Source organism: Peromyscus californicus, unplaced genomic scaffold (genome assembly GCF_007827085.1).
Source record: "Peromyscus californicus insignis strain IS unplaced genomic scaffold, ASM782708v3 Scaffold_15__1_contigs__length_86483966, whole genome shotgun sequence".
NCBI lineage: Eukaryota > Metazoa > Chordata > Mammalia > Rodentia > Cricetidae > Peromyscus > Peromyscus californicus.
In genome coordinates, this window is record NW_026294447.1 from 85,075,665 (window position 1) to 85,147,753 (window position 72,089).

Below are 72,089 nucleotides of genomic sequence, written 5' to 3' on the forward strand. Positions count from 1 at the left end.
ATTGTTTGATGAGGGTTGAGAGTCATCAGTGGTCAGTTGAATACTCGGTCCATTTAGCAAAATTATAGTAATAGGTTCTCCCTGAAGGCTTGTACCTGTCCAGTCACAGGTTCTGAGCCCCAACAATGGTGTCATGTATGTTTTTCATCTTGCAGAGCAGGCTTTCAATCCAATCAGGTTGGATATTCCTTAACATTCATGCCACAATTGCATCAGTGGGCATAACTTGCCAAGATGGTCATTGATGTAGCGTGTAGGGTTGACAGCGAGGTAAGAACGATGGTGACTTTTCTCCTCTGGTAGCATGCATAGCACCTTCCAACTCTGTGAAAGCTAACCAGAGAGGATGAAGTTTCTAAGTGAGGACAAGTTTGATTTCTCCACGTTCTATAACTCAAGGAAGTGGTGTCTTCAGCAACAGGGTATTGCCATCAAGGTCTGGAGGGTCATCAAGAGCATCAGTGATAGTCTGTAATGTTTGAGGGGTCTATGAGACCTTACCGGCCAACAGCTCCAAAAGAGGTAACCTAAGAACAAATGTAAGTGGGGAAAGTGGAACACGTATTCTCTGTTGATAGGAGTATAAACTGGTGAAGCCACTGTGGAAATCAGTGTGGAGGTTACTCAAACGGCTAGAAATAGACCTACCACATGATCCAGCTGCGCCACTCTTGGGCATGCACCCAAAGGACCCATATCCTGCTACAGAGAACCCTGCTCATCTCTTCTCATTGTTTCTCTATTCACAATATCCCAGAGACGAAAGCAACCTAGGTAGTCAGCAAAGGATGAACAGCTAATAAAACATGTGGTACATATACGCAACAGAATGTTATTCAGCTGTCAAGAAAATCCAAATTGTGAAATTTCCAGTTGTAGGATGCTGTGTACCAGCTTCCTCTGAGACTGAAATATTCCATCCTTCAGGGAAGCTCCTTAATAGCTCCAGGAAGTCCATGAAACAGACCAGATTCACTAGGCCCCTCCCTGCGGGAGTAAACAATAAAAGCTACAAAGAAGACTCAGAAAAGCCAAGCTGCAAGGACAACTCTTGAGACTAGACCAGCTGTCAGGACGAGGAAAAACCAGCTGGGCTGCCTGGGAGAACTTTAGACCAGAGTCCCTTGGAAAGGACAGCCTCCAACCTGCTGAGCTGCCTGCAGGCTGTGCCGTGTGCCCCAGGTTCCCAGCTTTTGTGAGCTGTCACTCCTGCTGGGATAGGCTTTGGTGGTGCAGCTGTCTGTGAGTCATTTCTGCTCCTGGAAGTAACTCCTCACCCATACTCCTGTTAGTAACTCCGATAAAACCCATTGGATGGCCAAATTGGACTTGGTTGCTATCTGTACTCTGGTCTGGTGTCAGATCCCTCTCTGAGGTAAATAGATGTGTATGTTGAGTCTGCCCAGGAAATGTTTTGTCACACAGCATATGAATGGAGCTGGAAACAACCGTTCTTACTGAGGTAACCCAGACACAGAAAGACAAATGTCACATGCTCTCTCTCATCTGTGGATGTTAGCTTTAAATCTCCAGATATGTGTTAAGTTTGGAATACCCACTGAGGTCAGGAAATTAGTAAGGGGCCATGGAGAGGGGAGCGCTTTTATGGGAAGGGAGATAGAATTCTGTGATATAAAGGGTTAAAGGGGCATGGTGGGACAGGAAAGGGTTAAATTGTAGTAGGAGATGGATGTTGGGGTAGAGGGGTGAATACAGGGAAGGGCAGTTGATGCTCAAGACCTTTTGAAAAACTTACTACTGTAGACACTTCCTAACACACACATATACACATACACACACACACACACACACACACACACACACACACACACACACACACACACACAGAGTTTAAATAGAGTTACCTTATAAAGAGGTAACAGTGGCCCTCCTAGACTCCACGGGTCACAACACACTTTGAAAGCAGACAGGAAATACTAAAGGATAATTCCCTCCTCTGCCCTGCCCTCCCACCTCCTACCACAATTGTACTTCAGCGTTTCCTGAGCCATCTCATCTATGTCCAGCGGATAATCATCTTGTTTTCCAGCCATGGAGACCTTCCACCCCACTCTCTGTACTTGAAGCTGCACTGTCCGCCATGGCGGCCCTTAGCACACGTGGCTTTCCAAATCCTGAACAGCAGCAGATCTGAACCGAGATGCAATTCAAGCACAAAATACACACCTGTTTCAAAGCACAAGGGGAAAACGTTTTGGAAATTAGTTCTTTAGCTCCATATATATTCAAATGACAACATATCAAAGATAGCAGATTAAGTAAAGCAGTATTAAAATGAATTTCACTTTTAATTTGGGTATTAGATGATGTGCCTCATTTTATTTCTGCCAGTCACCCCATCCCTCGTTGTATACTAAAATGGCTGGAGAGCTTTTAAAAATGGCTTTCTGTAATCAAAGCACTTAAACCAGGGTAACTGGGATTGGGACTCAGCATAGGTACTTCTTATTTTTATTTTTTGAAAGCTCTCTGGTAACATTAGTGTGCAGTCAGCACAGAAAGACAGTCCCCCGAGCTCTGGAATTTTCTGGTTCTCTAACTTTAATGACAACTCTTGCAGGTCAAACATTCCGAGCTGTTTTAGTTTGTTTTCTGTACAATCAACTTTGTTCGGAGCTCTTTCTCCCTAAAGGGACAGTGAAATATCTTGAGTCATGCAAGTTAGAATTTTGTTTGGCTTACTTTTAATGAGGTTCGTATGAGTTCAATGTGCTGCCAAGGCTTGGGGCTTTGTGGGGAGGCAGAGAGAAAAAGCATATTGAACTTGGGATTGATGAGTAACGTAATCTTTCCCAGGGCTCCTTACCCTTCTTTCTTCTTGGCAATACCTGAAATACATGTAACATGAAATACATCACACCACTTCTCAGATCCGAATGTGCCAGAGAATCACCTGGGGACCTGGCTAAAACTGGCCAATACTGAATCGGTAGGTCTGAGTATGGCTGAGGTCCTGCATTCCAAACATGTATCCAGGGAACATGGATGCTGCTGGCCCAAGGGTCACTCTGTGAGAAACAAGGCACCAGGCTCAGGGAATTGGCTCTGACTCACCTGGTGGGTGGAAGCTGGGCTAACTGCCGAGTCATCAGAAGAATGCCAACAGCAACGAGCAATTTCTGGTGACGGACAGCTGACTTTCAGAGCAGATTGCTCGGGCTTTCAAGTATAGTCATGTGGACACATATTTATGTATGAATTGAGGTTCTCAAGAAGGGAGAGACTTTGCCATTCTCAGGGGGTTGAGACACCGGTCTTTGACATGACCCTGACTGTGTCAACAGTACACATTCACTCAAGGCTTCTCCAGCTCCCCACATACCTCCATCCTAAACAAGACCTCTTGTCCTCTGCACTCGAAACTACTTGCTGTTTCTGTCCGTCTCCAATTCCTCCGCTTCTTTTTCCTCTTAAACCCACCCGACCTGGCTTTAATGGTTTTACCCTTGTCAGTGAGGAATGATCTCCCCAGTCCTAAATCCTATGGGCATTTTCTAGTCCTTCTCCAATCCACCCACCCACAACACCCACCCTTTCCTCTCTCGCCCCGTTCACCTTCTCGATGATCCCTGCTTCCTTGGCACAGCCCACTCCTGGTCCGTTCCTCACTCTCTCCTGGCTGGGACCCTCCATGGCCTCATCCCCAGCTGTTCAGGCAGGATCGGAGCACTTCCCCCCTGAGTGTCACTAGTGCCCTTCGGGATGGATTGCCCATGGTCTTTCTATCATCTGCATCAGTAAGCCTCAGGTGTGCCCTGCCAGTCCACGCAAGTCTCCAACTCCAGACTCCGGGGCCAGTGTCTTCTGGATGGTCTCTTCTTGGGCAGCGGCCTCACGCAATACAAAACAAACTTTAATATTCTTTCCTAAAGGAGTCTACCCACAGCCTTCCCGTTTGAAAACCGCTTCATTATTTCAGTTTCTTGGGTAAACAGAAGAAACAAACAAACGAACCGGCTCGATTTTTACAAATTTATTCATTTTATGTGTCTGTTTCTCCTGCATGTATGTATGCCCACCATGTGTATTCCTGCAGAGGTCAGAAGAGGGCATCAGATCCTCTGGAACTGGAGTTACAGGCAGTTGTGAGCTGCCATGTGGGTGCTGGGTACCGAGCCCAGGTCCTCTACAAGAGCAACAAGTGCTCTTAACTATATTTCCAGCTCTCTGCTCTGTTTTTCACACCCTACATTAAACCAGCAGAAGAGTATATGGCCCAACACTTAAAACAAGAACAGAATTTGGATCCCCAGAACCAACATAAATGCTAATAGGTATGGCAGCCTACCTGTAATTCCAGCCTTGGAAAGTGGAGACACAGGATCCCCAGAGCAAGCGGCTAGCAAGACTAGCTACATCAGTGAGCTCTGGGTGTGATTGAGAGACCTATCCCAAGGAATAAGATAGAAGAGCAGTGGAGGAAGATTCCAGATATCATTCTCAGTTCTTCACAAGTATCTGGATGCATATGAGGTTCACACACTCAAACATACACACTTGTATGCATGAGTACACACACACACACACACACACACACACACACACACACACACACACGAGCACACATGAGAGGAAAAAGCCTGGCAGAAAAATTCCACTCAGTTTCCTCCAGGACACATGTTCTTCCATCACCGGAGTCTTAGTTCCAGCCGTGGGGACCCCTCTCTCCCAGGTTCCAGTGAGCACCCCCTCATTTGTCTCCTCCTATGTGCTTTTTCCTCTACAATCCACCCTCAGTGCTCCAGATATATTGTCCCATATATCCAAACAGCAAACCTCTGGCTTCTCCAAGAACTGGTTCAATGGGCCTCCTTATCTTTCAGGAACAGAGGGATAGCTCAATGATAGCATGGATGGGACTCTGGATTTGAACCCCAGCAACGCAAAAATTAAATAAGTGCAGTAACATTTTGTCACGTTCTAACATTTCTGATTAACTTACCGATTTATTTGTGGATGGCCTGTCTCTCCCCTCCAGAATATAGTCTCTAGGGTGCACAATAAACCCATATTGAATAAACGAATGAATGACATCATTCTCTAATGCTCCTCGGGCCAGTGCTGTATGCCCAGAGGCATCTGGTAGATTTTTTTTCTGCACAAGAATAGTAAGCCATTCTGTAACTTTTATTTTAGGTTGTTATTTTTTTAAAATACGATCTAAAGCTCTCAAGCCAAAAAGAAAGTGAGCTATGTATATATAGGTGTGCACAGTTTCATGTGTATTCCTATGTGCTCAGGTGTGCGTGCATGTGTGTGCCCATGTATAGGGGGGTCAACCTAGGTGTTGTTCCTCGGTAGTCTTCCACCTTGTTATTTTGAGACAGTCTCTCACCAGGATCTGGGGGGAGATGCTTAGACAAGGCTGGCCGGCCAGCAAGCTCCAGCAGGACCCTCCTGTCACCATCTTTCCAGAGTCACATGTCATACAAGCATGTGTCACCATGAGTGAGTGGAACTCCGGGCTCCTCATGCTTTGGGCCAAGCGCTTCTCCCATTTACCTGCCTCCCGTCCTGACTTGCTTTGATATAGAAACATGACAAAGGCATGCATGGGAGCCCTGCTCTCGCACAGTTGCATCTGGCTAATTAATTAACATCAAGCCCTCACCTCTGGAGCCTCCTCCCTCTAGCCTAGTGGTTCTCAACCTCTGGGTTGCGACTCCATGCATGGGGGGGCGGGGGCGCGCGTTGATTGACCCTTTCACAGGGGTTGCCTAAGACCTCAGGAAAACACATTTACATTACAAGCCATACCAGTAGCAAAATTACAGTTATGAAGTAGCAACGAAAATAATTTTATGGTTGGGGGTCACTACACCGTGAGACACTGTATTAAAGGGTCCCAGCATGAGGAAGGTTGAGAACCGCTGTTCTGAACCATTTACCGTGGCCAGCATGCACCCAGCTGGCCTTTCCTCGCTTTCCATGCCCTGCTTCTCGGAGGCCACAAATGCCAGTGACTGGTGGGGCAGCGAGCCGGTGCGGTGACAGCAGCTGAAGAGGCGGTGGCTAAAAAAGCTGCCACTTTGTGTGTGTGTGCGCGTGCGTGTGTGTCACGTGGAACCATCTGACGTTCCTCGCGGCAGCCTGTGCCCCCTTGTCATCTGTAGCTTTCTACAGCCGCAGATATCTTGGCCCCCATCCCAGCGTTACTAAGTTGGAAGCTCGGTGAGTTGGGCCCCGGTGTGTGCCTGGAGCTCCCTGGGCGGTACAAGCTTGAGCAGCACCCCGTAAGTTCCCATGATCTTAGTCAAGTGCAAAAGGGCCCACGAAGGCGGCCTTCCACTCATTGCCCCTCAACCTCTTGGCCGGAAGTTTCCGGGCAGTGGTGATGAGGTGCAGGAGGACTCGTGGGGGGAAAAGGCAAGAAGCAAGAGCAACACCAATCTGGCTCCTGTGAGCTAGAGACCTACCTCACTGTCGGCCCAGCAGTGCTCTGGATACGGCTCAGGGTCAGGCCGGAAGCTCTGAACTCTAAAGGCAGACGCCTTTTTCTCTTCACAGATGAGAAAACTGAGACATAGAGAGGCTGAGTCGCTCTCCCAGGGTCACACAGCTGGCAAACAGCCACGCTGGGATTCGGGCTGTCAGAGTGGCCCCAGAGTTCCCGTCATTCCCTTACGTTGTGGCCTGACCATCTCGCCTTTGATGGCACGACCAAGAATGTGTGTCTTAGAATTGCTACTCACACCTCTTCCCCTCGTTACCTTCTCACTGCGAAATAAAACCCAGAAACTCACACGAGCGCAGAGCTTGGAGAGGTGCTGTGTGGAGAACCCCTCAGTCCCCCTCAGAATACCTCCATGTGCCCTATCCAGGTTAATGTCTTTCCTTCCTCACGAAACTCACCACCACTCTGGCTCCCAAGGCACAGTGTGCTCATGCTTCCTTGTACTGTTGGAACATGAAGGTGTGTCCCTAACACTGGGGTGCTTGTCTGTTTGTGGCTTTGACTGTCTGTTGAGTACCTCACTCTCAACAGGTTCCCTTTTCTGTTCCTTTCTTTATTTTTTTAACTTTTTAATTTACTCTTTGTGGTTTTCACATCATGCATTTTGATCCTATTTATCTCCCCATCCCTTCATATCCACCCTCTGCCCTCGCAAACTATCCCCCCGCCCCGCCCTGCATGCAGTAACATAAAATTGAAGAGAAAAGAAAAAGAAGAAAAGGAAAAATCTCATCCTGGAAGCTGTAGTGTGACATCCTGCTGGTGGTCGGGACAAATCTCTCTCACTCGTGTCCCCCAAGTAAACACACAGAGGCTTATGTTAATTATATCTGCACGGCCATGGCTCAAGCCTTTTGCTGGCTAGCTCTTATATCTTAAATTAGCCAATAACTATTAATCTATGTATGGCCACATGTTCCGTGACTTTACCTGAGTCCCATTACATGTTGCTTCTTGGGCAGCTCACCGGGGTCTCTCTCTGCCTTCTTCTTATCTCTCTCTTTGAATTTCCTGCCTGCCTCTGAGCTGCCTTGCCATAGGCCAAACGGCTTTATTTATGAACGAATCAGAGTAACACATATTCACAGTGTACAGAAAGACATTCCCCCATCAGTGGTACAAATCACCATGTTCTCTCTGCCTTCTAGATTTAATTAAATAGGAGCTGCATCTGGAGAGCTGGTGAGTTCCCGTTTTGGTCTTTGGTAAGGTCCGGGGTGGTAATTTGTCTTCTCATTCCATGTAACATCTGGTTGTTTATTTTCTCAGGACAGCAGCTGTCAATGAGGCTGGAGTGTAAGATGGTGGAAGCTAGGCCCCTTTCATTTCTTTCTCATTTGTTAAAAATTATTTCATTGGAACACACTTATAAAATAGTTTTTTCTTAAAAACACAAAATTGGAAATCATAATAGGCAAGCAAAAGACAACTAAGACAAAAAAAAAATAATGCCCAAACAAGGCAATATAAGATAAAAAGTCTACAAAAAGTATCGTTGGGCTTCCTTTATGTCGGCCGTCTACTGCTGGGCACCGGGCCTGCGCTTAAGTGTGGTTAGTACACCTAATGAGACTCCATTTGCATTTCCCCTTGTTTTGCCTTTTCTTTTCTTTTCATTCTGTCTTTGCTGTGGCCTATTCTTTTTCTGGAGAGAGAAAGAAAGAAAGGGTATGGAGTTAGGTAGGTGGGGAGGTGGGAAGGATCTGGGAGGTGTTAGTGGAGGAGAAACTGTGATTAGAATGTACTGTATGTCAGCCGGACGGTGGTGGCTCACGCCTAATCCCAGCGCTCGGGAGGCAGAGGCAGGCGGATCTCTGTGAGTTCGAGGCCAGCCTGGTCTACAGAGCGAGTTCCAGGACAGGCACCAAAACTATACAGAGAAAACCTGTCTCGAAAAACAAACAAACAAACAAACAAAAAGAATACACTGTATGTCTTAGTTAGGGTTTCTATTGCTGCCATGAAACACCATGACCCAAAAGCAAGTTGGGGAGGAGAGGGTTTATTTGGCTGACTCTTCCACATTGCTTTTTGTCACTGAAGGAAGTCAGGACAGGAATTCAAACAGGGCAGGAACCTGGAGGCAGGAGCTGATGTAGAGGCCATGGAGAGGAGCTGCTTACTGGCTTGATCCCCCTGGCTTGCTCAGCCTGCTTTATTTTTTTTTTTTTTTTTTTTTTTTTTTTTTTGGTTTTTCGAGACAGGGTTTCTCTGTGTAGCTTTGCGCCTTTCCTGGGACTCACTTGGTAGCCCAGGCTGGCCTCGAACTCACAGAGATCCGCCTGGCTCTGCCTCCCGAGTGCTGGGATTAAAGGCGTGCGCCACCACCGCCCGGCTCTCAGCCTGCTTTCTTATAGAACCCAGGACCACCAGCCCAAGGATGGCACAACCTACCATGAACTGGGCGCTCCCCTATTGATCACTAATTGAGCAAATGCCTTCCAGCTGGGTCTCATGGAGGCATTTCCTCAACTGAGGCTCCTTCCTCTCTGATGACTCTAGATTATGTCAAGTTGACATACAAAATCAGCCAGTACATTGTATAAATTTTTTTCAATAAAAATATTAAAAATAAGCTTTTCCTCAATTGTCTCATTATTTTTCAGGACTTTCACATATCAAAAGTAGAAAAGATATTTTATTCTTTCCATTTATGTACTGGTTCCCCACACACACACCCGCTGCGCCCCAAAGTCAGTTGAGTCCCTTATCTTCTGAATATATCAATTTTACATAAAGCCATTCATTAGCATCTGCAGAGGACTGACACCAGGAACCCCCATGGGTACCAAAATCTGCAGATGCTCAGGTCCCTTACAGGCCATGCAAGGCGTTTGCACGAAAGCTGTATGCATCCTCTGAAATACGTCAGACCAGGTCGAGCTTACTTACAGTCCTGATGCAGTGTGCAGGGTAAACCGCTGCTCCGTTGCATCAGTCAGGGAATGAGGACAAGAACTAAAACAAGGCAAGTGCCAATTGTTTCCTCTTTTTTTTAATCTACAGCTAATTCAATCCACAGATATGAATCACAGATACAGGACCAGCTGTCCCTCTATGAAATTATTTCAGCCTAATTGATGGGAATGAAATAATTACAATTATTCTTCTTCCCAATGCTCAGAATTTCCCCTCTTTGGTCAATGGGCATCTCTCCAAGTCAACTCCTTAGTGTTTCTGATGTGCTCATATAGGTCCTAACAGCTTTCCCCACTAGCTAGCAGAAAAAGACCTCAAATCAAGAAATGTCCATTTCTCTAGTGTCCTTTAGGGGGAAATGACACTGCAGGGCCACATCAGGACAATTGGGATGCCATGACCACTGAGTTGCTCATTGTTCTTAAGCCTTGTCTATAAATGGAGCCTGGATTTCCTGCACACATACATATGCAACAGATATGCACACACTACATGCCTTTTGCATGCATGCTGTACCCAATACAAAGGAATTTTATTTGAATGATAGGTTTTGTCCTTCGTTGCTAGTCTAGACTCCCATCAACACAGCCCACTATTTGACATGCACAACCCATCTTAATGTATTAAAGGCTTAGAGAGAAAGGGAAGTAACTCTTCAATTCCATTGGAAAACCATTCTAGGAATCCCCTTGTGGACCTCTCCCTTCTCCCCACCCCCCTTCCTTTCATATTAAGAAAATATCTGCAATATATTGATAGTCAATTTCTACTTTCCAAACAGGAAAACATCATCAAATAGTCCTTTGCACGTGTGTGTGCATGGTGGGGTGAGGCTCTGTTGGAGGCACAGGATGTTTCTGAGAAGAGAAGCCAGCCCACCTGCACGTTGCTCTTACACTGAAAATTGGCAAGTCCAGACTGAAGAATGCTCTGTACAGATCAATAACAATGCATCTCTTCATTAAGGGAGTTAACAAGTACATGACCGTGAATTCTAATTTTGGCTGAAGTAACAGGCTATAAAAGACCTAGAAGGGGTTTGGAGGAGCACTGGATTAAGGAAGGATGAGAAGTGTGAAAATGGGATGGCATCTGTAAGAGCAGACAGTCAATATTCAGTGCCTGTCCCACTTTAACGGAAGCTGAAGAAAGGCCCTGCCTTAACCACTGTGCTCATGGAAGCAGGCCTCGCATCTAAGCCCTGCGTGGCACAGTTCACGGGGAACGCCTCTCGCATGCTGCAATACACTATGCAAATGAACTAACTGTATGATTATTAGAGAGCATTTAATTAAATTCAAAACTTCTTCTTTTATAATTATCTCGACCGAGCCTATGTGCCCCTGCATGTTTTTTTTCAAATGAAAGGCACAGGACCGGGAGAGCACCCAGGCTGACTGCCTCAGCGTGCCCACGGGGACGCCAGGGAGATGGTTGTGATCATCATTATAGTCGTAAAAGAAAGAGCTGGAGGTTGAAATGGGGCCAGCCCCCTGGGCTTCCCACCGAGAGAAAGCACGGGGCATAACCTTCGGAGGCTGACAAGTGCGTACATGCCCTTCGTTGTTTACCGGAATTTGGACCACAGGGAGGTTAGGGAGGCAGCGGGGCTCCAGAAAGTTCTAGAGAGTGTAGAATCCCATAGCCGGGCACTGGGGCCTTGGGGAGCAAAAAAGGCAAGAAGAACGTGTGTGATATGTCAGGAAACTGAAACAAATGAGTTTTTAAAGAGATAAACCAAAGGGAAGAATGTGGATGGACCTCTTGTAGGCCTCTAATGACACAGGTTTAGGACGGGAGTCAGAGCCACACTGTCCTCTGGAAGAGACTTCCCTGGTGGAACAGAGTAATGAAGGACCTGTAAAGTAATGCTGTGGCTGTGGATGGGCTGAGCCGGAGTCTTTCAGAATATCCCTTTCTCTAGACTGGAATCCAACTTGTGAAACAGACCTTTCCCAGAACGCCACGAGAGCGCCCCTCCCACGTCTGTCCACAGCGACCCTTGTCTGTCTGCACTTACAGGGGTTCTTCATGGAATCTCCCTAAAGTGATCCAGAAAGAACTGGCAAATACGTGACCCAGGAATCTGAAAGAATTAATTTACGCAATTTACTCAGATTTCCTTCCTTGTGAGAGAATATACAGCAAAGCAAATGTTGGAAACACGTGGACTTAGAAAACAGATTCCTGCTCTCTTCCAATGCAATGTTAAGCCAAGAGACAACCACGGGGAAAGAATACAATCAACCATATTACATTATATGTATTATATAAATAGGTAATATATATTTTTAAAAATGAAATAAAAAACACATTAATAAAAATAAATAAAACTGAACACACACATCCGCATGCACACACAAAGATTTCAGACAATCAGACTTCAAAAAACTGTCTAAATTTTAAAATATGCGGTGTCAGAGGTAAGTGGCCTGGACTCCACAGCAGCTCATTCACTTGGGTCCTCTCCCCCTGCCTCTCTCCCCCTCTCCCTCTCTCCCTATACCCTCTTCCCCTCCCTTTCTCTTTCTCTCTCATAGGTCAACTCAGTGTTCCAGAAACACCCTCATTTTGCTCCATCGAAAAGAACATACTTGTACTCCCCAAAGTAACTGGCAACATGAAGAGCCTCTGTGCCCCAGCTCCAGTACCTTGTGACCCTTAGTCCCAAGAATGGAGTCTTCCGGTCCCTGCAGAAGAGACTTTCTGAAGGGGCAGACGCGTCCATGTCTGTGGGCCTCCTGATGCTGTGTCTTCTCTCTTGGGTCTGTGCCCACAGCTACCTTTTTCTCTGCTCTCCATTTCTGCCCACCCTTCCTCCCAGTCATTTCTCAGTTTTCAATCCAGTGGCCATGAGGAGCCACTGCTTAAGTTTCTGACTTGAGGGCCTTGTTCTTGGGCCCACCAGTCTACTACTGTCTCCTGGCTGCTGGCCTCATCCACCCACAATTAGCAGAACTCGGCCCACCCAGGTCTAACAGCAATCAACAAATTGGGTTGTAACTGCCATCTATTTTTGAAGGGAAAGATTCTAAAGTTGCCTTGCAGTCACCTTGTCGTGGGCTCCAAGTCTGTCAGGACTACAAGGATGGCAAGGAAGGGAATGTGTCATAGGAGCAATTTTAAGGGTGCTCCAGTGAAAGGGATCCTCCAGCTTCAGGAAGATTTCCTCAGTGTGTTATAGCTAGAGAAGACTGTCCTTTTACAGTAAAGAAAACAAATTAACCAGAAGCAGTGAGAACTGCACCTCTACAATTAATATATTCACTGAAACTATACTTGAATGAAATGAGCAGCATTGGACTATAGTTGAACAAACAAGATATTTAAAGCAAATCAAATAATCTTATGTATAGGTACAGGGAGAGGGGTTGGTGTATGTCTGTGTTGCTTCATCCTTTCTCCAGCAAGTGTCCTGGTGGGTTTGATGAGCTGGGCTGCAGCTCTACCCTTGGACCTGTTCCTCATCTTCTGAGCTTCCTCTCATTCTGAACTGTCTTGAAAATGAATGAAGGCCCTAAGTACCCAAGGCTTCTTCATTCACACAAAGAGGTACACTGACCCCATTCCCTATGCCTGGGTACCCAGGGCTTCTCCATCAACACAAAGACATATACCAACCCCTCTTCCTGTACCTATACATAATATTATTTGATTTGCTTTAAATATCTTACTCCTAGCAGCACCAATCTACTTCAGAGAAGATGATGGGCATCTAAGAACCTCCATATGGAGTTTGCTTTCATTGTGGCAAATTTAGCCAATGGGCAAAAAACTGCGCTTACCTTGACTGCTGACAATATGCTGCTGTCCAAGTTGGACAAGCAGGACACAAAAGAAGGTGACTGCCAAACTTTACCAAGACAAGGTAGAATAGTCCTTCAAATTCTTGCTTCACAGAAAAGTCTGTCAGCTATTCTAGGCCTGTAGGCTGAAGATGGATACCCCAACGTGGCAGAGGAACCTTGGGTGACTCTTCAGGCCACAAGATGCCTCTATCATTTCTGTAGTTTTGGAAATTATTTGTTCTGCACTTCTTGTTTACTCAGGTAATATTTATCTTTCTTGGGTCTCAGGTTTAGAGACACAAAAGCTTAAGTTGTTTATTTAAGAAAATGTTTTAAGGCCTGAAAAGATATTTTTTCACTGGTAATACAAGTTATGATATAAAGTGGCTTAGGTACAAAACTTTGGATTCATCAAGATAGGATAGATAATAGAGTATTTTCTCTGAATTTGCCAAGTACATATGAACTGGACATTCTGAATGTAATTCTTACCTGATTATTGTTCTTATTGTAATAGGTTTACTGTGTTAGAGTTAAACCCTTTACTTTTTATTAAACAATACTTGATAATTGTTCTTATTGTATATAGCTTTACTGTGTTAGAGTTAAACCCTTTCATTTTTATTTAGACAAAAAGGGGGAAATGTTGTAGGATATTTGTACACTGTGTGAAGATGAATTGCTGTGATTGGTTTAATAAAAATCTGAACTACCAATAGATAGGCAGGAGAGGTTAGGCTGGACTTCCAGGGAGAGTGAGGAACTCGGGGATGAATCTAGGCTTATGAGAGATGCCAGCGAGACACTGAGGAAGTTGGACATACAGAATAGAGGAAAGGTAAAAAGTCACGAGGCAGAATGTAGACTAATAGATATAGGTTAATTTAAGATATAAGAGCTAGTTAGGAACAAGCCTAAGCTAAAGACCAAGCTTTCATAACTAATAATAAGTCTCCATGTCATTACTGGGGGGCTGGTGGCCCAAAAGAAAGTCCGACAAGAAAGGCCAACTATACACAGCATTGCCTCACTTAAGGTTGATGTAAACTTTACGGTACTTAGTGCCTGCAAAACAGTGCCTGAAACACGAATAAGCATTATGCAAATCATTGCCTAATAATTAGTATCATCAATAACATCAACACTTGGGATTATCTAACTTCCATTCGAGTATGCTCTGTTTCTGATTTTTTTTTCATATTTTACATTTTATTTATTTTGTAATGCATGTGTGGGGGTGAAAATGTGACACTCAGAGGGCAACCCACAGAGTTTGTTCTCTCCTCCCACTATGTGGGTCTCAGGGATTGAACTAAGGTCAACAGATTTGGTGGCAGGCACCCTCAGCCACCGCGCCATCTCTCTAGCCCTTTTTCATATTTGACTGGTGTGTACTAATTGTAAAATAACAAATTCTGTTGTGAAGTTATATATTTATATATGACTTACTTTAGTGATCTTTACCCCCTATTACTCTTTCTTGTTCCTCTTTCTCCCCTGCTGGCCCTTTTCCTCTTCCCAAACAGTCTCTCTTCTGCTTTCAGATCTTTCATGCGCGTGAGAGAGAACATGCAGTATTTGTCTTGCCGAGTCTGCCTTCTTTCACTTAACATGATAATCTCCACTTTCCTGCAAACAACATGACTTTATGCTTTCTTACCACTGAATAATACTTCATTGCGTGTATATATACCACATTTTCCTCATCATATGTTGACAAATGTCTAGGATGATTTTTGTAACTTAGCTACTGTGACTAGTGCCATAATCCACCTGAGTGTGAAGGTGTCTATATTGCATAGCAACTTTGGTTCCTTTGGCTATATATCCAGGTAGATCACATGGTTGATCTACTCTTAGTTTTTGTTTTTAAGGATTATTTATATCATTTATTTATGTGTGCATGCTTGCAAGAGTGTGTGCACGTGAGGGTTTTCACCGAGGCCAGAAGAGGGCATTGGATCCCTTGGAGCTGAAATAGCGCAAGTTTGTAGTATGCTTGGCTTTTTATGTGGGAGGCTAGGATGTGAACTCCTGGCCTCATGATGGTGCAACAAGCCCTCTTAGCCACTGAACCATCTCCCCAGCATCCTGCTTTTAGTTTTTGTCTTTTGTCGCTGTTGTTGTGTTTTTGAGAGAGGCCCATACTGTTTTCCATGGTGGCTGCACTAATTGGCGTGTTCTTGCTCTGTATTTTAACAAATAGGTAATTTGCTGATAAAGGCATATCTGGGAGTTGCCAAGATACCCACTTTCCTTTACAGAGGAGAAGTCACTCAGTGGAAGGTATGGTTTGCTTCAAAAGCATAAATATTAACACATTGGAGGACGCAGCTTTGCACTCTTTTTGCAGCGATGTATGTTTTCGGTGCTGGAACTGTGGTCAGTTAAGCCCTACGATGAGTTCATGCAGAACTGTGTGGTCTGGCCTCCTCACACCCCAGGTCACAGCTTCCCTATGAAGATTAAAAACTTCTTTCATCTTCACAGTAAGCGCTCTGCAAATGCCCCGCCAGACGCTCTTGAGAGGATGAAATATACTCCTTTCCATTCTATGCAGAATAAACAGAGCGATGCATGCTGATAAGCGGTTACTCTGAGCCCTAGCAGCAGGAATGCGGAGGGTAACGTGCCAATCATTAGGTCAGGTCCAAGGGTGCTAAGAGCAGCAGTGAGGGGGATCCGGCTCCCACTCTGGCTACACACTCGCTTTTCTGGAAGCTGGTCCTTCCCCTGTCCAGCAGGGTCTACCTGTGTGAATAGTGAATGGCAGGGCAATGATAAGACAGCTGAACCTGGCTGTCTGAACATGATGTGAAAAAGACAAGCGGAACTCCAGGAGGAAAGACTTCGGTCACCAGTCATGGCCCTCAGTGTTCTTTACATAGTTAGCAGGCATTGGTTCTGACTGGTGGGTTGTTTTAATGGTGGTATGCGTCTTGTACTCATCAACATTGGACTGCCTCATTCTTACCCCATGAAACAGTTAACTTCTTGGAGAAAATCTCAAAGGCTAATTATTCACAAAGTGCTCCAGGAATACTAAGGTGTTTCAAATCTGAGTGACTGGCACCCTCAGGAGTTGTGGGGTGTTTGTGATGCCGTGAGTTTCAGATCAACTTGAGAAGCACACGGTGAAACAAAAACCATTGGGCCTTTGCTCCAGGACTTCTCGAAGCCTTTCTTGTACATGCATGGGCCACCATGTGCATCTTCTGTGTTTACACTGTGGATTGTATATGTATTCTGCCCTCTGAATGTGGGTCTGTGATGTGGATACCTGTTGTATGTTTTTTTGTTTGTTTGTTTGTTTTTGTTTTTTTGTGTATATACAGAGTGTAAATAGGAAATCCTGTCAATTTAAATTTCTCAGATAGGCTTCTGAAGCTGTATTTTCACTTGCTGCATTAAAAAGAAAAGAAGAGAAAAGAAATCAATGTGCTTTCAGACCTGCTGGAACAATTCCTTGCAACTAACTGTCTTTTGTTCCTAAGAAGTGTGGCTGGGTTTATATAGGAGGAGCTTCTATAAAGTGCACGTAATTTCCTATCACGTCCGTAGCCAACTTGAAAAGCATTCATCTGGAAACTGAATGATTAGGCCTTGGTGTAAACAATGCTAGTTCCTTAGACAGTGTTCAGAGAGAAACGAGGCACTAATGAAGGCATTCTGATCAGACCTCCAGCATCAGCTCTCGATACCAAACAAATTACAGACAGGAACACTTTCAAATACACTTGGAACAGCCATTCAGAAGTGGTCTCTGTTTGTTTTCATTTGTGTTTTATTTCTTTCTCCTACCTGTAATATAGACATTGCATAATAGTTCCTAAAAACCCCAGGATCCTCTAGTTCATTTCCAGCTTGCCAACTCCATGAAGAGTGAGCCCAATGCCTTGATTTCCTCTCCCAGCACATCTCAGGGCACAGGCACTTACAGTTTTCTTTCCAGCCTTTCTAATCTCCCAGCAACACCCGGGGAAGCCACAACAAACAGAGGCAGCCATGACCACTGTGTTGAGTCCCTCCGCCCCGCGTCTATCCCCACTCCCCCATTAAACTCACTTTGTGTCTCTAAATCTGGCTCAACAATCCATTGCTAACATTTTTTAAGCTAATGGAAATTTCATTAACTCTAACACTGAACAGCTTTGCTTTTAGCCCAAACACATTAATTATAATTATTCTTTTAAGACAATCCCAAGCTGATCAGAAACTTGACACAGCTAATGAACTAGAAATAGATGAGAGAGAGTGAATTCTGCTTGAAAAATCCAGTGAACGTGTGAGCCAGAAATTTTCAGAACATGAAGTACATAGAGAAAAATAACAATAAAAGGCTTATGATGATGAGACAAACATGTCATCTGACAGCAGCAGCAACTGTCCCTCACTGTGGGTCTCCTCCTATGTTATACTGTGCTGTCCAATCTCTGTTGCTGAAATAGACACCATTTTTCATTCCTGTGTTACAGTTAAAAGGCCCAGAAATGTTAAGCAATTTGTCATGGCCGAACAGGTGAGGTGTAAACACATTTCACACATTCTATCCTGACAGGGAGGCTATATTAAATTTCTGTCACTGTGAAGCAAATTAGCCACCAGGTTAGTGGCTTCAAACTAATGCATCCATCATCCTGTAGCTTTTGTGGCCTGGAGTCACTAGTCACCGCTCAGAGTCACACAAGCTACAGACCAGGCGTGGGCCCAACTCTGCCGTTTCTGGCATATACCCTGTGCACATGGGCTGAGGTCCCAGTTACTCATCTGGTCCCCTGGGTCTTAGCTAAGGGCTATTTGGACTCCAGCAGATCCCCGCAGTTCTCTGTCCTGTGGTACTGACTATTTCAAAGCCAGAAAGAGACACTTCTCTCCATTTGGAGTCCAGCAATAAGAGCAAGGGGTAGCTAGCCCACTCTCTGCCCATATTCTGTTTGTTAAACGCAGCTCAGGATTCTGTCAACACTCAGAAGGAAGGAATTTATACAAAAGTGACTCATCAGACTTCATCTTTTAGCTGTGCCTCTGTAGGTACTAATGTCCTGTTTCTGTTTTCTTTGTTTACGTGATGACTCATACCTGCCTCTCAGAAGCATCAAAGCATCGAGTTGAAGTTAAGCCAGCAGACACTGAATTCAAGTAGACAATATGGACCCGTAAGCCTGAGGTTTTTGTGTTTACACAAAACCTGTGATTTCACTGTTGAGTAATTTGAGGGCAGTGTTAAATTCCCAGTCAGTGAAGAGTTTAGCTTAACGCCTAACTAATTGGTCTAAAGACCAATTTTCCAGTGGCCAGTTTATGTATGAGTGAAGTTATTTTAAAGTAAGTAAGGACCACTTGAGAGCTGAGTTATTCCGGCTAGTAATCAAACCAACAGGGGATGGTTTTACCAGGCTGAAACTAACCCCTTTATGAAAAATTGTTGTGTCCTCCAGAATGGGTATTTATAATCACCCAACTACTCAGAGGCATAACCGTGGAAGGGATCATCACGGGACAGCTCTACTCAATGCAGTACTATCCTGGCTCTGCTAAGCAAGTCCTTCAGGGTTACAAAAGGGAACATATACAAATTATTAGCGAATATAAAATGTCATTACAAAGAGGCGTATCCAGCAGAAGGAGGTGAGATCTGCCAGCAGCACAAGTATCCAATGCACCCAGGTTCAGAAACAGCCCGTGATGCCTGCTTGCTGTCACCTCAGTCGTGGATAGCCATCCGTGGAGTGACTGACCTTCTCTGTGGTCATCTTACATGCTCTCTTCAACAGAGGCTCTAGTCGGGTCAGTCAGCACAGCGAGGTACAGAGAGACTCTATGAAAACAAGTTCTACCGATATCCTAAGGTGATTAGCTCCATCCCTACCCACAGGAGGGAGGGAGTCAACTTGTGAGCCTGGTCTTCAGGCGGCAGGGAGTTAACCAGAGCCTCTGATCCCCGAGAGAGCCTGGCACAGCTAATTAGTGATTGCAACACCGTGGCAGAAAGCATGAGGGTTGTTCAATTAAAAGATGTAAAAAGTAAGGCCTTCACAGATGTCTTAGGGCTGGGCAGATGGCGCAGTGGGTAAAGATGCTTGCTGCCCAAGCCTGACAAGCCAGGTTTGGATCTCCAGAACCCTGGTAAAAGCTGCACAGTGTAGCACAAGTGCCTGTAATCCCAGAATGCCTCTTTGGAGATCTCCCTACAGGGGAGTAGAAATAAGAAAATGTCCAGATGAAGGTGGGAAGGTGAGGACCAACACCCAGATGTTGCCCTCAGACCTCCATGCACACACCTGCATCTCCCCCTACACACACATCATACACTCACATATCACACACACAATATTTTAACATCCTGAGGTAGTTTGAATGTAATCACCCCCATAAACTCAGGGAGTGGCATTATTAGAAGGTGTGGCCTTGTTGGAGGAAGTGTGTCACTGTGGATGTGGGCTTTCAGGTCTCATACATGCTCAAGCCACACCCAGTGTTTCAGTTCACTTCTTGTTGCCTTAAGATCAAGATGTAGAACTCTCAGCTCCTTCTCCAGCACCATATCTGCCTGCACACCACCATGTCCCACCATGATGATAATGGACTAAGCTTCTAAACTGTAAGCCACCTCAATTAAATGTTTTCCTTATAAGAGCTGCGGTGGTCATGGTGTCTCTTCACAGCAATAGAAACCCTAACTAGGACACATCACTTTCATCCATGTGATTCAAAGGAAGAAAGTATATCCCAAACATTATAGAAACATTTAATCTAAGGCTGGGGGCACGGCCCAGTGGTAGGGCACATACTTAGCCAATGTGTAGCCTTGAGCTTGACATTCAGCACAATACACACACACACACACACACACACACACACACACACACACACACACACACATTTTGAATGTCATTGACTCTTGAAAATCTCCAGGAAGATGAAAAGCTGAATATGAAAGAAAAACACATGGATGAGAACGTGTTACAGTGTTGTTTACAATAGCCCTAGTCAGAAACGAATACCTAACAACAGGGATCAAAAAGAAAGCACACCGATTCTTACATGGGAAAGATTATATAATTAGAAGGAATGATGGAGAGAGAGAGAGAGAGAGAGAGAGAGAGAGAGAGAGAGAGAGAGAAATAGACAGATAAATAGTGTGGTGGTTTGAAAGAAAATGGCCCCCAAAGGGAGTGGCACTATTAGGAGGTGTGGCCTTGTTGGAGGAAGTGTGTCACTATAGAGACAGGCCTTGAGGTCTCATATAAGCTCAAGCCACATCCAATGAGACAGACCACTTTCTGTTGCCTGAGCAAGATGTAGAACTCTCAGCTACCTGTCCAACACCATGTCTTCCTGCATGCCACCATGTCCCACCATGAAGGTTATGGACTGAACTTCTGAACTGTAAGCCAGCCACCACAATTAAATGTTACCCTTTATAAGAGTTGCTGTAGTCATGGTTTCTCTTCATAGCAATAGAAACCCTAACTAAGACAGACAGACAGATAGATAGATGAATAGACAGATAGCTAGTGTGGTGGTTTGAAAGAAAATGGCCTCCTTTTCTTTAGATAGGATAGATAGATAGACAGAATAATGTTAATATGGAATATTATTGTATATATTATATTCTATATAATACATTCTAATTCTAATATAGAATATTATCATCTATATTAATGCTAATATTAAGAGCCATTGCTGTAGGGAGGGTGAAGCCATGGGAGTGCATAGCAAGAGAGGATGAGAAAAACAGAGGTGGATTTTTGGAAAATACAATTAATTAAGAAGTACGAGTGTTCTGGCTGAACTACAAATTAATGTATTAAAGACCAGCATCCTCATATGACAGTTTGGTTGCCAGAGCCTTTGGGAGATAATCATGTTGGCATGAGGTCATGATAATGGTTCCCTCATGATGACATCATTATAAGAGACACAAGAGAACCTACCTCCCTCTCTCTCTCTCTCTCTCTCTCTCTCTCTCTCTCTCTCTCTCTCTTCCCCTCCATCCATCCTATCCTCCCTCCCTCTCTACCATATAAGTATGTGCCAGGAAGCCAGCTGCTTGGCTACGTGCCATAGAGAGCTCCCTCATCAGAAACTGAACGTTCTGCCTGACTCCTTGACCTGGATGTCCGGTCTCTGAAACTAAGAGGACATAAGCTGACAAAGTCACCCATTCCATGTTATTTTGTTATGGCTGTGTGAATGAACTAACATCCTTCTAAAAAGGGGTATTTTTTCATAGAAAAGGAGAGGGAGGTGTTAAGACTTGAGGCTGAAACACAAGATAGTGATTTAAAAATGAGAGACAGAGAGAATAAGAGAATGAATGGGGGCAAGCTTCAGGAAAGTAAGAAGGATTAATTGGAGGAAAAGTTGTTGGTTAAGCTAAGCTGGATGGAAGGCATTTCAAAAGATCAGAGCAAGCAACACTCACAGTAGCAGAGAACAGAAGAGTAATTGCCAGGGACAGGGTGGATGGGAAGGGAAGAGCAGGTCAAAGGATGTGAGTTCTACTTAGATGGGATGAAGACATTCTCCCATATACTGGAAGGGCAACGGGAGAGTAGATGTTATGTATCCTTATCGTGAAAATACAAGTGTCTGAGGTAAGAGGAACGCTCATTTGCATGATCCAGTCATCTCACAAGGTACCCAAATCAGAACGTTTTAAAAATCAGAGTTATCACAGCACGCAAGAGGTGCTCTGTTTTCTTTTGCTCTTACTATTATTGTAACCTTGGCTAAGTTAGAAGTTAACGTGCCATCCAGCTTGTACCTGACAAAGGAAGTGGCACACTGTGCCCGGATAAACAGCACTTCAGGACCTGATGGAGGAGGTGGCACACAGTGCCTGGATAAACAACACTTCAGGACCTGACAGAGGAGGGGGCACACAGTGCCCGGATAAACAACACTTCAGGAACTGATGGAGGAGATGGCACACAGTGCCCGGATAAACAACACTTCAGGAACTGATGGAGGAGATGGCACACAGTGCCCGGATAAACAGCACTTCAGGAAAGCTGCCTGGAAAGGGAAGAGTGTAGTGCGCGGCAGCAGGCCGAACAGCAAAAAAACAAATTGGCCAATTTTAGAATGAGTGAATGACGGCGTAGACATTTCTTAAAACAGGAAATCCAAATGGCCAATAGCTATGTAGAAAAAAACAATATAAGATGACAAAACAGCAAATATTCAGCTCCTCTAATCATCAGGGACATGCAGATCAGAATCACTATGGTGTAGTCTCCCGTTCTAGTTAGGAAGACTTTTTAAAAAGGTTCCAGTTGAAATAGAATTACATTGCTCCCCCTCTCTTCCTTCCTTCCAGCTTCCCCTAGCTATTCCCTTGAATCCCTCCTAGGTTCCCCGACTCTCAAGATGAGAGTCTCCTGTTCTTTGGAGTACATATTTATATGTATTTGTGCACATACTGCATGTATGGATGTATGTATGTGCACAAATACATATAAATACAAGCTGCTGAATCTCATTTTGTTGTTTGTGTGTATATGGTTTCATGGCCAACATGGTTGCACAGCCAGTCTGGGGCTCACCCCCAGAACAGGCTAATTCCCCTTCTCCCAGCAGTCAACAGTTGCCTGTAGTTCTCTGTCTAGGGCAGGAATTCTTAAAGCTGCCCCCATTCCATGTGAACATGTCCATTGATATTGCCATTGCTCCAATCTTATTTATGCAGCCATTTCTAGGAGAGACTGTCTCACAGCAGACTTCCTGGAATTCTGGCTCATATAGTCTTTCCACTTCCTCTTCCACAATGTTCCCTGAGCGATAGATGCAGGACCTGTGCTATAGAAGTATCCATTGGGGCTGGGTGTCCCCAAATCCATTGATCTCTCCACTGTGTCCAATTGTGGTTCTCTGTGACGCTCGCCAGTGCCTTGGATGAGGGATGATGGTGCCACTGATCAGTGGGGATAAGGATAAGATTTAGAATTTAGTTAGGAATTATGCTGGGCAATAGTAGAAACGCTTCTAGCAAAAGGAATACGCTGGCCAGCATGTGGAGAAGTGGGGACTCTCATACACTCTTGGTGGGAAAGTAAATCAGTATATCAGTTCTTCAGAAGAAAAAAAAGATACGGGACTCCCATATTACCCAACAATCTCATTAGTAGGTATATTTAAGAGAAAACAATCAATATGTCAAATAAACATCGGCATTCAAATGTTTATTTAATCACTTATCATAAGTCAGAGTGTACAATCAACTAGGTGTTCCTCCATAGATGGGTAGATAAAAAAAGTGATAGGTATATTAATTGAATACTATTCAGCCATTAAGAGAATGATATTAAAATTCTGTCATTTGCACCAAGATGGGTAGAACAGAGGACATTTTACTAAATGAAATAAGCCAGACATGGAAAGACACACACACATGTTATCACTCTCATGAGGAGACCACATAGTGGACTTTGGAGCAGAGACCTGACTGGTGGTGACCAGGAGGGCTTGGGGAGGCAGTGGAGAGAGGATAATTAACAGGCACAGAGGAGCAGTTGGATAGGGGAGAACATCAAACTTTCTAAAGTGCAGCAGGGTAAGTATGTTTGAAAACAGTCGCACATTTCAACACAGATAGTAGAGATTGTGAATGCTCCCAACCTGAAGAAACGATAACTATCTCAGGTGACGTGTGTCACTTACCCCAGTCCGATCAATACTCATCACATACATATATTGAAATGCTACATCTTAATCCATAAATATGCACCCCTGTCAATCAGGAGTAGTCTTTGAAGGTGGATCGTAGAAGGTGACCAGAGATCAAGATCATTACGTTTGGTAATATTTAGATGCTTCTGAGAAAGATGTGACATTTCAACATATGTCAGTGTTCCAAGATGTCCAAAGAGGATCCATGATTGAAGTTATGAGTTTTCCCGAGAAGGAAGCCAGGGACCTGGCTGCAGATGGAAGGGGTCAGGGGGACAAATGCCTGTCATTGCCAAGAGCTGTGAGGCTGGGGACACAGGCCAGCTCTCGGGAAGTTAGGGCAGTGGCTGCTCCTTTCTCCTCTCTGAGCATGGAGTGACGGGAATGGTAATTGGCTTCAGCCCATCCTCCTACAACACTCAGACATCATGAATGCTGTAAGAATAATGGATGGTATCTTCGTTTCTTCATTACAGAAGAATGTGTTTGGGATCTTCACACTGTAGGAAAAAAAATGAGGTCATGTGCAGTCCGAAATCTTAGTCCTCCAAACTGTACATTAAAAAGAAATCTTAACTTTATTTAAAGAAATATATATATATATATATGAAGATATATTCATAGAAAAAGAGACTGAAGAAGTATGAGACTATAAAAAGTTATTTCTCAACTGTCACTGAAAATGGCATTTGTTTTCTATTGTGTTTAGACACGTCTTGGTGGGTGCACATGCATGTGTACAGGTACACCCATGTGTGGTACACGTAGAAAACAGAAGAGGAGGTTGGGTATCTTCTACTGCTCTTCTCCTTGTATTTTGAGGCAGGGTCTCTCATTTAATCTGAAGTTCACCATTTCAGCTAGATCAGATAGGCAGCTAGCCCCAGGGGTTTGCTTGTCTTTGCCCACCTAGCTCTGGGATTACAGGTATGCACACCTGGCCTGGCTTTTCTGTGGGTGCCAGGGAGATGAACTCAGATCATAAAGCTGTGTGTCAAGCATTACATCCACAGAACCATCACCCCAGCCCTTTGTACAAATTTCTAAGTTTTCAATAACAAGCTTTTTTTCATAAATGTATTTATAAAGTTTTTAGAAATCACAATATCAAAGGTTTGGTTGGGGGGGGGGTTGGTGTTTTTAAAAAGTGCCAACATGTAACACCCACAGATTCTTTAAGACAGTAGGAACTGTTGAAACACCACGCAATCAAGCGGTTTGCGTTGGCACCATGCTGCTTTCCTCCTCTCCAAAAAGAAAAGCAGGAAAGTATTCATTTGTTTGCACTTGCGTTATAATGATCTATCCCCAGAACGGAGCAGTGTAATTAAAACAGTGCCCGGTGGCTTTTATTCATTTAAATGCGTTTCTATAGCAATGTGGAAGCTGTGTTCCCAGTTTTAAAGGCGAGGGATTCAGCGTGACCTTGGGTGGGCCCCTTCCTGGTCCTGGCTTTCCCCTGTGTTGACTGAGATGGATGGTACGGCTCATGCTGTGCTCGGAAGATGATCAGACTAAATTAAATTAGATCGAGTGCAGCTGTGTGGCTGAAGGAGGCTGTGGGGGTGACTTCCCCAGAGTCCTCTGGACTCTGGCTTGATTGCCAGCAGCCCACACGGACAGCAAAGGCCGCCTTAAACCAGTTGGCTGGTTCTCAGTGCCCGCCCCCGAGGGCACAGCTCCTGTTGCCAGTGTTGGCTGGCACTTTCCAGCCAGGCCCCAGAAGTTCGGGGTTCGTCTCTGAAGCTGGTGGTGAGACGCAGCCTTGGTGTCCTGTGATGAGATGGTGGAGCCGGCAGCCTCAGAGAGCTCAGCCCACCCTCCCACCCTGCCCGGACATGTCAGAATGCCTCTTTGAACAAACTCAAATAATAAGAGTCTCCAAATACCAAAAGCACTTGAAGGCAATCCGGACACAGCAGGCTGCGTGTTTTCCCAAACAAATGGTTTATCGTGGATTTTCTTAGCTAAATAATAAAATCAAATAAATGAGGGAAGGGAAGAAGTCGGAGAATGGAAGCAGCAAAGGCAGTCTCTTTTGTGAGGAAGCCAATTCCTCAATAAGACACGCACGTGCCTTGTTGAGGAATATCAAAGCAGCGTGCACTGCTGGTCTGTGCTTTAGGAATTAGAGATAAAAGTAGACCCAGGTCCCATGCACTAGACACTGATGGTTTCTGCCAGAGAGCAGGGTAACAAACAGAGGGAGGAAACCCCATATTCTTCCCCATTATTTTGAGACAGGGTCTAATGCATATCCTAGGTTGGCCTGAAACTCACTCTGTAAGTGAGGATGATCCCCCTGCTTCCACCTCCTGAGTGCTAAGGTTATAGGCCCGTGCCTCCCCTTCTGCTTTATGGGGTACTGGGTATGGAATCCATTGTGCAGTGTGTGGTAGGCAAGTACTCTATCCACTGAGCTACACTGTCAGACACCAAAAGTGACCCCTTGGAGTTCATCACCGAAGGCTGGTCCTCAACTTGGATTTGGGTTCCTTTTGGTTGTGTTGTTTTCCAGGGCTAGCATTTGAACTCAGGACCTTGCCGACGTCAGATAGGTGCGTGCCTGAGGTACCATGCCCCTATCCTTGTTCTTCTTCTTAAGCAGCAAGGTCCCTAAGACACTAGCAGGGAAAAGAGAGTGGGACTCGAACCCTGTCTAGGATCAGTCGCTTTGCAAACTGGGGGAGTCCATTAACTGCTCTGGGACTCGAGTCACTGCTGCTTCTCCAAAGACAGCCCCGATCATTGCTCCAGGGTGTCTGAGGATGACACCTCGACACACAGCTGCTTATTTTGGATGACACGGACTATGTACCTGCTTTGTGCCAGAAGGGCCAGGCTTAGAGCATCTTCCTTGCCCAAGGATCCACATGGCTTTCCACAGCCTTGCTCAACAAACATGAGGTTCCTTCTTCCATCTCATCCTCTTGGCCAACCCCACCTCCACTGAGCAGATCATAACCCTCAACCTCGATTCTGGACCTTTATTCCTATAAGAGAGTCAGTCTACTGCTGTTTCCCTCACACTGTCTTTCCCCAGCAATCCTCTCTCCCCTTCCCTCTTCCCTCTCTTCCTCCTCATCTTCTCCCAGCTAGCTCTCACCATCGCCCTAGTTAATTCCATTTTCCAGCACGTGGGAATTCTGAATCAATTTGCCATCCCTCTTCCTAGAATCCATCCCCAAGTGGACTGATCACATGTGAAACAAATTTAGCCATTGTGCAAATCAGCTCTGAGGCCAAGTTCCTAATGCAGAAATCCAACAGAAGCCAAGGGCGGGCCTGGGAAAGTGAGGTCGGCGTGATGGCTCTGCGGTGAGTAGGAGATGGGGAGAGCCGGACGATCCAAAGGAAAACTGCATCACCAGTCCTCAGCTCTTGGACTGCTCCTTGAGTTCTGTGCCCACAAGGAGTACACATATCCACGGACCCTTCCTCCTCACATACGGGTCTGGAGATTGAGGTCAAGTAAGATATGCCAAACAATGGTGCTGAAGCCACTGTTCACTCAACCTTCCAAAATCCACAGCACACTTCACTAATTCGTCAGCCCATTCTTTCTTGTAGATCCCAAGTTAGACTTTTAACACTCTGGACAAACAACATCACCCTTTCAGAGCCAGCCTGGTAAATAGTTGCTTTTATATCTTTGAGCTATGAATTCAATATCTCAATCTTGTCATGTGAATATTCTCATTCTATGGCATGAATGTTCTCAACGGTTTCTAACTGATGACCATCTTCAGAACTGGACACCATGGCTTCCTAGATGTTAACGGTATAAAGCTATGGTCCAACAACATCTCTACGCAAGCTGTGGAATGACCCTGACAGCATACCACAGTCAATCTTGACTCCACCCCACAGCTGGGTGGAGCTTAGTGTCAGCCTTTAAGGCTTTTAGGGCCCATCACTGATTTTTTGTTGCAATTTTTCCGGAGCATATCCCATGAGTCTCATTTTACCATGGATAACAGACTAACTCCACAGTATCAAGTCTTTTCCTACTTTTGCTGGCTTCTACATCTGCTTCCCTGTTTGTGAACCCTGGCCCCCTCTACTAGATTCCATAGCCTGAGACCTTGACTCAACTCTGTATCTGGGTCCAGTCATGTTGGGACTGACTTAGAGCCCTTCTCCCCTGCCAGGTTGTCTCAGCCAAAGTACCAACTCCCCTCTGCTTCCCATCAATCCCCAGCCGTCCATCTCAAATGCAAATTCTAAGCTAGGTCTCTCCAGAAGTTTCTAGGATGTGAGTGTATCTAGCTTTGGGTACCCACAGAAAGAATGCCTTTTCTCCTCCTGTGGGGCCGTGGAAGAACACAGTCCCTGCTACTAAACAACCTGAAATAGCTGTCCTTTTTTTTCTAGATTGTTCTTCATAGATTCTGAGACCCTTCATGATTCAACCCCATTTATATGTTCCAGCGCATCCCTTCTCTCCAGAAAATATAGTGTTCTGCTACGCTATCAGAACCCAAGCCTCCTTCTACCTCTAGGACTCACTCTTGACATCATCCCCTTGAAAAGATGCTGGGAACATCTTGTCTCTATGAAGATCCCAGCCTTGTCAATTCTTCACAGTCCAGCTTACAACCCATCTCTCCTCCAAGGCTGTTTGTGGCCTGTTGTTTGGCTTTTTTCAGGCCTCCGTTTTTAACTAATGTTTAATTTTCACATCAAGTAATTTAGTACCAAATCACATGTCGCTTCACAGGAGACCCTGAATTTCAGAGTGAAAGTCCTTTGAGGCCAAACACCTGCCATTCACCCTTTGTGTTTCTCACTGGTGACTTCATGAGTCGGCAGGCACAGACGACAAGACTGAGCTCCTCTTGCATGGCAAAGGTTCTTAGTCAGCACTCGCTCAGCTGTGTTTCAAACCATCGCATCTCTACGCGCAGCCAAGTTTTGCTTACTACGCCAGTCAGGACCATAACGGACCCTCCTCTTTCTAAAACATAGACATGCAAGGCCTTGCTAGAGCCCCAAAGCTTCAGCAGTGGGTTTAAACATTCGGTACACAGAGATGGGTCTTGTCTTGAACAGCAGATTGCCTGGCTATGCTCTGAAGTTCTGATTTATGGGTCTGGGGTGGGACCTGGAATGGGCATTTGCAGAAGAGGTCTAAGTAATTTCGAATCAACTTTATTCTCACAAAAATGCTGGGCCATGGGTGGGTGGGTGGTGGGGGCGGCGGCGGCGTCGGGGGGGGGGGGGATGTGTGTGTGTGCTCATTTTCCAGATATAATCTGCAAAGGGTGGGGTAAAGGCAGAGGAAGAACACTACCACTACCACCCTGGGGAGGTCTATCTAGCCATGATGGCTGAGATTCCTCCCCCCCCCCCCGCCCCCATGCCTCTTCCTTGGTCAGAGTCCAAATCTGGTTACTAAATATCTGGGACCTTCAGCCAAGAGACCATTTGGCCTCGAGGACTCATTTTTATCTTCAGGGATGGATCTCCCTTCCCCAGGCCTCCACTGGGCCCGCCCTCATTGGAGGGACTGAACAGAGCAAAGCTTCGCTCCACCAGCTGCAGCCTTGGGCTCGCCGGCTATTTTGACTCCTGCTATGAATCAGAATGGAATTATGAATAATTTGTCGGAGGCTTGTTGCGTCTTGTTCCGGTCTTTCTGTAGCTCAGCTTTCCTTGTTCGGTCTTTTCAAGTCCTCGTATGTCTGATTCTTTGAAAGGCCTTGGGTCTGGAAGATGACAAAGGCAGCCTGACAGGGATTCTGGCTTCTCTGTGCCAAGGGCTCAGCAAGCTCTCCAACTCACAGCGCCATGTGTGAAAGCGGAAGGGACGGGCAGGGCCGAGCCCAGCGAGGCCTCTCTCTGGCAAGCAGGTTGAGTGACTGTATGTCTTAGCATGTTTTATATGGAGACCTGAGGCCAAATGGTTTACCACACTCGCTCCTGCATCCATCTGAACGCCCATCTTGCTCACACACACAAGCTTTATAGGAAGACAACTGTTAACGAATGTGTATGGGGATGGGGACTGGAGAGGGAGGGAGGGTGTGTTGTGTGTGTGTGTGGGGGGGGGGGGAGTTAAGATCCATTTTCCTCAAAGAAAATATTAGACAACCAGGCTCCAAAGGGACAGGATCTTGTATAAATGATCACCCATGCGTAATTCAGACTGGACCTCAGGAAGTGTTTAAACAAAATGAGAGAAATGCACTCTCCTGAGATGTCCCCAAACTGAGGTGCTGAATACTCCTGGGAGCTTTCTGGCAGGAGAGAGATCCCAGAGAGTTGCTTGTGTTTCCTCTGAGACAACCAGGTGGAGTTCAAGGTACCTTGAAGAAAAATACAATTTGCTGTTTGCTTCCTTGATTCCACCCTGGGGTTCATATTAAACCCGAGCGCAATGTGTTCATGGAAAAAAAAAAAAAAAACCGCCTCCTGCTTGCCTGCAGGTGTACCGGAAGTCTGAGCCAGGCAGAGTGGAAGAGCAGGAAGCACCTCTCAGAAGACTGAGCAGAAAGACACCCATGGGTGGAAGGGCGGGGAAACGCATCCACCTGTTTTCACGGCAGGGCCTTCCCCTTTGCTCCACCCTGGACCCTCGCAGGCCCTAGAGAAGGATGGCGCATCAAGCTGATTAGCTAGTGTGAAATTCTCTTTCAACTCCCCCAAGCCTTAGGAGAGTCATCTTCCTGTATTCTCAAAAGTTCGCTAACCCCCTTTTTAAAAATTGTGCGTCTCCCTTTGAAATAATGGCTGCAAGCATTTAAGTCCTGAACTCCATTACGTTTGATCCCCGTTCAATAAGAAGTCAGAAGAGGAGAGCACCCACAGGGTGAGCATCAGCCGAGCACCCACAGGGTGAGCATCAGCCTCGTGGGTGTCAGGGACGGCTGGTCCCACTCATTCCTGGGGTGCAAGCACCCTGGGGGAAGAGGCAGCCAGGCCGATGGTGAAGCCTGGGGTCTGGAATGAGATCGGCGTGTCGCAGATCTGACTGTGTCACTTTCTAGCCATCACGGGGTCAGCTTCTTTCCTCCTGTTTATGGCTGAGCAAATGATGGGAACTCCTTTGGGGGGGGCGTGTCCTTTTGAGAATTAAATAGGGAGCCTAAGTTCTCTCCTAAGTACATTTTATACATACTATCATATTGTGTGCCTCTCAATAAACTTCTGAAGAAAGTCCTACTGCCCACCCCCCACGTTTTAATGAGGAAACTGGGGTACAGAGTGGTTACTTGCCTGAGGTCACCATTCAGTCAGACTTCAAACCCAGAGTGCCCGAGTCCAGGGACAACCTGAAAAACCTGATGCGCCTCCCCAAGCCTCTGTCTTTCTGATTCACTGAAGTACTTCGTTTCTTTATTGATAGCGGCTAAAGTCAATGGATGGCAAATGCGGGTGAGCTCTCGTTTTCATGAAATTACACCCAGCACTTAGCCAAGCTACACTCTTTCTCCTGGGGCTAGGGTATGAAGAGGGGAGGGACCGCCATACAGCCTGGGTCTCATGAACATTCACTATCTGGGAGGGGGGGGGGACGGAGGGAGGGAGGGTGGAGGGGAAAAGGAAGACATGTAGGATAAAGAGCCAGGTATGAGGAGAGGGCAGAGTAAGGAAGAGCAGGTAAGGACCAGGGAGAACTGAGAAATAGTGGAGGGATTCGAACACACGGAAACAGCCCCGTCTGTTCTGCTTTCATGATAAACTGGACACACTGAGGCTCAGAGACCCCAAACAGCAAACTCCAGCTCCTCAGCAGGACAGCAGGGAAGGTCTGAGTCTGCTACCCAGCCCTGTAAGGCACAACCTCTCTGCACCACCAGCCCCCTGAGATGGAGGTTGTTGAAGGCCAGGTCTTCAAGAGCCTGAACGGTTCACTTAGGAGCTTGAGTTTTAGTCTCTAATGAGTGAAAATACCCACAATGCCCCTCTGCTCTTTTGGGGTATTGTGGGTATTTCTGCTGGTGTCCCTCTGTATATGTATACACCCCCCCCCCCCAGCGGTGGACAGGGCACCCGTCAGCCATGTTTTTCTTTCTCTTATGCAAACGAAGAAGCTGGATGGGCTGCACCTGCAGCCCCTGCCATGCCCCACACACAGAAGGATCAAAGCCCTAAACATGTCTTCAGACTATAATTTAAGATAATTAAGATTTTTTAACCTAAATTACATTTTACCATTTCATAACAGAGCTGTCAAGATCCTATCTATCAAAACTCTATCAAGCAAACAAAAGGGGATAATTATATTTTCAGACATATGCAGCCATCCCTCTGCACAGTTTCTCATAAAAGACTTCTGTCTGCCTCTCCACTCTCGTTTTCAAACGTTCTCCATCCACCCCGCCCACCCCTGGAGTCTGAGACTCTATGCTCTTAAAGAAATGGAAAACCTACCAAAGCCGTGTGACGCCACAGCAGTGAGCCTCAGGAGCAGAGGCTCTAGTTAGAAGAGAATCAGAAGGGAAGCGCTCCTGCTTGGTCAGGGCATCCTTGACCTCGCAAATACATTCTGATCGGGACGCAGAATGTGCCACATTCCTCAAATCGGAAAAACGGTAAAGCACCAAAAAAACCACCTTCCTACTGAAGCTGAATTTGCTTTCACCTCATCTCCAGGAGACAGTTTGTCCTAAGACCTTCTCTGAGATACCCAGGGAACATGAACCACCTGAAACTCTCTTTCTTTTCACCTCTTCCCTGGCCATTAAGAAACAGTCACATTGGTAAAAAGTGGCCCATCTCTCAAGGCCCCCATGCTGGGTTATGAATGTCTGAAGGTCCTAAGCATAATCATACCCTCTTTAAGACTCTGAATGAGCCCGAAACGGGTAAGGAACATATGCTATAGCCAATCAGTGCATGAAAACTCTCAGTCACAGTGACTGGCCACACCGGGTCACGTGACCTTAGTTGGTCCAGTCAGAATGGAGCCCCCAAGTTTTGTTGGCTGGAGGAGAAAGCCACACCCTCCCTTTGGGCACTTGGTGAGAAGACATTGGTGTTCCGTGCAAATCCTGGCTTGCTGAGGAATGTTGGAGGTTAGGCTCTATCCTCCTTTGTCTCCTGGAGCCGGAGGAGGTGTAGAAAGCCAAGGCCTCAAGGACCTGAATATTGCTCTAATCCAGCATCAGAGGAAGGCAAAGCCAAGAGAGCCTCAGAGCAACCGAGCAGGAGTCCTGATTCATCCTTAAGTGAACATGATGCCATATTCAGTTGGCAGCTCACCGACTCTAGTAGTCAAGAGTGGTGCTGTTAGCTTCACAGGACCACAGACCTCTCACAGGCTGATACTGTCGTGGTTCCTCTTTATATAGACGTGAGCTCACATGGAATAGGGGTGGCCAGGGCACGGACCCCAGGCTGAGTTTCTCTTGCTTGCTGGCTAGGCATTGGGCTTCATAGAGGCTGGACCCAATACTCAGTCCCTTACCAAACACAGAGGGGTTACCTTACCTAACTCTTCTAAGCATCAATGTATTCCTCCATAAAATGATAGTAGTAATAATGCCTACTCCACAGAGATGTAAAAATTAAATGAATTTGTAGATGTGGAAAGGTTAACATAATATTTGCTTACAGACTATAGTGTTGAACAGCTAAGATTGCTCCCCAAAGGACTCCAGATGGGGGGTGAAAAAGCCCTTAATATAAATGTGTACAGTGTTCGGACACATACAAGGATGAAGCCATGACTGCCCTGGAACAGAAGGCAGTTGATCAGCGGTGGGGGGTTAAACTTCAGGACAGGGCAGGCCACAGCTTCCTCATCCAGATGGCCCCTAGACAGTTTCCAGGAGTATTGTGGAGTCCGATGAAAGGAAAGGATTTGGCCCATTTGGAGTGGAGGATAGTTTGTTAACGGTGAAGTCTTTATTTATTTACTTATTCTTTTTATTTTACGTGCCCTGGTGTTTTGCTTGCTGTGTATCTGTGTGAGGGTGTCAGAACTCCTGGAGCTGGAGTTACAGACCATGGTGAGCTGCCATGTGGGTGCTGGGAGTTGAACCCGGGTCCCCTGGAAGAGCGGCTTAACCACTGAGCCATCCCTCCAGCCTCAACTGTGAAGTTTTTTTTTAACAGCAAAACGAAAGGGGAATAAAAAAGAAGTATAGTTTCACACCTACAGACTTTCAGAATTGCAAGAGAAGAAATCGCAGCAATTTCCCACCCCAGCTCAGCAGTGACTCACTAGGCCGTGCTTTACAGGCTAACCGCTGCCCCCCACCCCCACCCAATTTCTCCCAAAAAGGAAAAGGCTTAGAATCCGCAGACGCAGTCCGTCCAGCTGCATCTCACTGACTTTGAGCTCACTCCCTTCCCATCCTTAGCCCCTTCAAATCCTCCTCCACCCGAAGGGGCTCCCAGCCCTCGTATTTCCACAGATGCCCCTTCGGCTTAGGCTTTGGAAATGTCATCGAGAGTGGGAGAGAGCGAGCCAGGAGGAGCGCGGTCCCGTGACAGGGCAGGGCTGTGACACCCGTCTTCTTGGGCTTGCACGGTGGTCCTCTGTTTCTACCTTCCAACATCTTATTTTCTCACATCAAACTGTTTCTTTTCCATTCCATCTTTCTAAGTAGGCCAGTCACAAATAAACACTTTCCTGGGAGCTAATGCAATCCCATCATTGCGGTTCCAGCGTCTGTGACAGCATGTGGATGCCAAAGCAAGTCCCAGCGACATGGCCCAGCGAACTGACCTCCTCCCTTCCAGGCAGTGGGCAGCGAGATCGGAGAGAGAGGAATTAGGTCTCGCCCCACCCTATCAGCCCTGTTAAATCCATTTATTCCCGAGCCCTTCACCCGAAGACACCCTCGGAGTTCCGCGTGGTAACGTCAGGGGTCAGAGTTGACCAGGGGCGACGATTGAAAGCTGTTCTGACTTCCCACGTCTCAGCCAGTGTTGACTCAGCCACAGAGCTCCGTTTCCAGCTCCAAACAACCGAGACCAGCGAGGCAGGGGAAAGAAAATGCTGACGGGGCCCCCACAAAGCCACTGTGCTGCTGCTGCGGTGGAGCCTTGTGCCAGCCGGCACGTCTTACGGAAAGGCAAGCAGATTCGGGCTTCGCTGGCACCAGCCCAGCCCAGCCACACTAATGACAGTCACAGCTCTGCCGAGGCCACGGCTGACTTACCAAGGAAAATGTACGTCATGGCTGAGGGGAAGGGAAGGCTGGACCGACCGCTCACAGGGAGCGGCTGTGTCCTCTGAGGCCCATCTCGAACCAAGTCTTGGACAGACAGGGAGCTGAGGCGCCAGGAATTCTGGTGGACTTGTGAAGAGGCAGGGCTCAGAGGATCCAAGGATGCAGAACTGTTTGCCATGTCGGTCCTCCAGTGGTTTGAGACAATGAAGATCTAGGACACAATCCCCAGGGGGGGCTTTCAAGTTTCTGAGCCACTACTGTCTATTCTGTGTGTGTGTGTGTGTGTGTGTGTGTGTGTGTGTGTGTGTGTGTGTGTGTTGTGTAAGCCAGAGTACAACCTTAAATGTGACTCATCAGGCACCGTCCACCTTTTTTATTTTATTGATTTATTTGTGTGTATGTGTATTGTGTGTGTGCATGTGTGTACACACACGTGTCACGATTACATGTGTGAAAGCCTGAGGACATCTTGAAGGAGTCAGTTCTCTCCTTCCACTGTGCTGGGTCCTAGGCATCCAACTCGAATAGTCAGACGTGGTGGCAAGTGTCTTAACACCCTTGAGCCGTCTTCCAGGCCCGTTTCTTTCGGCGGGACAAGGTCTCACAGGCCTGGAACTCATCAAGTGCGCAGGGCTGGTTAATCAAAGGCTTGAGTCTGCCTCCCTAGCCCTGGACCGGCACCCCCACCCCCACCATGCCCCACTCACACGGGTTCTAAGGATCAAACTTAGGGCCTTACGTTTGCAAAGCAGGCCCTGTGCAGGTTAGCCATCTCCCTGTTAACCTCCTGTGTTTTTACTGCGGGCTAACAGCTCCGCAAGACTCATGATTCTCGCTTTTTGTACGTGGAGCGTGGAACTGAGTTACTCATGCAGCGTGCTAAGTACCACCAACTCTCTTCCAGACTGCAAGGATCTAGGAACTAACCAGCCACAAGTAATTGCTAGCCCGCTCAGCCCTCCGAACTCTTCATTGCCAAGAGCTTAGTCTGGAAAATTCTTTCTGACCTAAGCATTCCCCCCTCCTCTCTTCTCCTCCCAATCTCTCGTTCAGAGTAATCTGACCTTCACTTTCATTGACTTTCTTTTTTCTAGATTCTTCTCTTGTCTCCTTAGTCTAAGTCATCAGAAATTATTTAAAAGGGATCCCCGTTCTGAGACTGGACATTACTTACACCCAAACCACCTCCTCGGCTAGACTCTGAACCATTCAATCTGGGACATCCTCATTTTTCTCCAACCAGTTCCTTACTGCCAAGGCACGTAGGACAGGTCACCACAGCATGCAGATGGCACCCCTCACATCGTTTTTCTCTTATGCTGGCTCTGCCTTTGCTCCTTGCTAATAATTGTTCTCGGAATCTTCCATTGTCCTAGACCACCTCTACCAGCACTATCCTCCCCAGACAGGTCTGTCTGGCCACCTTACATCTAACGACAAGCTCGTCGCTTGCCGCGCTGACATGAGGCCGTTTCTTAAGAACTCTCTGTAATTCTTTACTCAAAACATCTGTTTTTCACCCCAGTTTCACCTTCCTTTCAGTGCGGACATCTTAAACGTGACGTTATACCTGGACTGCCCGTCCTTCAGCTCTGCGCCTCCTCCAGGGTCCTGCTCTGTCAATTTCATCTCGTCTCACTTAGAGTTCGCGTCTCATCTTTCTCTAGCTCTGTTCTCTCTATTGTAAGCAGGTGTCTTATGGCAAGAAATACTTAACTTTCCTGAACTCATGTGTTGCCTTTGTTGGAATTGCACACGAAAGCCCCCCCCCCCCAATTAAGAAGAAAAAAAAAAACCCTGCTTGTTGTGAACTCAAAATGTGGCATTGCAATGCACAAAAGAAGGGACTTAATTACTAAGAGGGAATGTCAACAGGCAAAACAAATGGGGGTATTGTCATTCAAGGTGATGACTAAAAAGCCAGTGAGTAGCATTCCTCCATGACCTCTGCACCATGATGCTCCTGCTTCCCTCCAGGTTTCTGACAGTTTGAGTTCCTGCCTTATCTTCCCTAAATGGACTGTGAACCAGGATATCTTGACACAGGAGATGCTGGAGGCCGTGCTTAGCCGAATTTCAGGGGCAGGCTGTGTCTCTGCGTGCTCACCCACAGTGCCATGGTGCTCCTGTGGTGGTCACAGAGGGCAGCTTACAAGGAGTCTGAGTCCTTGCTCTCCACCCACGATGTGGAACCCGGGGGTGAAATCCAGCTTCCGAGGCTTGCCATCTCCAAAGCCTATCAGGACCTATTTTGAATTCCCAGACTGCCATAGGAACCATGGTGGAGGCAAGGCCATCCCAAACAGGACCAGACCAGGCTGCAGTGGCACCACAGAGTGGCACACAGCCCAGGGCCCCTTGTTACCCTAGCCTTGGATCAGGACTGGAAGTTACATTCAAGGTGGCTCATGCTAACATCTTAGGATTATATACCTACCAGCTAATCTGGAGTACCTTCCTCCTCATGGCATGGATTACATGTACCTTGTATGTGCCTGGCAGCTATACAAAAAGAAACTTCATCCTTCATCATCTGAACATAGGAAGACATCCTTCCCCCTTGCCTCGTGTGGCACATTGACTTGACCTGTTATGCCCAGATTGTGACCCCAAAGACTCCACCACAGACCTTAGGTACAGAATGCAATAGCATGGTTTTTTTCTGTTTGTTTACAAGCTGCAGGCAGGGAAGCTCGATCCAAAGCACTCACTCGTAGTAACCGTGAGGCCAGGAGGAACTTGCTTTTTCTTTGTGTGGCTAGCTTTTTAAAGGCAAAATCCACAAGCCCTTCAGGGGGGTTGGGGGAGTTTTGCACGGGTGCAACTCGGATTGGTTTATTTTTATCTCTGTTCTCTTTTAATTGGGTGAGGGTATGTAACCTTTGAATTTACTGGTTGGTGGTTACAATTTATTACTTTGGGGGCAGTCCAGCACAAGTCCCAGGCTTTGTCCTTGAGCCACCATGGGGGCTGGCTGGCCAAGCATGTACTGCACATAACTCTAAGTTGGTGAGGGGCCCCAGAGAGTAAACATCTGGCTGAACTTTGAGCAGTCAGAGTACGTGCAGAAAGGGAGCTACTGCAAGGACTATGTCTTTTGTTCATGGCCCTCCCAGAAACTGCTTGCTCAAGTCTCAGGAAACTGAAATTGAGGCCTGATCTCTGAGAGAAGACTGAGCAGCCTGTTATGGCATCTGCTTGGTCCTTTCAGACCTGAAGGTAGAGACCTACAGCCCAGTCCATTTGCCCTCTTCTGGTGTACACTATTAAAAAAGAAAGTTCCAGTTTAAAAAAATAATAATGGTTAAGGTATTTTTAAAAGGTAAGTTAAAAATACAAAAAGGCACAGACATTTTTTGTTAAAAATAGAAATTTAGAAATAAAAAAAACATGCTTAGAATAAGGAGTTCAAAGTTTTTGTCATATACTATAGGGCTGAAGAAGGTAATAGGTAAGTAACAGTTAAATCTGAAGCAATTATGCAAAATAAAGCAAAGAAAGATAAAATTATGTCCATTTGTGGAACGATTTTTCCTCAGCTGGGGTGATACTGAAAGCTGGTAGAACACCCAGGAGTTAGAGCCTGCTAGAAGCTGCCTCTGATTGGGATGTTGGGACCCCAGCCTCCGCTGGCTGTTCTCTTGCCTCCTGACCACCAGGGGGTGCTCCTGCTTCACACAGGCCCAAAGCATCAGAGTACACCTAGGCTGTGGTCTGAAACCTCCAAGACTGTGAGCCAAAATAAAACTCCCTCTTTTCCAGTCGATTGCCTCTGGGTTTGCTGAGAGAAGCCTGGTTGACACAGATGGAAATGAGTGAAATTACCTAAGAGTTAGGAAGGTAGTAGGCAGAAGTCTAAAACTGATTTCCAGAAATAGTAAAATAAGGGAATAGGGTAAGATCACTTCTGAAATGGCAATGGTTATATTTTTCCCCCCAGAATGATGTATAATTTCTCAAAATGGAAAGCAAATACCCTTAATGCTAACGATAATCTACTCTTGTATATCTGTAATAATACTGCAGAATTGGTATCCTCCCTATGCTAATTCCCTGCCGGTTTCTACCCTCCTGGATGCTTAAGGGAAGTTCCTTGTCTGTGTATCCTGCATATTGGGTGTTTACAGCTTAGATGCAAGATTGTAAAACATCAGTAGCGAACTTCTGCCCTCTGGGGTTCTGCCATTGTGCTGTAAACCTGTATTTAAGGTTTCCTCCCTCTTTTAATAAATGGCATTGGGCATTCTGCTGAGGTGAATGACCCGCTGTCTCTTGTCTCTATTTTTCGATCCGCAGCCCCTCGCTCGGACATGGTGAATGGGTGGTGGTAGCGCGGGCATTATCTCTACAGGTACTTTTAATCAGAAGGCTGAGTCAGGAAGATCATGAGTTCAAGACCAGCTTGAGCTACACGGTGAGACCTTATGTCAAAACAAAACAAAAAGCTCTCCAACAGAGAGAGGAGACAAATTATAATTGACAACGAAGTAACAGTTAGATTGACAGCATTGGAGTGTAGAAAGTATAAATAATTTGCCCAAGTCAGTCATTTAAAATGGCAAAGATTTGAACCTAGAAGGGTCTGTCTCTTCTGAGTCTGCATTCTTCACCACTATGTCAGATTCCCTTCAACACGGCAGCTGTGAACATATGTGCAAATATTCACGAAAACCACAAACTACAAAAGGACTGGACAGTGTTTGCATATGTAATTGTGGAAAATTTTAAAGCATAACATCAAATTTGAAACCCATTATGTGTTCAAGAATTAAAATCTTGCCACACATGGTGGCGCATGCCTTTAATCCCAGAATTTAAGAGGCAGAGGCAGGCAGATCTCTGAGGCCAGCCTGATGCACATAGTGAGTTCCAGGACAATCAGGGCTACAATGAGTGTAACAAGAAGAAGAACTAAAAACACTTAGAAAACTCCTCATACAATGGAATCTCAATCTGATGATAGGTGTCTATTAAAAGCAGATATCTGAAGCCAGGTGGTAGTTGCGCATGCCTTTAATCCCAGCACTCAGGAGGCAGAGGCAGGTGAATCTCTGTGAGTTCAAGGCCAGCCCTGGTGTACAGAATGAATTCCAGGACAGCCAGAACATTACAAATAAACCCTGTCTCAAAAAAAACAAAAACAAAAACACCAAGAAAAAATAAAATAAAAAAATAAAAGCAGACATGTGATAGTAAGATTTGAGTTTTCCATTAAATTCTAGAGAGACAGCTCTATCATTACTTCTATTCAACAATGTACTGAAGATATACCAAGCAAAATAAGTCATTAAAGTATTATATGATGACTGGAAAAAAGAAAAACATTTGATATTCAAATTATATTAATTTATACAGAAAATCTAAGAAAATGTATCAATACACTGATACTTGTAAAATGCTTCTTAATGAGTCCTAGAAAAGATTAACATACAAAAGTTCACTGAACTCTTATTATATTCAAATAGCAACAAAACAGTGTTCATTTTTTAAAACATTCATGGAGTATTTAGGTTTCAGATGTCAAATTATACAACAGAATAATATGAACATGACTTTCATGGAGAAAATTATAAAAATTTAAAAAAGTTTTTTTTAAAAGAAGGCAAAATAAGAAAAGAAAATCAGTATGTGATGGAAGTTTCCAGGACTCTAGGGGAGACAACTCTCCACATGAGTCTATAAATGCAGTAAAAGTGCAATCAATACCAGAGTAATTATTAGAATTTGACAATGTGATGGGAAAATAGATATGAAAAAACAAAAGAACAAGAGTAACTGAAATCGAGAATCGTGTGCCCTGGTGTGTGGGAGCCCATGAAACATGGCGGAAGCTGTGGAAGTGGACCAGACCTGACCCAGGGCAGGGTCTTCAGGTGTGCATGGACTTACAGCTTACAGTGGAGACTGTGGAAGTGCAGAGTAGGCTGGATCTGAACCAGTATAAGGCAGCCGTGTGTACAGGGACCCACGACACATGATGGAGGAGCAGAAGCAAGGAGCAGACAGGTGTTAACACAGGGAAGGCCACTTAGATATGTGGAGACGTCACAATCAGTGAGGAGAACAAGGGACCAGCAGAGGTATATTGATCCCTAGATAATGAACGTTATTCCAGACAGTTGTAGACTCTCGGGGGAAGATGAGGAATACAGCTTGTGGCATTGAATACCATCCCACAGAAGAACACAACACAGCAACACTACTACAACTTAGTCCTCTCCTGAACATCAAATGCTTCCACAGGAAGAAGAAAGGTGATTTGAACAAAAAATCTAAAGAAAAAGAAAAGAGAGTAAAATTCACCTAACTCTACACGCACAAGTCCCAGTGCATAAACAAAAACAACATGGAAAACCAAGATAATGTCGCCTCCAAAAATCACCAATTCCAGGGTAATAACTCCCAATGAGAACAACTTACAACTTCTACATGAAGAATTTGAAAGGATTATGAAGATGTTCAGACAACTCAAAGGAGGAAGAACTCGAGGGAACAAAAATAGTTTAATGAAATAATAAATTCAAGGTATGAAAATATTATAAAGAGAATTGCAGAAGAAAAGCCAAATTGAAATGATGCTGGAAATGATAAACTCAGTAACCCAAATAAAAGCTCACTATCAAAGATAATGGATCGTGTGGAGAAGAGAATACCACAGCTTGAAGAAAAGGAAGAGCAATTGGAACATTCAGCAAAAGTCAATGAAAAATCAAAAGCACTAAAAACAGAACACGGGGGAGTTAGGAACACCACGAAAAGGCCAAATATATGCACTATGAACAAGGAGAAGGAGAAGAATTTTATGCTCAAGGCATAAAAATATTTTCTTTCTTTTATTATTTTTTTTTATTATTTTTTTCTATTATCAGGTTGATACAGTACAAATCCTTATCCTAATAGTGAAATGTTTCATTGAGGCTTGCCCAGTGATTGAGTAAAACCAAAACTTATTATAAGCCACAGTCATCCTAGGGTCCCCCCTGCTATGTAGCCTCCCTGGTTCTGTGGGTTGCAGTCTAATTGTTCTTTGCTTTATATCTAGAATCCACTTATGAGTGAATACATACCATGTTTGTCCTTCTGGGTTTGGGTTACCTCACTCAGGATGATTTTTTCTAGTTCCATCCATTTGCCTGCAAACTTCATGCTCTCATTGTTTTTCTCTGCTGTGTAGTACTCCATTGTATATATGTACCACATTTTCTTAATCCACTCTTCAGCTGACGGGCATCTAGGTTGTTTCCAGGTTCTGGCTATTATGAATAGTGCTGCTATGAACATAGTTGAGCATGTATCTTTGTGGTATGATTGAGCATTCCTTGGGTATATGCCCAATAGTGGTATGGCTGGGTCTTGAGGTAGATCGATTCTCAATTTTCTGAGAAACTGCCATACTGATTTCCACAATGGTTGTGCAAGTTTGCACTCCCACCAACAGTGGAGGAGTGTTCCCTTTGATCCACATCCTCCCCAATATAGACTGTCATTAGTGTTTTTGATCCTAGCCATTCTGACAGGTGTCAGGTGGTATCTCAGAGTCGTTTTGATTTGCATTTCTCTGATGACTAAGGATGTTGAGCATTTCCTTAAATGTCTTTCAGCCATTTGAGATTCTTCTTTGGAGAAGAAAATCTCCCAAACCTAGAGACAAGGGTGCCAATTGAATACAAGATGCATACAGAACAAGCAACAGAAGGAACAGGAGGGAACCTCCCCTCTCCTGCCCCCATCATTGTAATATGCCATTTTAGCTATAATGCTAAAAAACTAACAGCACAGAATAATGAAAAGTTACTAAAGGCCGCAAGAGAAAAACGCCAATTCACATACCAAGGCATGCCAATCATAATAACAGATAATTATCTGATAAAAACTTTAAAACCCAGATAGGATGGGAAAGATGTATTTCAAGTTCTGAAAGGTCACAAATGCCAACTCAGACAATTATGCCCAGCAAAACTACCTATCATCATCTAAACAACAATAAAAAAAAACTTCTCATGATTCAAAGAAAAAACAGTATAAATGAATTTATGACCACAGATCCAGCTTTATAGAAGATATTGGGATGAATATTTCAGATTGACGAGAAAGATAAGCACTCTCAATAGGCCACAGGGGAAAATTAAACAATATGAGGATAGTTCATCAAAAGACATACAAGAAGACACCACAAATCAACAATATAACAAGAACAAATATAGCTCTTTCAATAATAACTCTGAATATTGATGGTCTCAACTCTCCAATAAGAAGACAGACTAACAATTGGATTAGAAAACATGACCACATTTTTGTGACCTCCAAGAAACACACATAACTCACCATCAAAGATAGACACTACCTTGGACATAAAAGGTGGAAAAAGATATTCCAAGCAAATGGAACTAGGAAACAAACAACCACAGCTATTCTAATATCTGACATAATAGACTTCAAAAAAATGAGTCATAAGAGATAAAGAAGGTTGCTTCATACTCAGGAGGACCATCCATCAAGATTACAATTCTAAGTGTATAGACACCAAACACAGGTGCACCCAGCTTCATAAAACAAACACTGCTAAATGTCAAGTCACAGATTAACCCCAACACACTAACATTGAGCGACTTCCAATACCTCACTCTTAATGAAGAGACAAGTCATCTAGACAAAAGAAAAAATAAACAGAGAAACATGAGGTGATACCATAATACAAATAGATCCAGCAGACATTTACGGACCATTTTACTCAAACACTAGAGAATACACATTTGTCTCAGCAGCCCATGGAACTTTACCCAAAACAGATCATATATTATGACACAAAGCAATCCCTAACAACTATAAGAAAATTGAAACAACATCTTACAGTTTATTTGATCACAATGGAATAAAGCTAGACATGAATAGCAACCACATAATAGGAACCTCATAAGCACCCAAACACATGGTGATTGAACAGCATACTGTTGAAATGGCTGAATGGATCACTGAAGAAGTCAAGAAGGACACATGCTGTGGAATAATCCTTTTGTACACTGTGAAGATTGGTTACTCTGATCGGTTTCATGAAGGGCTAAATGGTCAATGGCTAGGCAGGTAGAGGTTAGGCAGGAATTGTGGACAAAGAGAGAGCATGGGAAAAAGGAGGGTGGAGTCACCAGTTAGACACAGAGAAAACAGGAGATGAACATGCTGTGCTGAAAAAGGTTACTGCTACATGGTAGAGCGTAGATAAGAAATACAGGTAAGTTTAAGTTGCAAGAGCTAGTTGGTAAAAAGCCTAAGCTATCAGCTGAGCATTTATAATTAATATTAAGTCTCTGTGTAGTTATTTGGGAGCAGGCTGGTGGAACAAAGCTGACTGGCAGTCCTGACAAAAACTCCACCTACAGAAAAAATTTAAATCCTACCATGGAATGAAAATTAAAGACAGCATACTAAACTCTATGGTACACAATGACACAGTCCTAAGAGGAAAGTTTATAGTTCCCAGAACCTACTCAAAAAAAAAAAAAAAAATCAGAGAACTTAGAGGTAGGTCTGCTTGCTATTTCATACAGCATTACCTCTGACCAAGAAACTTCACAGCCTAAGTGGTGCAGCAGGAACTATAGAGGACATTGCTCGCCAGTTGGCTCGTAGATTCATGCTTAGTTACTATTCTTCTACCATACAGGACCACCTGCCCAGAGATAGTATTACTCACACTGGACTGGGCTCTCCTGCATCAACAATCAAGACAATCCCCCATCGATATGCCCACAGGCCAATAAGATCTAGGATATCCCCCCATTGGAACTCCCTAATCAGGTGACTCTAGACTGTATCAAGTTGATAGTTAAAGCTAACTAGGGCCCGTGGATGGATAAAGCTGATCCCAGAAGCTAAGGGTTATAAAATGAAAATCTCAGTGCCAAGCATGGGACACCTAGATAGGAACTGTTAGCCAGTAAGGCCCCAGAGGTCCTCCAAACTATACAGGTTTTGGCTATTGCAGTCAGATGTTCGCAATAACTGGATGGCAAAAGCCCTATTGTCGAAGATACAACGTACCTTGGTTGTAGAATACATAGATGGTTGTAACTGACCCAGCGCTTTCTCCCTGTTGGCTAGCCTTCATAGTACCAGAGGCGTCATGCAGGTAAGGAGAAGGAAAGTCAGCAATGGTCTTCCCTAGCTTTAGATCTTGCATGTTACAACACGAACTTTCCAGGCAAGAGGCATTTACTGGTTCAACTGTGTCATGACTATTAAAGGGCCAAGCAACTGATTTATGATTGGATCTGAGAGCCACTTCACAGGTGGCAGTCATGCCAGTACCAGGGATCTAGTCAAAGGCCCACACCTTTGTTTGGCTAAAAAGATAAATCAAACTACTTAAATATTTATGTTTATATCAATAGACTAGGGCTATCCTCAGCTTTAATCAAAGAAACTTCTCACCGGGTGTGGCGGCACACACCTTTAATCCCAGCAGAAGCAGGTGGATCTCTGTGAGTTTGAGGCCAGCCTGGTCTACACAGAGCAAGTTCCAGGACAGGCTCCAAAGCTACACAGAGAAACCCTGTCTCTAAAAGCAAAACAAACAAGAAAGAAAGAAAGAAAGAAAGGAAGGAAGGAAGGAAGGAAGGAAGGAAGAAAGAAAGAAAGAAAGAAAGAATGAAAGAAGAAAGAAAGAAGAAAGAAAGGAACTTCTCTTTGAAGCAAACAGCTGCTAAGGTAGAAACTCATGGCTGGTCAAGGGGCTGAGAACAGATGACAGTTGAGTGCTCATCATTAAATGACATACCCACATTAGTCCTTCCAAGGATTGGGGAGTAATGACAAAAAAAAAAGGAAGTACCAAATGATAGGGAGAAGACTGCCTGGTGGGTATGGCCACAACATTCATGAACCCACAGTAGGTGACACATACATGCCATAAGGCCCACATAAGACTAAGCCCATAACTGTTCAGTCATAACTAGGGGAGGAGTCATGGGGCCAGGGGAGCTCATGGCAGTCGGGGGGCGGGGGGGCTGCTGGAGAAGTCACTGTCTTCAGTGACACAGCATCTGCTAAGATGTTTGACATAGCATCTGCTCATGTTTGAATAGATGGCGTTACACCCGTGCCCACATGAATGGCCCTTGTTAGAACCAGGGAGTCACGAAGCAAAAACAAAAATAAAACAAAAAGACATGAAAGTTAGGAGTCCTAGGAAAAGGAGGGGGTGGGTGGAGGATAAGTGGGGGTGGGGATAAGACAGGGTGAAGGATTATCCAAAAAAAATCTGAAAATATTTTTAAAAGAAGATACCAGCACGTTTTCCCTATATGAAAACATGTTGTGACATTATATTAATTAAGAATGGTGTTCAGGTTGGAGGGTGTGGTACTCCTGGGACACAGCAGGCCCTGTACTGTCCCAAAGTGCTGGTAAGACATCTATGGTCATCCTGGTTTTGTATCCTCTGCTTCCCTTCCTGGAAGAGTCTCTACACAAAATAGAAAGCACACTCGGTGCTGTGTCTGCGCCATGTAGATAGCTCCCTGGCAACAGACTGTAAATCTGGGGATAAACCAGAAGAACCTTTCGCAATCCTTTGGAGGGAAGAAAAACAGAAATCGAGATTTACCCTCGAAGAGTGGGGAGACGCTTCAGAGAAGGCCAGTCGTGGTGACCTTGAACGGCTCTTGGGAGGTACGCGCTTCAGAAAGCCAGGATGAGCCATTTGCCGCAGAGAGAATCAGGCCCAGAGGGCGGCTGTGTTCATTATTCTCTTGGAATAGAAGCAGCCTGTTCCTTCTCTCCACTGCTGCTCCCTTCTCTCTAAACACCCGGAAGAAATTCCAACGGAATGATCCTCTCCCTGGGGCTGAAAAACAGCATTCAGCAAGCCAGATTAGGGCAAAAACTCAGTTTATTTTGGTCATGAATGTTAAATGGGATTTAAGACAGATAGAATACTTGTTCATTCTTTCTATTAGGGGAGTAATGCATAACAGCAAAGGAAAGGCCATCCCAGTGCACACAGGGACATCCTTAGTCCTTTCTCCTGGGAAAAACTAATATTCATTGTTTCTCGATCTCCTCCCTCCTTCTCTCTCACCCTCTTCCTTTCTCCCCTCCTCTCTCTCGTCTTCGTCCGTGGAAACCAGATTGCCCTCAACTTGTGAACACACAGCTAGCTCCCACTGATTCCAACAGGAATTGCGAGCGTGGCACGGCTCAGCCGGAGTGTGACCTATGTCTTATTGGTCAGGGCTACACCATAGGAATGGAATTTGCAGCTCACAGAAGGAGTCCTGTGTTCCAGCCATCTGTTCAGGAACCCCCTCATGGCACCACTGGCTTGTTAGTGAAGCCCTTCCTTGTGGCCCAGCCACCCATCTATTGGTGCCGGAACATGAGAAACAAAAGCCTTTCCCTTCAGCGTCTTGCACTAGCTGGCTGTTGTGCTATTATTAGGCTTATGAGGTCAGAGGGCCTCAGCAGCAGTGGAGCCATAGAGCTCAGGAGCACAGGACCCATGAAGCCTCCTTCCTGCTTTCCCGTTCTCTCTTAGGAGATGTGAAGAGCAAGCAATACAGGCGACATGGCCACCAACAGGAAAGGGACGGGGATGGGAGAACATGTGAAAAGTGTTCATAGAGGTTGTAAAAACCAAATCCATCCCTTATTCTGACTTGAGTGGCTTCGCTCTTGAGCTGTCACTCCATCAAGGCTAACCTAATGGCTTCAGTTTACTTGGAGAGAAGAACTCCAGAAGGAGACTGAATAATACAGGTGCTTGATTATTAATGCACTTGGCATTCATGCTGTCAACAATTACCAATGCTTGGCTTGGGTACAATCCTGGAAGGGAAAGAAACAGGTCATAGCAACACTGTGGTAGTGGCTGTACTGAATTAGTGTTGGTGAAGTAGGGTGCACAGGAAATTGTCAGGGGGAGGGAGGGGGAATTCTGGGTCTTAAAAATAAGCATGTATATGACAGATTAGTGATGGCTTGTCTGATTTATTAGTATGTTTCCATTCATCAAACTCCCACCAGAAAATTTGGCATCACCACAAAAGTATAGTGCTAATCTGTTTTTAAAGCCTTTCATTTCAAGAAAATGAAACAATGGTTCCAACATTATGCCCCATTTTGCTGAAATTAATATATCATCTTGCATATTTTCGTTTGTTCAAAACATTTTGATCATAAAAGTAATGCATATTTCCTATAGACAATTCGGGGGATAGATTTAAAAAATTTGAGAATGAACAGGAATCCAGCTTTCAGGGAAAACAAATTATTTTTAGGTATTTTCTTTTGTTTTTGATTAATAGATGTCTGTTTTGGGGTTGTTTTGTATAAAACTAGGTCTCACAGACATCATTTCATAGCCTTGCTTTTTTCACTTAACGTTTTCCTCCAGGCAATTCCCACGTCCTGTTTTTTCTTTTATTATGGTTCCTCCCCCTACTCCTCCCAGTTCCTTCCCATCTCCCCTCCTATCTGGAGTCACCCATGTCTCTCTCTCTCTCTCATTATAAACAAACAGGCTTCTAAGGGATAATAATAAAATAAAATAAGATAGAACAAAAACTAACATATTGGAATAGGACAAAACAAACAGAAGGAAAAGACCCAAGAAAAGACACAAGAGACAGATATAAGATGCAGATATCCATTCGTTCACTCACTCAGGAATCCCGAAAAACACTAAACTGGGAGTCATAATATATATGCAAAGGACCTGTAGGGTAAAAAGAGAGAAAACAAATAAACAAAATTAAAAATAAAACGTAAGATTAAAAAGAAAATCTTGACACAACGTTGTAAGACAAGGAACCTCCAAAGATGCTACTGAGTTCATTTTCTGTTGGCCATTAACTGCTGGGCATGCAGTCTGCCCTCAAGAGCAGTTTGTTTCTCCAGTGAGACTCCCTTGAAAAAAACTAAATTTTCATTTTTCAAGTGGTTGTCAGTTGAAGACAGCTACCAGTTAGGGATGCAAGTGTCCATTTCTCCTTTCAGCTCTAGAACCCCATCTGATGCAGACCTGTACAGGCACTGTGCATCCTGCTTCAGTCTCCGTGAGTTCATTTGGGCATAGATCTTGTTGATTTTAGAGGGAGTCTTCCATCCCCTCTGGCTCTTAGATTCTTTCTGCCTCCTCTTCTGAGTGTAAGCGTTGCAGCTTGGATGGAAAGGTATCCTGGCAGTTGGGAGCCAAGGAACACCACAAAGTCACTGTAAGCATAGCAGCTTACAGCCCGGCTCCAGGGAAAGGTTTCCCCTATGCAAGTGTAACAATTCAGCTCTGGCAGAGGAGGGTTTCACCAGGGAAGCTGTTAGAGTTCTGCTCTAGAAAAGTGTTACAGCTCTGCTCAGGTCCCACAGAGTGTAACGACTCAACTCTGCTCTGTTGGGGGAAAGTTTCTCCAGTGAAAGAGTTACAGTTCGGCTCTGCTCAGCTCCTCTCCCGCCTGGGCAAAAGTTGTTACAACTGGGCTCTTCTCCAGGGAAAATGTCACACCACACAACAAACCTCATTTAAGAGATTTATTGGAAAGAAAGAATCCAAGAGGGTGGCTGCCTCTAGGGTCAGAAGCAGCAGCAAACAGAACAAGGAGCTTATATAGGGTTTTGCCCTCCCACCCCCAGACCTTTCCAGGGTGGCTTGGGATTGGTGGATTTTTGTAGCCTGATTCTGGGGCAAATTCAGGGATTGGTGGAATTTTGTGCTCAGGGATTGGTGGGATCCTGCAGCCTGACTCTGGGATTTCAAGTCCTGGTCCTGGGGTCAAGTTAGGGTGTTTCGCCTTGGCCCCGGTATCAGGGCTAGTCAGGAGCAGCGTGTTTTTTCTTGACCCTTTTCATCCTACACTGAGGGGTTCCCTGAGCCTTGAGGGGAGGGTTGAGTGTTCCCAGGTCTCTCACCGTCTGCATATTGTGTGGCTGTGGGTCTCTGTATTTGTTCCCATATATGCTAGGAAGCTTCTCTGATGATGGTTGAACAAGGCATTGATCTATGAGTATAGCAGAATGTCATTTGGAATCATTTTATTACTGCATTCTTTTAGTAGAACAGTAGTATTTGGCTTTACCATACACCCCTGGGCTATCTAGTTCTTGGTTACCCAAGCGGTATCAGGTATGAGTTCCATCTTATGGAGTGGGCCTGAAGTCAAATCAGATATTTGTTGGTTGCTCTCACAAGCTTTGTGCTACCATTGCCCTAGCATATCTTGCAGGCAGGACACCATGTGGATCAAAGGGTTTGTGACAGGGCTGGTGTTTATGTTTCTCCTTTGATAGGATGCAGACTACCTTCCTGTACCAAAGACTCTAGTCCATAGGGATGAAGGCTCTATATACAGGCACCAGCTGGACTTCTCCATGTTCAATGGGTTGTGAGGTGCTTGTCATCAGTTTGTGCAGAGCAACCTAGAGTCTTGGCAACAACCTGGGTGGTTTGGTGATTCCCATGGGAACCTTTGGTCAACAAGGCAATTAGATGTAACCCAATCTTGGTACTAGAAGCTTCATTTGGTAACAAGAGATGTCCAGTTAGAGCTCTGTCTTCCCACTGCTTGGCAATTTCACGTATATCATCTTCGTGTGTGTGTGTGTGTGTGTGTGTGTGTGTGTGTGTGTGTGTGTGTGTGTGTGTGTGTTAGGAAGCTTCTACTGTATTAGGTTTCCATACTACCCCTCCAACAGCCCTTGATTTTAGCTGTCTCTCCCTGTATTCCCTCTCTTGTCCCCCTCTTCATCCCCCCTCCCCCTTAACCCTCCTGCTCCAGCTCCCCCACTCCACCATCCATCCGTCACTATCTATGTCAGAAACTGAGAGTTCTTGACACATCCGCCATCTTTGACATTCATGCAACCTTGGTAAGCTTCCTTCTCAGTGCATTTCTAGTCTGCGTACTTCATGCCCTTACCTCTGCACCCACTCCCGTCTAGGTGACTGTCACCTCTTGCCTGAACTGTTGCAATAACTAATTCTTCTTTGTCCCCCAGCTCTATTCTCCTTCTAATCCATTATTCATGCAGGTGTCAGAAGACTTTCTTAAAATAGAAATTTCATCCTGTCATACCCCCTCTTCAAAACCTGGGGTGACATTTGGGACAAATCGCTAACCTGGGCTAAAAGGCCCATGGGGGTCTACCCAACGTTAACTTCATCTCTAGTTATTTTCAAAACTCCATCTGCAGTTATGATGGTCACACGCTCAGCTTTAATCTCCTCTGACACTCCTGTGTTTCTCCCTCAGTAGGGAGCACACGGCAGACATATTCTTAGACAGTCCATCTTCAGGGTATGTTCACTCTCAGCTGGGTTTCCCTTGCTATAGTTTTAGCCTCAAGTGTTCCCTAGAGTGGTACTCTGGTGAAGTGTTGGGACCTTTGAGAGGTGGGGTGTTATAGGAGAAGGTCCTTGGATCACTGGGCAAAGGGAATCATGAGACCCCAGGAATTTTTTTTTCTTTTGCTCCTTTGTTTCCTGGACACCAGTGAGTAATTTGGCTGTTACGCATTCCACGGTGTTTGTGCTCCAGTACCTCAAACTCAAAGAAAAAGGGAAACTGAGGACTGGAACCTCTGGATCTACAAGCTCAAATAACCCTTCTCTATGAAAAACTGTCCCAAGTGTTTTGTTCAAGTGTCAGAAGTAACTACCACAGACAATACCATCATGGCATTAGGTTGCCTGACCGTGTGGAAATGGTGTTGGAGTTGGTTTATGAGAGGCATCTGGAAAAATTTGGGGAAGTCAGAAAAACCAATTTTGGTGGAGATCTGAAGACCAGACTATTGATAGGAATGTGACGGTAGAGGCCACATCAATGAGAACTCAGATGGAAATGGGGAATCTTTTAGACTAAAGGTGTTCCTTGTGAAGGATAAGGATGCACTCTGTCCAGACCCTGGCATATTATTGGAGGTCAAGTTTAAGTGTAATGGAATAGTTTGTCCTATTTCAAAGCAGATTGGGGCCAGGCCATATCATGAATGCTACTGCTTACTTGGAGCTCATTTATCGTGAGAATCGGTGATGAGAGAGAGCAGGAGGGGAGAATTAGTAGAACCTGACGTTTTTCAAAGGTGTGCCCGTGAAGGTGTGGCTGCGGAGGGTGGGAAGGCACAGTTGTTAATGCTGCTAAAGGGAAAAGGGCTTCCCACCGGGATCTTAGTGGACAGGCCTGGAGTCCACTTTAGGAATCCGCATGACCACACCACCCATCACAGGCTCAAGGTGTGGAAATGCCATCTTTTTCATAGGCTTTCTAAGTGGGTACGTGACTCTAATCCTAGCACTCAGGAGGCTGAGATAGGACGATAGTGAGTTCAAGGTCATCCCAAACCACTCAGTAAGGTCCTGTCTCAAAATAAACACGCCCATCTTCCCACCCTGCTCCTCCATTCTGTAAGCTCCTTCAAGACAGACCCTTAACTATCCTGCCAGTTAATGATCAGTCAGCTTCAGCAGTGTCCCTGGGAGAACAGGTACTCGGCGAACCTCTGATGAATGAATGAGTGAATGTTCTACCTAATACCAAACTCCCTCCAACCCTGTGAAATGGCATACTTAATGTATTTTTAAAAGAAACAAGGCCACATTTTTGCTAGAGCACTCTAGTTGATGTTGAGTATATTTATTTTTATGCTTATAACCATAGACCTTTCTATGGGAGAAAGTAAATCATATTTTAAGTGGGTGCCTAGATCAGTTCCATTCTATCTGCATTATCAAAATTGCTGAGATTCCTGTAAAACTCCTGGGGAGGGTGAGCTCTTTGTCTGCACAGAGTGTGGTGTGTCTGTGGTTCTGAAGGACAGAGACCTATAACACATCCATTAAAGAAAAGCCTAAGTGCTTTGTTAGCGGTAGCTGCTGAAAAGGCTAAAACCAAATACATGTAAAGCGGTGCCATAAATCAAGCCCACACCTTTATTACAGTTTTAAAAGAGAAGTGTCAACCTATCTGGAGGGCCATTATCTAGACTCCCTTTCGGTAAATTGTCTAATCCTGCGGGCCCTTTGGTTTAATGGGAGGGAAATGTTTGCCGAGAACAGAAAGTTCATGCCGGGCTGTCCTCTACTTGACTCCCGCGCTGTCTGAGCCGCTTTCTTTAGCGCAACGTCTCATCGCTAATTATCTCAGCCTTCTAACTTAATGTTTTCACCCGAGTCAGTTCAGTCCTTACTTTCGTATTTGTGGATATACTTTCTTCCTCTCCAGTCTCGGCGTCCTGCAAACAGAAGCCCATGTCTTTTTCTACGTTTACGTCCCGTGCTGAGTAGTTTCATGTCAAAGTCGACACAAGCTCAAGTCCTCTGAGAGGCGGGAACATCAACTGCGAGAATGCTTCCATAAGATTGGCCTGTAGGCAAAAGAGGGGGGAAAAAAAAAGATTGGGCTTTAGGCAAGTCTGTAGGGTATTTAGAAATTAGTGATTGATGCGGAAGGGCCCAGCCCACTGTGGGTGGTGCCATCCCTGGGCTGGTGGTCCTGGGTTCTATAAGAAAGCAGGCTGAGCAAGCCATGAGGAACAAGCCAATAAGGAGCCCTCCTTCATGGCCTCTGCATCAGCTCCTGCCTCCAGGTTTCTGCCCTGTCTGGGTTCCTGTCCTGACTTCCTTCAGTGATGAATGCAATGTGGAAGTGTGAGCCAAATCAACCCTTTCCTCCCCAGCTTGCTTTTGGTCATGGTGTTTCGTCACAGCAATAGTAACCTAACTAAGACACATCCTTCTGTAACGATAAAGCTTCCAGTTTCGGGGTGAGCATTTCCCTCCCAACCTGCCTATCTAATGTGTATCAGAAGAGGGAATCTGGTCATAAGGACACAGGTTAAGGTTTCATCCTGAAACCTTCCTCCCTGATTCAAACAACAGTGGGAAGGAAATGTGACAATCCACACAGCTGGCTTTTAAAGCTTCTGCTAGTGTACAATGTATTTCACTGCACCCCTGTCTTTGGATAATACAAGTCATGTGACTATACTTCAACAGAGAAGGGCAAATGCAAGCCTAGTGTATATATACATTCAAAGAGGAACCAGGAAAATAGGTACACTGCATAGACGGTTCCCATTCAGTTCTCTGCTTGACTCTGGGATCTGAAACAGATGATTATCAGCCTCTTTCAAAAACCCATGTATTGGGGCTGGAGAGATGGCTCAGAGGTTAAGAGCACTGGCTGCTCTTCCAGAGGACCTGGGTTCAATTCCCAGCACCCACATGATGGCTCATACTGTCTATAGCTCTTATTACAGGGAATCCAGCACCCTCACACAGACATACATGCAGACAAAGCACCAATGCACATAAAATACAAATAAATGTTAAAAAAAAAACCCAAACATGTATTGACTGAGCGGTAGTGGCACATGACTTTAATTCCAGCACTTGGAGGCAGAGGCAGGTGGATCTCTATGAGTTCGAGGCCAGCCTGGTCTACAGAGCGAGATCCAGGACAGGCACCAAAACTACACAGAGAAACCCTGTCTCAAAAACAAAAACAAACAAACAAAATCCATGTATTAAAGTCTTGGTCGCCAGGGTAGCATTGTTGGGATAAAACAGGCTCTTGTAAAAGGTACTTGGATTATTGAGAGTACATCCCAGGGATGTTCATGGATCTGCAGTTGTTTTACTGAAGTTGTTGAAATGAAGGAAATATTGCTACAATGTATTTGTACTTCCATATTTCAGATTCTCTTCCAAAATCTGGAAAGGAAGGCCATTGAAATTATTTTCAAGAAAGTACACAGGTACTCTATTTAAAATATAAAGGTATAAAAGTACCTGCTTTTGTGCAGAAACAGCAATCACTGACTAATCTTCTGGTTTCCAATCCTGACCCGGTCAACAGTTCTGCCAATCACTTGAATGACTACAGATGTTGACACGTTGAGAACATTTGCAGACTACACGAACCTGGAACAGAGCTGCTGGAGTGAGTAATTTAGGTGATGGAATTATGATCCAAAGCTGGAGCCATGTGTTGGAATAATGGGTTCACTTTAAATGATCAATGGGTGGTATTTGGATCTAAAGGCCAGTTGCATAATCTTGGGAGAGTAGAACTTCCAATAACAGCATGTGTAAAAATTCTCCATGCTTCTCTGTTGACATGAATTATTATTCACCAACCGTGGGAGGTAGCAGCCAAGTGAGCTGAAGAAATGTCAATCTGTCCACATGAGAACATGCTATGGAGCATGGCGTGGAGCTCGTGGACTTAGTCCAGCAGTACGCAAAGGTATGAGCTCAACTTGTGTGTTACTCGGGGGAGCTAGTCAGATGAGCCTGCCCAGAGGGCTTAATGAGGTTGTTAATAAGAAGAACATTTGAGGAGCAGGTGAAGGGGTGAGTCAACTTAACTCAGAGGAGAGAGGAGAGACTGGGGAAGCATGGAGTGGACTGTGAGTCTTTGGATACCCAGAGCTATGGGGTAGAAGAGAGAATAAACTACTGTTGATGAAGACAGAGTAGGAAAAGGATATGGGGACGTTGACTTTAACTCACAGTGGAGATTAGAAGCTGCTAAAAGCTAAGTCTCTTGTAGGGTGTGTCCAAAGGGAATTTGTGGCTACAAAAAGTAGACTTCCTAATGCTCCCAGTTTAACCAAGATTCAGGAAATTTTCTAAGACTTGAGATTTTTAAAGTAATCAAACCAGAACAACCCCAGGCAGAGCTGTATAAACCGATCAAAAACTTACTTTAATTAGCCTACTCTCTGAGAGCTGATTTCTAAAGAGAAAGACATTGTTTCTCCAGAGAAGACGCAGGCAAAGATATAATCCATAGACAGTGTGTTTGGTCCCAATCCAGACTAATTTAATCACACAGGACTTTTTAATGCTCTTTAAGTACTTGCTCCACATCTGTGTCTGAGCCCGTGGGTCACTGCTGGGAGAGTCATTTCCTCCAGCTGTGTCGGGCAATCCGGTGACCATTTCCCTGCAAGTGCAAAACGTCATCTGTTCACATGAGTGAGTGTTTTAAAAACAAGAAGCTAGACTTCTCTTAAGAAATCACAATGGGCCGGGCGGTGGTGGCGCACGCCTTTAATCCCAGCACTCGGGAGGCAGAGCCAGGCGGATCTCTGTGAGTTCAAGGCCAGCCTGGGCTACCAAGTGAGTTCCAGGAAAAGGCGCAAAGCTACACAGAGAAACCCTGTCTCGAAAAACCAAAAAAAAAAAAAGAAATCACAATGGATGATTTCTTGATTGTTCCAATGGCTGTGCTAAAGAGGAGGTGGGCCCGAGTGCGTTCAGTCAAATGGCTTTGTCATAGTCAAGTTTCATGTGGATTAGGCACAAAGAACTGTGTGTGCTAGACTTCTTGTAGAAACCTGGTTAGTTTCTTTTAATCACCCATTGTATTTGTAATTCTGGAATGCACTTACTAAATCAAACTGCAGCCTTGCAGATCTGCTCATTCTTTGAGGCTCCGGGTTTGTGTGTTTAGAACGAGGCCTTCACAGAAAGGCTTTGTCCTGAGTTCTTCCTGGTGCTACGCCACCTTCCCATTCTAACTGTTCCACCTCAAGGGAACCAAGGGCTGCTCCCCAGAGTTTGCCAACTTCCTGAAGCCTTTCCCATGACACATTTGATAAAGCCATGTGAATAGAGGCCTTTGAGAGAAAAGACTAACAGGTTGCATAACCCAGCTTTCCATCACTTAAAAAAAAAAATCGAAGAGAAAGCTGGTGGGATTTCACAGTGGGTAAGGGTGCTCACCCACAGACCGGATCCCCGGAACCTGCAATCGTGGAAGGGGAGAACAGACTCCTATTAGCTGTCCTCTGGTTGCCATGATGTGTACACACACACACACACACACACACACACACACACACACACACACACACACACACAGAGAGAGAGAGAGAGAGAGAGAGAGAGAGAGAGAGAGAGAGAAAGCACAAAATGGATAAATATAAAAAAGTTTTTAAAAATCTGCAAGATACCCAATTTATAGCCATGAAAGACTTATTCAGGGTCATGGTGTCAGAGCTTTCAAGCCACGGGAGAATATGACGCATCCCTCAAGAAGACATACTTACTACCAGCCCCACCGCCTCCCTCACGGAGCTCACCAGCCTGGATCTGGAACGTGAGACTGAGCACGGGGACCCTGGTTATCCTGCACTGCTGTTCAAATTGACTTGCAAAGGAAGTCAGAAATGAGAAATTTTAGTTCATATTGAACTTTCCATCCAAAAATCCCTTTGAAACTTGTTGTCAACCCAGTGGTAAATATTGGAAATTCATTGTTCAAGATCAGAAGGGTGCACCAAAGATAAATGGCATGAATTCCCAGCAATGATAATAATCCTTATTTTATCTTGCAAGATTTCAATCACATTTAAACTCTCATGGGAGCAATTTGCCTTTTTCTGGGTTTGCAGCTGAAATTGTCAAAGGGATAAAGGTGGAGCCCTTCTCCTCAAATGATACTTACTTTTCCTCTCAGCATTTAGTTTTTCCACCATTCGTAATGAAGGAATATGAATTAATCTCACCATTTCTCACGATTGGCATGAAGATGACTTGGTTACAGAATGGAAATCTAGGGGCTGGAGAGATGGCTCAGTGGTTAAGAACACTGGCTGCTCTGCCAGAGGAACCAGGTTCAACTCCCAGCACCCACATGGCAGCTCACCACTGTCTGTAACAGTGTCAGGGCTTCTGACACCTTCACAGAGATACACATGCAGGCAAAACACAAATGATCATAAAATAAAAATAAAAAAATAAAGAATGGAAATCTCTCCTTCGGGAGAAGCTGCAAACCAGAATTGAGAACGATTTGCTTCTGGTGGTGAAAGAACATGAAGAGACTTAAGACTTAGCATGTGAAGCTAAGCGAATACCAGGAACGGAAGAGAGTAACAGCAGCCGGGGAGGCTGAAAAGATTGTGAGAGGCCGTGGCAGACGAGACACAGACACACTTTATTCACTCTGTGATGAGGTTGCCGCACAGAAGAAACAGAAACATGCCAGAGCACACGGGCTGACCACAAGCAGGTATGGATACTCACATAGACTGGCACATAAGGCACAGGTGGGCAGCTCACAGGCCAGCAACAGACACACACAGGCAGTCTGGCAAGAACAAAGTGAAGGTGAAGGCTTTTGCTCGCAAGGCCATAGTTCTGTACTGTCCACACAGAAGCGGCATTCCTGCAGGAACGGTTATATAACAGATTACATCACTGGTCCCTTTTCGGTTCCCCGGGCAGCTAATGTCAGCCATTCTGTGCCGACTAATAACTGTCATGCTGCCCACCCGGAAAGTCCTCTTCACACACACTCAGGCATCACTGAGCTTGGGTACCCTCATGCGCTGTTCGGTTGCTTTCCAGCTCCGCTGGGCTCTCCTCTAAGCCGGCCTGTTGGTGTGATGCTCACTGCACGTGGCCTACACGTCACCTGTGGTCCACCCCGTGCCTCTGTTTCCCCGTCACATTATGAACCATGCAACCAGCTGTTATATTCAAGCTGGTGTCAGAAAAATTATCCATGGGCAGCCAAACTCATCTTCCTTTATCCCATTTAATTGGAAAGGCTTTATGAAATAATAACATGTATAATTTATAGTTATGAGTTAATTATTTTGAAAGAAAAAGCCATCAGATTTCTGTTTGGTTTGCAACATTTCCCCTCATAGCATCCTTAAATTGACTGGAATAAGCTGCTAACACCATCACATCTTTTTATTTGTTAAGAATTTTTGTCTGTCTTCCCTACATAATCCCTGGTCACTCAGAGCAAAGGCATACTGCCTTTGACTTTTCATTCAGCCCACAGTCACTGCCAATTCTGCCTTCTCTTGGACCCTAAGACTGAAAGTAGGCAATTAGTTCCCATATCTGGGGCAATCAATACAACCATACTGTTCTGCCTCCTCTTCCTCCTGCTTCTCCTGCTCCTCCTCTCTTTCCACTTCTTAGAGAATGCACAAAGCTAGGATCTCATAGCATTATATCCAAAGGCAGAGACGACAAAGTTTGATGAACTCCACCCTGGTTCAGTCTGTGTGTGTGAGTGTGTGAGTGTGTGTGTGTGTGTGTGTGTGTGTGTGTGTGTGTGTGTGTACACACATGTAAAACATAACAGAAAAGACAGCACTGAGAAGAGACTAATGTTTTGGTATGGTTAAATGGAACTAGTATGATTCTTTAACAAACTCAGACCACTGTGAGGTACTAATCTCTCTTTTTTTAATGTTAGTATTCTATTAATCCAAAAGCATTTTACAAGAAAATATAAGTAACCCTACCGAAACATTAAAGACCCAACAAAGAAAGAGGATTACAAACCAATTTTCCTTATGAATATATAAAACTTTTTAAAAAAAAAAAATGCTTGCAAATCCAAAATCCAAAAACACATCAAAAAGATCATCTACCATGATCAAGAAGGCTTCATCCCAGTGATGCAGGGATGGTTCAACATATGTAAATTGATAAATGTAATCCACCATCTAAACAAACTGAAAAACAAAACCACATGATCATTTCATTAGATGCAGAAAAGGCCTTTGACAAAAATCAAATACCTCTCCAAGATAAAAGTCCTGGAGAGATAAAGAATACAAGGGACGTACTTCAGCATAATAAAGGTGGTTTACAGCAAGCCCATAGCCAACATCAACTGAAATGGAGAGAAACCCCAAGCAATTCCATTAAAATCCAAGGCAAGGTTGCTCCATACCTATTCAATATAGTACTTGGAGTCTTAGCTAGAGCAGTAGGACAACTGAAGGGGATCAAGCGGATACAAATTGGAAAGGAAGAAGTCGAAGTATCCTTATTTGCAGGTAATATGATAGTATACATAAGTGACCCTAAAATTCCACTGGGAAACTCCTACAGATGATAAACACTTTCAGCAAAGTAGCTGCACACAAAATTAACTCATAGAAATCAATGAGCCTTCCCATATACAAATGACAAACAGACTGGGAAAGAAATCAGAGAAACAACACCTTTCACAACAGCCTCAAATAATATAAAATCTCTTGGGGTTACTCTAACCAAGCAAGTGAAAGACTTGTATGATAAAAACTTTAAGACAATGAAGAAAGAAACTGAAGATATCAGAACATGGAAAGATCTATTATGCTCATGGATCCATAGGATCAATATAGTAAAAATGGCCATCCTACCAAAAGTAATCTACAGATTCAAAGAAATTCCCATCAAAATTCCAATCCCCACAAATCTTGAAAAACACACACACACACAACCCAGAGTAGCTAAAACTATCCTGAATAATAAAAGAACTGCTGGCGATATCGCCATCCCGGGCCTCAAATTGTATTACAGAGATATAGCAATAAAAACAGCAGCCACAGCTCCACCCTATGCCATGCAGCTGGGGTAGGCAAGACTCAACCAAATACAGCTCCGGGTTTCTAGCTGCGAGAGGAGGTCAGCAACAGCTCCGCACCAACCAAGGGCTGTGCTGCACTGGACCATGCTGACTTGAGTGGCTGGTACTATCACTTGGGGCCATGGTGTCGCCCAAGATGGGGCTGCTGCCAGGGGCCATGTCTGGGTCCATGGCTCTCCCACAGCCATTTCTGCATTGGTGTCCATGGCTCCTAATACCATCAAGGGCAATGTTGATGCTGGGAGTCAAGGCCACCACCTGGGGACATGTTGGCATCCAAGGCACACACTGCCATGGGGGCCATGCCAAATCTCGTGGCCTGCACTGCTACCTGGGGCCATGGGCTGCTTCCTAGGACCATGTCTGGGTCCATGGTCCTACCACAGCCAGGAGCTGTATTGATGTCTGCAGCCCATGCTGTTACCAAAGACCACAGGGATGCCAGAGATCTAGGCCACAACCTACAACCATATGAGTGTCTCAGGGCTGTGCTGCTTCCAGGGCTACAATGATCTGAGTGGCCTACAATGTCACCCAGGGCCATGGTGTCCTCTGGGCCAAGGCTGCTACTGAGGGCCATGTCTGACTGGATCCATGGTCCTACTGCAGCCAGAGTCTGAGTTGATGTTTGGGGCCCCAGGATGCCCAGGATCTTGTCGGCCACCTGAGACCATGTTGGTGTCTGAGGGCCATGCAGCCACCAGGACCACACTGATCTTGGTGGCTTCTGCTGCCGCTGGGGCCATGGAGATGTCCAGGCCTGAGCTGCTGCTGATGGCCACGTCTAGATCCATAGTTCTGCTGCAGCTGGGGTCTGTGCTAGTGTCCATGGCCTGGGTCGCCACAAGGGATCATAGGAACCACTGTGTTGAAATCTGAGAGGGCTGTACTGAGTTGGCCACACCCCTCCCTGGCCCTGGGATGGTTGGCCCTGTCCCTCACAGGATACTGCAATAGGAGAGCTACCCTCCTACCCCTTCACTCGGGAAATATGGCCCACCCTGCACCACAGGCTTGCACCTCACCTGGGCAGCACACTAGAGATGACCCTGTTGTCAGGGACCTGACGAGCCAACCCTGAAGGCATGAGAGTAGGAGAACTGATTCCCCACTCTTATGCCTCGACAGCATTTGGGGGAGAGCAACCTGCACCTTGCCTGGGCAAAACAGTGGAGCTGGTCCTGGTGGTGTGAGTGTGAGTGAGCCTACCCAAGGGAGGGCCTGAGAGCAGGTGAACAGGCTGCATTGGATGGGCTGGCAGAGGCTGTGATGGAGAGTGTGCAGGGGTGGGGGGCGGGTGATAAGGGGGGAAAGCTGGCAGGCTGATCAGTCCAGCTGACACCCAGGCCCAGGACCGGGGCTGTGAGGTGGCCCACCCCAACATCCACCTCATCTATGAACTGTTAGAGCATGAGAAGGGGACCAGCCTACAGATCCCAGACTGCAGGATCTCCATGACACTGGACAATGGCACGAACTGGAGGGCAGTGGGGAGCAGGGAGCCAGGTGAGAGCCCATTGTCGATGGGGTGACAGAGGACACAGGCCTCGAACCAGACCCATGACTCATGGCAATGAACATTTGTAAATGAAGACAGAAGGACTAAAGGGTGGGATGTGTGGGTGACCTACCGGGCCGCACCACAGCTTCCACAACGAGAACATTTTTTTCTTTCTTTCTCTTTCTTCTTTCATCTTCTGATTTGTTTTGCTTTGTTTATTTGTTGGTTTGGTTTTTGGTGTTTCTTTTAAATTTTGCTTTGCTTTTGGGGAGAGGTTGCAAGGGAGGAGGGGATTTAGAGGGGTGGGGTGAGGAGATGGGTGGGATCTGGATGCATGATGTGAAAACCACAAAGAATCAATAAAAGTGAATAATAATAAAAACCCAGCATGGTATTAGCACAAAAACCCACAGGGCAATCAATGGAATCAAATTGAAGATCAGACATAAATCCACACAACTAGGGACAGCTGATTTTTGATAAAGAAGTCAGAAACACACACTGGAAAATAGACAGCATCTTCAACAAATAGTATTGGTAATACTGGATGGGTTCATGTAGAGGAATCCAAATCCACATTTATCACCCTGCACAAAACTCAACTCAAAATGGATCAAAGACCTCAACATAAAACCAGACACCCTGAACCTGGTGGAAGAGAGAGTGGGAAACAGCCTTGAACTCATTAGCACAGGAGACAACTTCCTGAACAGAACACAACAGAACACCAATAGTGCGGGCACTAAGATCAGCAGTTAATAAATGGGACCTCATGAAACTGAAAAGCTTCTATAAGGCAAAGTCAATCAAATCAAGTGGTAGCCTACAGAATAGGAAAATAGTTTACTCACCACATATCTGATAGAGGACTAATATCCAACACACACACACACACACACACACACACACACACACACACACACACACACACACATATGTTATATATGTGTGTTTATACATATATATGTATATATTTTAAAAACTCCAAAAACTCCATATCAAGAAAACAAGTAACCCAATTAAAAATGGGGTACAAATGTAAACATTATATTCTCAAAAGAGAAAACTCAAATGGCTAAGAAACAAAGAGGTGCTCAACATCCTTTGTCATCAGGGAAATGCAAATCAAAACTCCTTTGAGATTTCATCTTACACATGTCAGAATAACTAAGATCAATAAAACAAATGACAGCTCATACTGGTGAGGATGTGGAGTAAGTGGAACACTCATCCATTGTTGGTGGGACTGAAAACTTGTACAGCCCCTATAGAAATAAGTATGGTGATTCCAGATGGGAATCAATCTACCTTAAGATCTTGCTCTACCACACTTGGGCATATATCCAAAGGATGACTCATCCTACCACAGAGACACTTGCTCAACCATGTTCACTGATGTTCTATTCATAAGAGTCAGAAATTGGAAACAACCTAGATGTCCTTCAACAGAAGAACAGACAAAGAAACTGTGGTACATTTACACAATGGAGTATTACTCAGCTGTTAAAAAATGAAATCATGAAATTAGCAGGTAAATAGATGGAACCAGAAAAAAATCATCTTGAGTGAGTTATCATAGACCTAGAAAGACAAATGTGGTATATCTTTGCTTATACATGGATATGAGCTACTAAGCCAATGATGACCAACCTACAGTCCACAGAACCACAGAGCGTAGGTATAGAGTAAGGTACAAAGGCGGACCAATAGAGTCCCTAGGAAGAGAAATGGAATAGATAGTTATGGATGGATGGTGGAGGGGACACTGGAGTGGGAGGATCAAGTGGGGATGGGAAGGGAAGAGGGGGACAAGAGAGGGAATACAAGGAGACATCTAAAATTAAGGGCTATTTGAAAGGTGGTATGGAAAACTAATACAGTAGAAACTTCCTAAAATATATACTTATATTAAGGTGATCTAAATGAAATTGTTAAGCAATGAGGAGACAGAGCTCCAACTGGACATCTCTTGTTACCAAATGAAGCTTCTAGTACCAGGATTGGGTTACATCTAATTGAGTTGTTGGCCAAAGGCTCCCATGGGAATCACCAAACCACCCAGGTTGCTGCCAAGACTCTAGGTTTCTCTGCACAACTAATAAGGCCATGTTCCTGAAGACAGCACCTCACAACTCACTGAACATGGAAAAGTCAAGCTGGTACCTACATAGAGCGTCTTTGGTACAGGAAGGTACTCTGGCCGGGCGGCAGTGGTGCACGCCTTTAATCCCAGCACTCGGGAGGCAGAGGCAGGTGGATCTCTGTGAGTTCGAGGCTAGTATGGTCTCCAAAGCGAGTTCCAGCAAAGGCACAAAGCTACACAGAGAAACCCTGTCTTGAAATAAATAAATAGCCGGGCGGTGGTGGTGCACTCCTTTAATCCCAGCACTCGGGAGGCAGAGCCAGGCGGATCTCTGCGAGTTCGAGGCCAGCCTGGACTACCAAGTGAATTCCAGGAAAGGCGCAAAGCTACACAGAAACCCTGTCTCGAAAAACCAAAAAATAAATAAGTAAGTAAATAAATAAATAAATAAATAAATAAATAAATAAAAAAGGGAAGGTACTCTGCAGCTACCAAAGAGAAATGTAAGCACCAATCCAGCCACAAACCCTTTGATCTACAATGGTGTCCTGCCTGCAAGATATGCTAGGGCAATGGTGGCTCAAAGCTTGTGGGGGTAACCAACCAGTAACTGATTTAACTTAAGGTCCACTTCACGAGATAGAACCCATACCTGGCATTGCTTGGGTGACCAAGAACCAGACACTAGATAGCCCAGGGATAAAACCAAATACTACTATTCTAGAAACAAACAAATGTAGCAATAAAACGACTCTTACTATATTCTGTTAAACTCATAGACCAGTCCATTGCTCAGCCATCATCAGCGAAGCTTCCTCCTGCAGCAGATGGGAACAAATACAGAGATCCACAGCCAGAGATTATGCAGAGAGTGAGAGATCTTAGAACACTGAGCTGTAAATGAGATGTCTCTATCAAATCCCTCCTGCCAGGGCTCAGGAAGCCCCACAGAAAGGAGGTGGAAAGAGTGTAAGAGCCGGAGGGTGTGGTGATATTATGTTCCCCAAAATTTTGTGCACCCTAATAAACTTATCTGGGGTCAGAGAACAGAACAGCCACTAGATATAGAGGCCAGAAAGTGGTGGCACACATGCCTTTATAGCTATCACTTGGGAGGCAGAGATCCATTTGGAAAGCCACACTGGAAACAGCCAGGCATGGTGACTCACGTCTTTTATCTCAGGAAGTAAGCCTTTAATCCCAGAAAGTGATGGCAGAAAGCAGAAAGGTGTATAAGGCATGAGGACCAGGAACTGGAGCTGGTTAAGCTTTTAGGCTTTTAGCAGCAGTTCAGCTGAGATTCATTCTGGATGAGGACACAAAGTCTTCCAGTCTGAGGAAACAGGATCAGCTGAGGAACTGGCGAGGTGAGGAAGCTGTGGCTTGTTCTGCTTCTCTGATCTTCCAGCATTCACCCCAATACCCAGCTCCAGGTTTGTTTTTATTAATAAGACCCTTTAGGATTCATGCTACAAGAGGGGATGACGGACACCAAGAGAACAAGACTCTCTTGTAGTTGGTTGGCATTTTCTTTGGGCTGCCAACCACCTTCCAAATAAAGACATGGAAACTTATTACCTATGAATGCTCAACCATAGCTTACGTTTGTCCCACTAGCTCTTTTAACTTAATTTAAATTGTTTCTATTCATTTATGTTTTGCTTCAGGCTTTTTACCTTTCTTTCATTCTGTATGTCCTACTTTCCTGCTTCCTCTGTATCTGACTGGCCCCTAATGTCTCCCTATCATTTCCAAGGGCAAGGTAAAACAGCAACACATTTTTACATAATTAAACAAACGCAACACATCTTTACCTAGTTAAACAAATATTCTGCAACACTCTCTAGATCAATATGATCAAAGCTCATATGAACTCAGAGACTGAAGCAGCATGCACAGGGCCTGCATGGGTCTATGCCAGATCCTCTGCGCATATATTACGGCTTCTAGTTGAATGCTTTTATAAGATTACTGAGTGTGTGAATGAGTGGGTCTCTGAGTCTTGTGACTTTCCTTGGACTCTTTTCCTTCAGTTTCTTTGTCTTATCCAACTCTGATGAGATAGCTTTTGTTTTATTTTATTATTATGTTTTATTATTATGCCTTAAGAAGCCTGTCTGTTTTTCAATGAGAGACAGAAAGGGAGTGGATCTGGATGGGGGTGGGGGGGGGGGGGGAGGAAGGGAGGGACTGGGAGGAGGAAGTAGAGGGAGGGAAACCATAATCGGGGTATATTGTGTAAGGAAAAAACCCATTCTCAGTAAAAGGGGGGAAGTGGTTTATTTAGCTTATAGATTTTAGAGCTAACGATCCAAAAAGGATGGTGTTGGCTCTGGAGAGTTTTCCTCTGACTGCGTCACCTCGTGACCATCACCACCCTGGCAGGGACACGCCTAAAAGGGAAAGATCATATGGTGAGTCAAAATCAGAAAATGAGAGGGGCCAGTAATGATGTCCCAACATGCCTCACCTCTGAAATCAAGCTTTGGACACTGAACTTCAAGGAATGAACTACATCTAAACCATAGCAAAAGGTGATATATATATATATATACACACACACACACACACATATATATATATATATATATTTTATTGTTGTTTTTTTGTTTTGAGGCAGAGTGTCCCTAGGTAGCCCTGGCTGACTGTCCTGGAACTTGTTCTGTAGACCAGGCTGGCCTCGAACTCACAGAGATCCACCTGCCTCTGCCTCTGAGTTCTGGAATGAAAGGGGTGTGCCACCACCACCCTGTACAAAAGGTGATTTTGAAAAAAAAGAATATTGGTAATGGGGGTTGGAGAGATGGCTCAGTGGTTAAGAGCACATCCTGCTCTTGCAGAGGGCCCAGGTCAGGTGGTTCACAACTCTCTGTACCTCCAGCTCCAGGGAACTCCTTGTGTTATTTAGTTCTTTGTCAACTTGACACAAGCTAGAATTGTCTGGAAAGAGAAAACCTCAATTGAGAAAAATATCTCCATCAGATTGGCTTGTAAGCAAATTTGTGGAATGTTTTATTGATTAATGATTGATTTATGGGGGTCCACCCCACTGTGTGTGGTGCCACTTCTGGGCAGGTGGTCCTGGGTTGTATAAAAAAGCAAGCTGAGCAAGCCATGGGGAGCAAGCCAGTAAGCAGCATCCCTTTATCATCTCTGCTTCAGTTCCTGCCTCCAGTTACTGCCCTGAGCTTCCGCTTTGGTGTCTGTCAAAATGGACTGTGATCTGTTATCTGGAAGTGTGAGCCAAATAAACCCTTTCCTCTCCAAGTTGCTTTTGGTTGTGGTCTTTAATCACAGCAACAGAAAGCAAACTAAAGCAGCACTCTTCCGGACAGTCGAGGCACCTGCACTCCCATGCGCACATAACCACCCATAGATATATAATTTTTACAATAAAATAAATATTTAAAAACACATTGTTAATGCTCTCACTAGGCAAAATCAAATAGCATTAATCCTAAAAGAGATACACTTAAAAAAAAAAAGGATTCCAGGGGCTGGAGAGATGGATCAGAGGTTAAGAACACTGGCTGCTCTTCCAGAGGTCCTGAGTTCAATTCCCAGCAACTACACGATGGCTCACAGCCATCTGTAATGAGGTCTGGTGCCCTCTACTGGCCTGCAGGCATACATGCAGACAGAACACAGTATACATAATAAATAAATCTAAAAAAAACCAAAAGGATTCCAGTCTGTGAACTTCAAAATGAGGTTAGACAGAACACAATATACATAATAAATAAATAAATCTATAAAAACAAAAGGATTCCAGTGGTTTCCAGTCTGTGAACTCCAAAATGAGGTTAGAAAAAATAAGAGAAAGCTAAGTACCAGTTTTCAGCCATGTGCACCCAAGAGATGAACAAAGACATCCCAGAAACAGCCTAAGAACCCTGAAGCCACATCTGTGCCTTAGCAAACATTGCTGAATGCCACAGACTTCTGGAGTTGCTTCCAGATGATCAAAACCACAAATGTCAGGGTGCACTATATCAGCAAAGCTGAATCACCAGCGAGGCAAAGAAACTCCTGAACTCCTAAGGACTGTAAACCCCGTGTGCTGGTTTCTGTCTTGCTCTAGTCACTGTGTTTGGATCTTGATGTGAAAAAAAGAGCCATTAAAAGCCTATTGGTAATTAGAATCACTTGAATTTGGTTAGGTATGACCTCTTTCTGGTTGTTCTTTTGTTAGGTGTAGCAATACATCACAGTAAGAAACCATACTCTCTAGAAATACATAGGACAGTTGGAGATTGGGCTCTTGATATTTGGGAAAGCTTTAAAATGCTTCCACCAAAAGAAAAGAAAATAGATAAACCAAGTGCACGAAGCTGTTGGGTGCTGTCATATCTTGGTGATGAGGATGATGAAGGCACATTTTACCCTTCCTTTCTTTTACGTAGTTTTGAAAGTTTCCACAGTAAGCCTTGGAAGGGAAGGAAAGAGGAGGGCTACCAGTTAACGCCTTTACTACAGTTGTGTGTTGGAAAGGAAGTCACTTCTGTGCTGTGACGGCACAATGAGGACCTCAGTGTCACCTGGGTGCTCCACCGTCGTTGTACACATGTGGAGAACAAGGCTCAGGCTAACTGCTTCCACCTGGAGGGCAGAGACCAGGGCAGACAAGGACAGCCGCTGAAGTAACTTGTCTCCAAGGAATTGAAAGCAATGCACTAGGGTCCCTTATCTGCAGTTGCATTCCCTGGTTTCAGTTACCCACAGTGCAACACAACGTGAAAACAGGAAATGGAAAATTCTAGAAACAAGCAGTACATTTCAAAGCATGTATTACACTTGATTGCTATAAATGTTCTGTGGCATTGCTGCTGTCAGTCACTTAGTGGGCTTAATTTATCAATCATAAATACAGGTGTGTATGCACAGGAAAAAGAGACTCTGCAGGGCTTGAAGTTTCCGACATCCAGTGAGGGGGTCATAGCATAACACCTCACAGTCTGCCTGCATCTCTTGTCTGTGAAGAGGAGGCAGCCTGGGTTCAAGGACAATCGGACAGTCGCCACTTTAAGATCTTATGCTAACTGGTGCTGGCAACACTGGCAGCTGCCGGCCATCTTGATTCAGGAAGCCATCTTGGTTTAGGAAGCCATCTTAATTCACCACTTTTCCTTTTCCCTTTCACTGAGATAAAGGACCATGAATTCTGACCCGGGCCAGGTGAAAAAGAAAGACAGGCTTTCCCTAATCCTGCCCGGGAACGGGCAGGAACGGGAGCGCAGAGCAAGGGCCTCCTGAGCGTTTCATGAGGAGCTGAGCATGCTCAAGAGCCAGCTCCGCAGAGGTCCTGGACTCCCGCACCCCATACCTCTCCCGCACACCCAGGCTCCCCTGTCTTGACTGTCGCTTTCTTCAGGGTCCATACCAGCTCTAAGGCAGCCAACAGCCTCTGGAAGTCCTTGCTTGAGTGCAGCATGATCCTGAGGAGACAGGCTCAAAGCCAGCGCACAGAGGGGCAAATTCTGGCCACTTAGAAACTGTGTGGCCTGAAACGACATCTTCCACCCTCCAGGTCTCAATTTTCTTCTCTCCTTAAAAAGGATAATCAAGGCTGTTCAGGGTGGGGGTGGGAGTGAGTTAGTTCATGTAAAGTGCTCAGGACGGCACTAACTCAAGCACACAATATGGACATTATTTCTTACCATTATTTTTTACCATTATTATCTTGCGGTGCTGGGAGTCAAAGCCAGAACCCCATGCACATGAAGCAAATGTTCTACCTCTGAATTCAACCCCAGTCTAACATTATTATTTTCTTCCCAGAACCCACCTTTTGATTTGGTTTGACCCTGAGACCCCTGTTTTACTTTTGCACTTAGGGATCAATAGTAAAGCAGGGGGTTCAGGGGGACTATTCCAACTCCATCTCCTCAGGCTCTTGCAGGTGCTTCCTACTGGCCGGATCCAGCTGGAGGCCAGAGCCCCAGGAGCAATCAGTTCCCCTAGAGATGCAGAGGAGGGTGGGGAATGGATCTTCAGGGCTTCTGGAGACCGACCAGTGCAAACAGATTTCTACTGCAGTAATCATCACTCAGATGAGATCTTGCATTTATCCTTAGGGCCTCGGACATGTAGGGCTCCGCAAGAGTTAATACTGTGAAATGAAAGAACAGAGACTTTTAACAGCAGAGACCCAGGTTAGAACCTAAATTTGTCATCTACTGGCATCTTTCTGACCTTCAGAAAGTAATTTGACCCCATTGTGTCTGACTCTCATGGGAGATGAGCACAGCCACACCGGCCTCCTAAGGTCGTTACAAGAACGGAATTGGAAAAGCTTTCCCATGATCCTTTCCTTCTTGTAGCTACTTCGTCTCCTTAAGATGGGGGCTTTAGCTCAGATGTTGAAAAAAAAAAAATAGTTAGAATGTGCACGTATGTTGATGGACAGGACATCTCTGTGAATTCAAATCATCTTAGGCAGTTTAAGGGCTTTATACGGCCTTTGCTTTAAGCCAGCTCGGCCTAGTGAGAAAAGCAGAAAGATGTTTAAGGACTCAGGGTTCTCAAACCTTGCAAATCAAGTGCTGCCCGGCAGCTTCGCTATCACCCGGGAGCCTGTTAGAACAGCGGAAGCTCGGGCTCCCAACCCTTGCCCGGCCCAGTGTATCCATCACAGTGCTCTTTAACAAGATCGCCAAGTGATCTGCGTTCCTATTTTAGCTCAAGAAGTCATGCCTTAAACCAAAGGGACCCCCCCAGAAGCCATCTAGATTCTGATTAAGACACCTCATTTTCTAAGTGAGGAAACCGGTATCCAAAACTCCACGAATCGTCTGCAGACTTCATGGCAGAAACTGCTCATTGATAATCACATAGGGTTGGCCAAGCCTTCTTTCTTGCTACCCTCTACCCTATGAGGTAAAGGAAAATCATTTTCTTGGTTTCATTTGCATCTAGAAGTGGATGCATGATACTCTGGCAAGTGGTATCTGCTAAGATAATTTCATTTCTTTTAAATTTTGTTTATTTATATTTTATGTATGAGTGCTCTGCATGCCAGAAGAGGGTGTCAGATCCTATTATAGATGGCTGTGAGTCACCATGTGGTTGCTGGGAATTGAACTCAGGACCTCTGGAAAAGCAGTCAGTGCTCTTAACCTCTGAGCCACCGCTCCAGCACTGACAATTTCTTTCAAAACTGCTTTCTTTTTTTTTTTTTTGGTTTTTCGAGACAGGGTTTCTCTGTGTAGCTTTGCGCCTTTCCTGAAACTCACTTGGTAGCCCAGGCTGGCCTCGAACTCACAGAGATCCGCCTGGCTCTGCCTCCCAAGTGCTGGGATTAAAGGCGTGCGCCACCACCGCCCGGCCAAAACTGCTTTCTTATACAGTAGAACAAATATAGAACCAGTACCCTCCCCTATTTGTCTTGCTAGAGAGGAGACAGGGGGTATAAAGCAGGCATGGGCATGGACATCTTTTGAATAAAGCTGTAAGCATGTGGATAAAATGGCCACATGTTAAGGTTAATAGAAAAGAGAGAGAGACAGAGAACCTGGGGCTGGATGACAGCATTCAGCTGGGGGGGCCAACCAAGGTGATGACTTTCAGCTTTGTTGTTTGACGGACTGACTGACTAAATCAATTAATCTCTCTGTGTAAGATTCCCCGATCAATTTTTCTGTTACTTGTAGTCAAGTTCATTCTGTATAACGCCACACAGCGAACAAGAGGCTAAGTCAACATTAGGTGTCTGGGCCCCAGAGAACTTTTCTATGCCTCCTTCATTAAGTAAGGAGAAGAGCTCATGTGACGGCACAGGTGTGCACTGGAAGAGAGATGCTCCGTGAACTCTTGCAGAGAGGAAATTGTATTTTGAGGGCAGATACCATGTTCAGTCTGGAAAATCCACATGAGGTGTCTACCCACCTTTAAGGTGGGTAGATGGTATGGGGGATGAGCAGAGAGGTCTCACTTCAGCCTGGATCTAGTCTCCACTGGTGTTGCTGAACCATGCGGAATTGATATGTAAAATTTAAACAAATGGGAAGTGTGATTCCATTTTGGTGAGGCCATCTACCACCAAATGCCATGTTGATTCATCAGAGTCTAAAGATTTTATTAATATGGACCTCATGGGTTATAAAAAAAATGGATGCTTATCTAAACATAAGCTGCTGATCTCAAAC

General features: G+C 45.0%; 1 long non-coding RNA gene across 1 annotated transcript; it reads right to left on the reverse strand.

Annotated features, from left to right (window-relative positions):
• Positions 1-23,444: 23,444 nt before the first annotated feature.
• On the reverse strand, positions 23,445-58,318 carry LOC128111259 (uncharacterized). The gene is made up of 5 exons (XR_008218545.1): positions 58,006-58,318; positions 54,760-54,891; positions 53,157-53,333; positions 46,585-46,824; positions 23,445-24,356 (listed from the first exon to the last, which is right to left on the reverse strand). It is a non-coding gene; the product is annotated as an uncharacterized LOC128111259 (long non-coding RNA).
• Between the last annotated feature and the right edge of the window lie 13,771 nt (positions 58,319-72,089).